The 72,089-nt window shown below is 45.3% G+C and overlaps 1 long non-coding RNA gene across 3 annotated transcripts; it reads right to left on the bottom strand.

Annotated features, from left to right (window-relative positions):
* Positions 1-17,263: 17,263 nt before the first annotated feature.
* On the bottom strand, positions 17,264-49,156 carry LOC122434557. 3 transcript variants are annotated; one of them, XR_006267411.1, is made up of 5 exons: positions 49,028-49,156; positions 46,627-46,727; positions 36,321-36,510; positions 33,322-33,415; positions 17,264-17,544 (listed from the first exon to the last, which is right to left on the bottom strand). It is a non-coding gene; the product is annotated as an uncharacterized LOC122434557 (long non-coding RNA). The 3 variants fall into 3 exon arrangements; XR_006267410.1 differs by having other exon boundaries at positions 46,627-46,730; positions 49,028-49,146; XR_006267409.1 differs by lacking the exon at positions 46,627-46,727 and having other exon boundaries at positions 49,028-49,149.
* Between the last annotated feature and the right edge of the window lie 22,933 nt (positions 49,157-72,089).

The raw sequence follows: 72,089 nt of genomic DNA, 5'->3' as shown, positions 1-72,089 counted from the left end.
AGTCTATAAATAGTTAGATAGATAGTTGATAGATAGATGTATGTATGTATATGTATGGCTAAGAAAAAAGCTAAGCGTTAGAAAAAGAAATATGATTTTGAGTTCTCTGGATGTTCCCTCTGAAGGCTGGTGATTTGGGACCTCCCTTCAGGACTTTTATTATCTGTTTGTAAATCTGCGTTAATGCAAAATGATCGGAGAAGGGATTCCTGTGTCATCTGGCAGACGACCAGTCATGCCTCTCTGCTCTGGGAAGACTTATGAATCTGCCAGGCACTGATTCATCAGTCTGTGAAATTCTGCTGCATCTCTGGAAATTAACTCCGCAGAGAATCAAAAGAGAAATGTGTGGCTCTGGCTCACGCATCCAAAGGTCCTCTTCAGTTGTCTCACTGCCTCTGCAGGACGCAGGGGTGGGGAAGACGAACAGGCATCCCTTGGCTTACATGCCTTTGCTCTTCAGTGAGTGAAGGGGTTCACTAGCGATTTTCCTGTACGCACTGGCCCTCAGCGTGCCGGGCGGTGCATTCAGGAAGCACATGTGCATGCGCAGAGTGGGCTAGTTGACAGCCTGGGTGCTTAGCCATCCCTGGAGACCTAGGCCTGTGTGGTGGAACTCAAGTCACATCGCTCAGGGCAAGACGCTGCCTTTGATAGGTCTTTGCAATTCAGCACATCTGCTTCCATCAAGATCCACCGAGTTGGTGGGTGGAGGGGAGCTTCCCTCGTGGTCCAGTGGCTGGGAGTCTGGCAACGTGGGGGACACTGGATCCATTCGTGGTCCGGGAAGATCTCACAGGCCGTGGGGTGGCTGAGAGCATGCTTGACAACTACTGTGTTTTGCCCTGCAGCAAGAGAAGGCACCACAGTGAGAAGGCCACACACCAAAACTAGATAAACCCTGGGTGCAGCAGTGAAGAGCCAGCACACTCAAAAATATCTTTAAATTAAAAAAAAAAAATCTACTGAGTTGGTGGTCCAGGGGTTAAGGCTCCAAGCTCCCGATGCAGGGTCCTGGGATTTGACCCATGGTCAGGGAACTATATCCCACTTGCCACCACTAAGAGCTAATGATGCCAACTAAAGCAAGCACCTTGAAGTGTCGTGTTGGAAAAGACTCCTGAGAGTCCCTTGGACTGCAAGGAGATCCAACCAGTCCATCCTAAAGGAAATCAGTCCTGAATATTCATTGGAAGGACTGATGCTGAAGCTGAAACTCCAATACTCTGGCCACCTCATGCAAAGAACGGACTCATTGGAAAAGACCCTGATGCTGGGAAAGGTTGAAGGCGGGATGAGAAGGGGCCGACAGAGGATGAGGTGGTTGGATGGCATCACCGACTCGACGGACATGAGTTTGAGCAAGCTCCAGGAGACAGTGAAGGACAGGGAAGCCTGGCAAGCTGTACTCCATGGGGTTGCAGAGTTGGACACGACTGAGCGACTGAACAACTATAAGCTATGAACTCACTTGCAAATGCAAACCTCTTAAACATCGCTTTCATAGTTCATCCTGACATTACGCTGCAATTTGAAATGGGGCCACTTTCTTCAAAACCAGGCCTCTAGATTTGAAGTGATTCCACACTTTTGAAAGTTAATGGAGAGTAGGCTGGCTCCCTGGAGAAATCATCGCCTCCGAGCTCTGTAGCTGGATAAATAAGTGTACCCCAAGGAATGTAGAACTCAATGAACAGGAACTCAGGCAAATGCTGGGAGACAGTGGAGGACAGGGAAGCCTGGCGTGCTGCAGTCCGAGGGGTGGTAAAGAGTCGGACATGACTTGGCGACTGAACAGCAACAAGTATCAAAAAACAAACAAAAAAAATCCATGGAGTCAGTCTTAAAGCGTAAAGGTCAACTGACCCATTATGTTTCCCAACAGCTTTCTTAGTGAGGGTAGGTCTGTTCAGTTCAGTCGCTCAGTCGTGTCCGACTCCCTGCAACCCCATGAACTGCAGCATGCCAGGCCTCCCTGTCCATCACCAACTCCTGGAGTTTACTCAGACTCGGGTCCATCAAGTGGGTGATGCCATCCAACCATCTCATCCTCTCTCATCCCATTCTCCTCCTGCCCTCAATCTTTCCCAGCATCAGGGTCTTTTCCAATGAGTCAACTCTTCGCATGAGGTGCCCAAAGTATTGGAGTTTCAGCTTCAGCATCAGTCCTTCCAATGAACAGTCACAACTGATTTCCTTTAGGATGGACTGGTTGGATCTCCTTGCAGTCCAAGGGACTCTCAAGAGTCTTCTCCAACACCACGGTTCAAAAGCATCAATTCTTTGGTGCTCAGCTTTCTTTACAGTCCAACTCTCACATCCATACATGACCACTGGAAAAGCCATAGCCTTGACTATCCGGACCTTAGTTGGCAAAGTAATGTCTCTGCTTTTTAATATGCTGTCTAGGTTGGTCATAACCTTCCTTCCAAGGGGTAAACGCCTTTTAATTTCATGGCTGCAGTCACCATCTGCAGAGGTCTGTTCTCTATCCCACTTCCTTTTGGACACATAACCCGTGAGGACCCTGGACAGAACTGCGAGGCACCCAGCCGATGGCTCCCATGCCTAATTAGGATGGCTCCTGGGGAACTGATAGATTTCTACCACTATGACCCACGGGTTATACACAAAGGAAGCATTCTAGAGTCATTTTCAAACACCCTAAGGAAGAAAAAAAGAGATGAGCCAGACTGCCCAGAAACTCAAAACCAAAGCTCATTTCAGACTCCTGCTCCGCTTCTAAAAGAAAGAACAAAGCAAGTGCTTTTCTTTTTTTGCTCAAAATATCGTGTTGCTTCTATTTCATCAGCATTTTTCCAACCCACTAATGCAGGGCCGTTTCATACCATCCTGCTTATGTCAGACACCCGCACACATCCTCCTCTCGCCTTTTAGCAGAACAAAGATTCAGAAACGCTGAGGTCTACTAGAGCAATGTGAAGGGTGCGGATGCTAACCCTGATACTTGGCTGAAATGTTTTCTTCAGAATCTGAGATCCATTGTTCAGCATTCTCTGTCAGAGACAATGAAACAACACCTTTGTTTGCAAAAGAAAAAAAAAAGTGTTGCTTTTCCCTGAAATAATTTCTAATTATCAATGGTTCTCCTTTAAATGTCAAGGAGAAGAAAGACTGGGAGACTATACACTACAACATGTAAGCTATGAAAAAAAAAAACAACCAAAACAGATTTCTGGTTTTTTAAAGAATTTTTTCTTCTTTTCACTTGTCTATATTTTCTGCATTTCCCCTGATGGATAGATTACTTTTCATCATTGTGATTATTTACCATGTATCTAAGGTGGTCATTCCATAGTTCCTACAGTTTTTAAAAGTGAAAGTGTCAGTTGCTCAAAAAGTGAAAGTGTTAGTAGCTCAGTCGTGTCTGACTCTTTGCAACCCCACAGACTGTAGCCCACCAGGCTCCTCTGTCCATGGGATTTCTCCAGGCAAGAATACTGGAGTGGGTTGCCATGCCCTCCTCCAGGGGATCTTCCCCACCCTGGGATCGAACCCGAACCTCCCACACTGCGGGCAGATTCTTTGCCATCTGAGCCGCCAGGGAAACCCTTGTGTGACTCCAAAACTCAATTTTTTCTTTTCTTAAAAATAGGTCCCATTTTCAAAGAGAGGCACCCTCTACATCACAGACACTTGTGATTCAGTGCTTTTCTGCAGAGCTCATCAGGATGCTACACTAATTTTGTTCCCAATAAACTGCTGCTCCCGAATTTTCAGGCTCATATGAGCAGCAAGCCGTCTTAATAATAATAACTATAATTTATTGGGCAGTTAAATATATGCCAGGTGCTCTGCAAAGCATCCTGAATATACCACTGGATTTAAATCTCGAAGCAACCTTCTTATGGAAGTAATATTAATAGCCTCGGTTTTTTTTTTTGTTTTTTTGTTTTTTTTTTTTTATGAGAAAGCTGATGCTTAGAGAATTTGAGAATCGAATCCACCTTCCCCAAACCAATAAGCGGTCGTGCCCAGATTTAAACACAGGCTTCCTTTGCTGCAGAACGAGGCAAGCCACACTGCCATGTGATTCAACAGCCAATGTCCATTTTATTGCTTTATCTTTCAGGCTAGAATGTAAACCCAAGTTCCCTGCAGTTTTGATTAGGCAGGCAATTTTCTTGGTGTTCTTAAGGACATTTGATGATATCTGGAAGACTTTCCCTTTGTTTTTTTTTTAAGAAATTTATTTTTTTCTGATGTGGAACATTGTTTTAAAAGTCTTTATTGCATTTGTTATATTGCTTCTGTTTTCTGTTTTCAATTTTTGACCGTGAGGCATGTGAGATCTTAATTCCCCAACTAGGGAATAAACCTGAATGCCCTATAGTGGAACCAGTGAACCAGTGAAGTTGCTCAGTCGTGTCTGACTCTTTGCGATCCCATGGACTGTAGCCCACCAGGCTCCTCTGTCAATGGGATTCTCCAGGTAAGGGTACTGGAGTGGGTTGCCATTTCCTTCTCCAGGGGATCTTCCCGACCCAGGGATAGAACCCAGGTCTCCCGCAATGCAGGTGGATTCTTTACCAGCTGAGCCACCTGTAGTGAAAAGTGGAGTCTTAAACACCGAAACACCCAGGGAAGTCCTCCTCCTTTATGAGCTGATTCCATCCACAAGGCACCAGGATGAAGTAGTAACAACACGCCTCAGAAGTGATAACCTTTCAACCCACTTTTCATCTCAGTAACATAGCAGTTAACCTCATAATGGTATGACCGAGTGACGAAAGTCGGCCCTTCTGGTATTAACATAATTGCTATAATTATTAACATGTTATGTTAATGAATGAGGGACCGAGGATGTTATACTAACTTATAATTACTTTAATTTATGAATTTCACCTAAAGATGGACTGACCACATGCCCACACGCACGGCAAAAAGTAACACTGATATACTGTATTCTAAGTGGGCTGACTTTAGTCTTGCCAATCAAACAAGGGCATGCTGGAAAAAAGATCAGTTATCTACTACTGCCATAAAGTCACATAACAAATATCCCTAAGCTCAATGGCTTCAAACAAAGTACGCTGGGAACGTCCCTGGCTGTCCAGAGGCTAAGATGTTCCCTTCCAATGGAGGGGATGTAGGTTTGATCCCTGGTCAGGGAGATAAGATCCTACATGCCTTGTGGCCCCAAAAACCAAATCACAAAACAGAAGCAACGTTGTAGCGAATTCAATACAGACTTTGAAACTGGTCCACATCAAATGAATAAACGGATACATAAATGAACTGCGGTGATTTAGCTCAGAGGCAGAGAGGTGGACATTTAAACTGTGTTCAGCTGGGCGGCTCTTTGCTGTCCGTGGACTTCATTTATAGGGTCTTCATTGGTGTGGTGTGAACCAGCGTACATCACCATAGATGTCTTATTTCCAACAAGCTGGCTCAGGCACGCGCTTACTGGCAGCTGGGGGAACAAACACTTCAAGTTCTTTCAAAACCTCGACATGCATGCTAAGCTACTTCAGTCGTATCTGGCTCTTTGTGACCCCATGGACTGTAGCCCGCCAGGCTCCTCTGTCCATGGGATTTCTCCAGACAAGAGTACTGGAGAGGGTCGCCATGCCCTTCTCCAGGGGATCTTCCCGACCCAGGGATCGAACATGCATCTCCTGTGTCTTCTGCATTGGCAGGTGGGTTCTTTACCACTAATGCCACCTGGGAAGCCCCTTCAAAAGGTCCACTTGTGTTACAAATGTTTACACAGCCACTGGCTCAAGCAAGGGAACAGGGGGGAGCTCAGTACCGAGGGGGTACAGAACTCTGCCCGATACAGCGCTCAGAGGAGACATGGTGAAGACTGTGGTTGCCACAAGGATTGAGGGCTCAGGGCACTCATGCAATCTCTACTCTTCAAGGAATAGCTGGATACGGTGCAAAATAATTGTCAGAAAAAAGAGCTCAGTGACAGCTACGGACACCCTACAAAAGGCTGTTGGCAGCAAAAGCTCCTCACGGTTTAATTGCACAAAGGTGCATGCTACGTGAGGCGGAGCTCATGTCTACTTCATCCCAGCCGTCACCAGGGGATATGGTGAAGCTCAAAACTGGAAGCAGTGAAGAACAACACACTTAGGCTTTTTCATCTGTAACAATGCATGCTAACCCAGGCACAGTGCCTTCTAAGCCAAAACAAATCTCCTGGCTCTAAGCCACAGGACTGAGACGTCTCAAGTGAATAACTGCACACCCCTGTTGAATGGCTCCCACTTCCTGAGGTCAAGACTCATGATCAAAATTGGGTGTGTGAACAAAACGGGGATGGACTCTCCTTTTTGAGAATCATGTCACAGAAGATCTTTCTTTCAATAAACAGCAGAACATCAACTCTGTGGCTCTCAGATTAATTCTATTAAAGGAATGAATTCTAGAACAAACTGGGCAATACTGAATGTAGTATGCAACTTCCTACGAAAACACAACTGGAATTAAGCGTCTTTAAGTGGCATGGTAAAATAAAGATTATTAATCATAATCTTTATTATACCATGCCACTTAGACACTTAATAGATATATAATCTTTATATTTTCCAAGTTATTCCTTACCAAATATGTCCCCAGAAAATTACTCCATTCACGTTATTTCTTTTTTTTTTTTAAATTTTTTTATTAGTTGGAGGCTAATTACTTCACAACATTTCAGTGGGTTTTGTCATACATTGATATAACTCCCTTTGATTATTCATTAAGTATCTGCTTTTAGAATCAGACATATAAACATTTTTCTTATTTTCTTTCACATAGCTACTATATAAACTGCTCATAAGACAAATCCCTCTTAAAATCTGACATCAGGAGAAAACTTACCTGATTAACTTGTTTGCTTCCTTTATCCGATTTAAAAAAAAAAAAAAAAGGAGAGAGAGATAATTTTGAGCCTTATCTGACTGCAAAAAGCACAGAGCAAATATAAGCACATAATTGCAGTTTCTACATTAACTGAGGTTTGAATTAGTGTTGTTATCTTCAATCAGACTTTGCCTACATTAATTTTGTAATGAACTCTTTGGGCGTGTGGGGGGGGGGGTATAGTCTCACTTACCTAGAGCTACAGAGGCATGCATTCACAGTGGAATGGCTAACTCTGGAGGACAGAATGGAGATTCCTTTAAAAACAGTGGAGAACCAGCAAGGACCTGCTGGACAGCACAGGGAACTCTGCTCAATGTCACAAGGCAGCCTGGATTGGAGGGGAGTTTGGTGGAGAAAGGATGCGTGTAGACGTATGGCTGAGTCCCTTCCCTGTCCATCTGAAACTATCATAACACCGTTAACTGGCTGTATCCCAATAAAGCCTTAAAAACAAATAACTTTTAGAAAATGTAATGGTTCAAGATAGCAATTGATTTCTCACGATGCTGCAGTGTTGATCATCCAGACAGGGCTCGGAGGAGACGGGTCACCTCTGTGGTGTGTGGTATCTCTGGACTCCCAGCTGAGCCCGGTAAGATAGTCGTACCCTTCCGGCTGTGCTTACGGTCTCACTTCATCAGGGAGGCTAACCTCGCACTGTACACATCACAGCAGGGTCAAAGACAGCAGAAGCAGAAGTCACACAGCTCCAAGAAGTCCAGCCTTAGAATTTTAACACCCTTAAAAGTGAAAGTGAAGTCGCTCAGTCGTGTCCGACTCTTTGCGACCCCATGGACTGCAGTCCATCAGGCTCTCTGTCCACAGGATTTTCCAGGCAAGAGTACTGGAGTGGGTTGCCATTTCAGCAAACCAGGAGGCCAGTCCCTGCACAAGAGAGAGAGGGAAAGAGCCTCCACCTCTTGGGAACTTCCAAAAATGTGTGACCATCTTCAATCTTAAAAAGCAGGTGATTCACCCCTACAGGCAGCGACTGGTACAAACCCACAGACTTCTGTTGCGATAAAAGGCTCGGTATCCACTTAAGGCAAATGAAAACCCAAATCCCGTCTTTGGCAGATCAAATAGAAGTAAAAGTAACTCATGTATATTTCAAGTGAATACAAGATTCATCAATTAAGGCAACATCGGAGATTTCACAGTATAAATGAATTACAGAGTCGATGAAACAGAATTTAATTGCAATGTATTGACGCAACGTGTGACATTCCCCTCAAAATACTTAAAAAGACTGAACTGAGTTATAGCTTTCCTAGGATTTTAAAACAAGGTTTTGATCTTGTTTCCCCCAATACTTTATCTTTCCATTAATATGACACAAATGTTAAAATAAATATGAGGTACATATGTGTCTAGTTCCAAGTTGTCTACAAAATTCAGGATGGGATCGTCTTAGAAAACATTAAAAACAAAAAAATATTGAATAACTGGCTCCAAGTCACTGACCCCCAGGAGCTCCGACCTAGGGAAACACAGTCAGGTCTCAAAATAAAGAGTCGAAAAATTAAAAGGAACAAATTCAGCCACTGGAACTTGGAGAAAAGAACAGTATCATTCTAGGGGCTTATTTCTTATAAAGTGTGCATTTCCAGCATCTCTTAAATCTTTCACCAAAGGATTAAAAACTAACATCTCCTTTCCCTATATCTTAGTTCTTCACAGTCATCTCAAACACTAGTAAGAGGGGTCACAAAGGCAACTTTGAAAGCAGAAATTTCTGTCTGAGCCTCTCACCCCTCTTCTACCCCAGGAAGGATAAAATTGGTATCTTTTCATCTGAAGCGATGCCCTTCTTAGCTGGAGGAGCACAAAGACCTGAGAGCCGTCTTGATAGCAAGGAATTTTTTTTTTTTTTTTTGCAAAAAGGGAGTAAAACCCTCTCTGATGGCTTTGATGGGAGATGGAGTTCAGCCATGAGTGTTCCGCTCAGCCAGCTGGATGTTTTGCTCAGACTCAAGAGGCAGAAGGGATTGTTCTGTGAGGCTAATGATCGGGGCACGGCCAGAGAGCCATCTCTGAGATCTCTGTATGATTTCCTGCGTCCGTGCATGGGCCGGCCACCCCGAAGAAGAGCTATGATGGAGTTCACCTCCTCTGTCTGCCATCAGCTGGGGCGTTATTTCCCCATGAACTCAGGGCTGTCATTACTGTCAGAAAACCAACTCATCTCCATGACAGCTGAGAATTAGATTTTGATTCCTGTAGAAGTTTCATGATGAAATGGAGGGCTCTCCTGAGGACTGACGCACGGCACGCGTTTCCTTCCTTGGGACTGAGATACAGAGGTATTCAATGTGCCAGAGACCATTCTAAGCATCCCGTCTATCAACAAAGTTCCAGGTCAGTCTACAGAATGTCCTACCGCTGATCCTGAAACCAAGCAGGACCCCGTGAGGAGCATTCATTTCCTCCCCCTGCCATTTGTCTGTAGAAGGACTTTAGTCAAAGGATCCTTTTAATCAGACAGTGAGAAAATGCAGAAAGACAGGAAAACAGTCAAGTGAGGCAAAATAATAATACTTTAGCCTTTAAACAAAGTCAAAGACCTTTAGATCCTCCTCAAGGAGTATAGTCAAAGCTCTGGTTTTTCTGGTCGTCGTGTACGGATGGGACAGTGGCATCATAAAGAACACTCAGTAACAAAGAATTGATCCTTTTGAACCATGGTGTTGGAGAAGACTCTTAAGAGTCCCTTGGACAGCAGGAAGATCAAACCAGTCAATTCTAAAGGACATCAACCCTGAATATTCATTGGAAGGACTAATGCTGATGCTGAAACTCCAATGGTTAGGCCACCTGATATAAACAGCCAACTCACTGGAAAAGACCTTGATGCTGGGACAGGTTGAAGGTGGGAGGAGAAGGGGACGACAGAGGATGAGATGGTTGGATGGCATCACCCACTCAACGGACGTGAGTTTGAGTAAACTCTGGGAGTTGGTGATGGACAGAGAGGCCTGGTGTGCTGCAGTCCACGGGGTCGCAAAGAGTCGGACACGACTTAGTGACGGAACAGCGACAAAGAGGACTATACCTTATATTCTGAGCCATGTCCTTTGAGCTTTTTGCAGATACTGGAACCCCCACCAGGTGGGAGACGTTACCTGAATGCTGTTCACAAGCATGGAGACCGCAGACCAGTAGGAAGCTGAAGGTTGATGATGCTGACTCCTGATTCCTTCATCACCAACCAATCAGATGTACGTCCACAAGCTGAGCACACCCTGTTCCTTGAACACTCTAAGACTCCTGAGTATCCCCTCCAGGGGAGACACACAGTCTTGATCTTGAGGGCATTAGCTCTGCTGTGGACCCCTTCTGTCTGGAAAAGCAACAATGCTGTTTCTTTCTACTTCACCCAAAACTGTCTCCAAGATTTAACCTGGCGCAGGTCAACCAGGGCCAAATTTTGGCAGCAATAATCATATTGCATTTTCGTTTCTGTTGCTCAGTCGTGTCTGACTCTGTGACCCCAGTGACTGCAGCACGCCAGGCCTCCCTGTCCATCACCAACTCCCGGAGCTTGCTCAAACTCATGTCCATCGAGTCAGTGATGCCATCCAACCATCTCATCCTCTGTCGTCCCCTTCTCCTCCCGCCCTCAATCTTTCCTAGCATCAGGGTCTTTTCCAGCGAGTCAGTTCTTCGCATCAGGTGGCCAAAACACTGAAGCTTCAGCTTCAGCATCAGTCCTTCCACGGGGGTGATTTCCTTTAGGATGGACTGGTTCGATCTCCTTGCTCCATGATCATTCTCAACACTAGAGGAGATGCTCCGGGCTCCAAAGAGGTGATCCCCAGGGTGTGCAACGGGATTTGCCAGCAGGAAGAAAGCTCCCACTTCCTGAATGGGAGGCCGCACGTGGCGGGACCCTCAGAACCTCGGATCTATCCTGACCCCTGTTGACACGGTGGGTCACCCATTGCAGAGTGCCCACCCTGGGGCAATGCTGGTTGGTCGAAAGGCACAACACCGTCTGCCACTGATAGTGACGGGGAATTTCTCAGTCATGCACCTGGGCTGTGCACGCTTCTCTTCCCACACTAATTTAGAGAAGTGCTTTTCCTCTGGGCATCGCCAACCTCAGCGGATCCTGAAATCGAAGTGGATTCCCCGAAGCAGACCGCAGCCAGCCTTCTTATCATAAAGACGAGGGGCCAGATTAAGCCTGTAGACTGGACTTTGTGGCAACCTGCTCCAGGGAAGGCCACGTGTGTGCGGAAAGGGGGCAGGGGAGATGGGAAGGGCAGTCTCCACTTTCTCTAAAATGCCTTCACTTCACAGTGAGTCTATCTAGCCCACCCTTGTGGACATCAGGTTAACCATTACAAGGTTTCAACATGTTATCATTTCAAGTTTACAGAACAGGGAGGGTGTATCAGTCAACAGGGACTGCTGTAGCAAAACACCACAGACTAGGGGGCCTGACGCGGAAGACATCTATCATGTTACACTTTGGGAGGCCAGAGTTCCAAGATCAAGGTTGTTCTGAGACCTCTTTCGCGGGCTTGCAGATGACTGTCTCCTCCCTGTCTTCAGTCTTTGCCTTCTGTCAGAGGCCCCCCGGGGCCCCCCTTTGGGTGTCTAAACCCTCCCCCCATCTTCTAATAAGGACATCAGTCAGATTGGATTAGGGTCCAGCCCACAACCTCGTCCCACCTGAATCACCTCTCTGAAGGCCTCTGGGGTTTTTCATTGCGGTGACTTCTCTTGTCATGGAGCATGGACTTCAGCAGCTGAGGTCCCCAGACTCTAGACTGCAGGCTCAGTAGTTGTGGGCAAAGGACTTAGGTGGTCCACAGCACGTTGGATCCTCCCGGATCAGGGATCAAACCCACGTCCCTTGCATTGGTGGGTGGATTTTTTTTTTTTTTTTTATCCACTGAGCCACCAAGGAAAGTGCTAATCACTCAGTCATGTCCGACTCTTTGAGAGCCTATGAACTATATAGTCTAACAGACTGCTTTGCCCATGGGATGTCCCAGGCAAGAACCTTGGAGTGGATTGCCATTTCCTTCAAAAGAAAGAAAGAAAGAAAAGAAAAGAAAGAAAGAAAGAAAAGAAAGAAAGGAAAGAAAGAAAGAAAAGAAGAAAGGAAGAAAGAAAGAAAGAAAGGCAAGTCACTCAGTCATATCTGATTCTTTGCAACACCATGGACCGTGGCCTGCCAGGCTCCTCCGTCCATGGGATTTTCCAGGCAAGGATACTGGAGTGGGTTGCCATTTCCTTCTCCAAGGATCCTCCCCATCCGGGGATCAAACCCGGGTCTCCTGCATTGCAGGTGGATTCTTTCCCATCTGCGCCACCAGGGAAGCCCCCTACTGTACATAGGAACTCAACCATCCAAGCATTCTGGAATCTGAGGCTATCCTGGAGCCAATCACAACGTGGATATTCAGAGATGGCTGTAGCGGGGATCAGGGCTGTAACAGGTGGATTTGGGAGGAAACCGTTCAGCCTATCACAGAATTTTCTCCTGTAACAACATCTTGGTATAGTTCTGTATTTTTCACGACATCCACTGTTGGAATAATCACATCTCCCCACCCACAGCACCCCCATGACAACGAAGGTGGCCTTTCAGCTCCAATACTAGTTCTTCTGATGGTCCACTCAGAAAGGCAGGGGAGAAGTAGTCTGATGGACCTTCAATCAATGGCCGTGGTGGACTTGCAGACCCTTTGTCCTCTCCGGACTGGCTGTATATTGCATTCTACTTTACCAGAAAGGACTTGGTACCAAGACATCCTCAAATAAGGGGCTGTCCGCAAACTGGACCATATTTTCTGGTTGATCACCGGCTGGTGGCATCACAGCACGCATTTTGAGGTTGCACTTTGTATTTTTTTTCTCATTGTAATACGATGAGCATAAAAATGGAGGGCCCCAGTTTCACCCACTCTTGTTAAATCCTTGAACTTGGGACTTGAGCGCACGCAGAATCCGTAATCTCAAAGAAGGGCAGACAGGGGCTCAGATGGGTGAACAAAAATCCCCTACTACTTTTCACAGCAAGTTCAAAATCTAAAAATAACTTACTTGATATTTGTCAAGTGTTTCTCTCTGGAGAACGAGTCGGAAGTGTGTATGTTTTCTTAATTAAATCTCAAAATTCAAGTGTAGGTTTTTAGTGTCTAGGTGATTTTTTAAATCCTAATTCATTCACGGCATTATTTGGAATAGTTTCTTTTCATCTGCCATTGCTAAAAACGATCTTCCAGGAAGCCACATTTTCAGAGGGGTAAATGGTGGTAAAGATCCAGTAGCAAAAATACAGACATCACACTCTTTTAGGCACTGATTCATTTTTTAGAATGGCTGGGCGTTATACAAGTTGAAAAAAAAAATCTGTATTGTTCTCTTCTGGCTTGTCTGCAAGAAAGCAGGAGAAGTATTACAGGAATGACTTCGGTGCTAGAGCTCCAGAATATGAAAACATTTTGATGCCAAGTTTAAAATAGGTGGGAAAAGTTTTTGCTGTTGTTGTTTTTCAAAACCATTTTAAAATAGCGGGCGCTAGAGGAAAAGTTTTAAAGAGGCGTTTTTGGTTCACCATTCACGTTTAACACGTGAGCCTTTATGGGGCTCTACCTACTGACTGGAGATAGCGTAGAAAGAGACGGCCGTGGATGTTTGAGGAGCACAAATTGGAATAAAATTAGAGGCAATTGAGAGCAAATTGTGGGAAGCAATCCAGGAAGAGTAACAGCTTACTACCCTGTACGTAATGAGACCTATTTTTATCATCATTTCAAAGAGGTAGTAAGGGAAAGAAATAGAATCTCTATTCCAAAACTTGGAATATTTCCAAGGAAAGAAAGAGTTGGAGCAGAGGAAAGCCTGCTCTATCTTCTATAGAGACATGCCTTGGATTTTGACATCCAGATTTTCAAGGCTCCACACATTCTTGTGTGTGTGTGTACGCATTTTGAAGTATGTACTTTTTTAAAAAAAATTAATTGATTTATTTTAATTGGAGGCTAATCACTTTACAATATACATTTCTCCCCCCAAAGTGCGGGGGTATAGCTTCATATGGAACACTGCGAACTGAAAGCTGGTCTCTGGAGACAAGACTGAAGAGGAGGAAGCCTTCATCAGGGTGGGAAAGAGGGCCGTGGAAGAATGTGCTCGGTGGATGAATGAATCACATCAGACCAGGGTGTCGGATGTGTTGGGATGATGGGAGAAAGGGATGTGGAGCGGGGAGTGATCTGGTGAGTCAGAGCATCCTTTAGCTGTAAGAACAAAACATGAAACAGGGAAGGAAAAAGCGTGGTCAAGCGTGGGAGTGAGACGTGCGTGAGCCTAAATTACCGGGGACTTGATGGCCACGTCCACAAGAGAGGACGAAAGAAGTCAGAGCAGAGAATGGGGTACTGTGAGGGGAAAAAGAAAATGCAGTGTCGGCCCAAGGGAAAGAGAAGGGCAGGCCCGCTACGTTGTAAATCAGTGTGGTCAGCGCTATAAGAGAGGGGCTGGGAGAGTAAAGTGTGAACTTGGGAGACAATGATCAAGGAAGCGCAGGCTGAAAAGGAATGTGTGGAAGGAGACTGGAAGCTTCAACAGGAAGAATGGGACTCAAAGCATAAGAGGTCAGGGGGAGATGGCGTGTCTCTCGGAGGGTGGCGAATATATAAAAGACAGGGGAGATAGTTCGGGGACATGAATAGGCAAGCCTTCATACACTCTGTCTCATATAAATCCCAGACACAGTCACCAAGGATTGCAGAAATGAATATAGACCACCACCTCGGAAACCGGAATGAATGAAACAGCAGTATGACCATGTCCCTCCTATGTACAAACATGGATGAGGGAGAATACATTCCGTGAGTTTATCCACATACATTTAATTGGTCATTGCGTGTGTGTGTGTGTGTGTACAATGTTTAGTTGCATCTTATCCCTTTGCGACCCCATGGACTGTAGCCCGCCAGTCTCCTCTGTCCATGGGATTTCCTAGGGAAGAATATGGGAATTGGTTGCCATTCCCTTCTCCAGGGGATCTTTCTCACCCAAGGGATCGAACCCAGGTCTCCCATATTGCGGGCAGATTCTTTACCATCCGAGTCATAAGGGAATCCCAACTGTTCATTGTCAGACTGCAAAAATAATAATAATAATAACAGAGACAGAGAGGAAGACAGAGAATGTCTCTCAATGTACTTTCTCTTTCGAGAATAAAAGATATGCAACATATTTGATAATCTCCTGATAATTTAAATATACATCATCCAGTTTCATAAATGTTACTCAAACCGAGCTACAAAGTTCAGGTGTTCTTTAATTTCAAGATCAAAAGAAATATTTTTTTTTGAGATCACCATCCTCAGCAGAGATGAACTAAGCTTCCTATATGGTTCTTCCTTTTAGTGACGCTGTTCTGTCAACAGAATAAAGCTTAGGATGTGACAAATGACAAAGACATTCACTTGGCGCAGAGGTGTAGTTGTGAATGCAAGGGGATAATGATTTTCTATATAAGTAAAATCGTTTCCTCTCGAATAAACAATCATGGAGATAATTCCATTTTAAGTGCCTCGTGGGAGGTTACATGGGTAGTGGGAACAAGGATTGACATTTTTTGACAGATCAAATGTATGTTTCAGTATTATACATTTTCTAGCTGATACTTTTATTATGAAGATGTTTTTGACTTTTTAGGCTGCAAAAAAGGCTGGAGAAGACCCTTGGGTGTCCCTTCGACAGCAAGGAGATGAAACTTACAGGAAATCAACACTGAACAATCATTGGAAGGACTGATGCTGAAGCTCCAACATTTTGGCCACCTGATGCAAACAAAAGACTCATTGGAAAAGACTCTGATGCTGGCAAAGATTGAGGGCAGGAGGAGAAGGGGACGACAGAGGATGAGATGGTTGGATGGCACCACCGACTCGATGGATGTGAGTTTGAGCAAGCTCCGGGAGCTGGTGAACGACAGGGAGGCCTGGCGTGCTGCAGTCCATGGGGTCACAGAGAGTTGGACATAACTTAGTGACTGAACAACATAATTATTTCAGTACTGTTGAGTGAAACAAAACTGATCATGATGGTAACAGCTTTAAACTCAGCTTTCTCTCTTGTCTATATTTATGTATCACATAGATCAAAAGAAAACTTCCAGACAGAAGCAGAGGAACAAAATAATTGAGAGATCCATCAAGAGAAATTAACCCACCACTAAACTAACGCGCAACTAAACGAACCCACAACTAACAAGACGGTAAGACATTAAAGCCGTTATGGTAACTGTCTTCTGTTTGTTTGACAAGTGAAGCACTCACACTGAAGATACACTAATAACCCCAATCATCTTTGTGGGCATGAAAGCTATAAGATTCAAGATGAGAATACAGGAGCTTAGGCAAACAGGAGATTGGACAATGCAGAAGAAAAGCTCAAAGACCGTGATGGTGTACCAGTGAAAACTGCACAGAATGAAACACAAATAGAAGAAAATAAATCGTAAAAGGAAAAAAAGAACTTCCCTGAGCAGTCTAATATGTATAGCACTGGACTCACCATTTTTTATATGGACTTCCAATTAACTCTCATTATATTAATCTGAAGGGGCTTCCCTGGTGGCTCAGTGGTTAAAAAAAAAAAAAAAAACAACTGCCTGCCAAGCAGGAGATGCAAGTTTTGATTCCTGGGGTCGGGAAGATCCCCTGGAGGAGGGTATGGCCACCCCCTCCAGTCCTCTTGCCTGGAGAATCCCATGGACAGAGGAGCCTGGCTGACTATATAGCCCAACAGGGTCCTCAGTAAATGGGGTCGCAAAGAGACATGACCACGCAACTTGAGCACACACATAGCATTACTGTCTAAAATCCCGAATCGCTCTAGCTCAGAGCCTCTAGAGAGAACTAGATTTACACCGGAATCACAGAGGTGAGTCGTGGGAACTGGGTGCTGCTAAAATCTACCTACTTTGTGTATACACTTTCCACCAATCTTAGTACTAACACAACTCTATCCTTGCCTTGGGAGGTGGTGTTGTGTCTAAATTTTGGACCTCTGGGGAGGCTGTCTTTTGCAAGATCAGTTTGACTTTAGGATAAGAGTTTCAACCTCTGGTCTGCTTCGAGAGTTATGACTTATCCACAAGCTTTAAACTCCACAACGATTTACCCCTTCATTAACTAGGCATTCTTTATCTATCTTGATCCCTTTGGATCTATGTTTTCCTTATCTCCACAATCTTATTACTGGACTCAAGAAAGTCTGTTGATAAATAAGCAGTTTCATCTATGATGAATATCCAGACGTTGCAGAGTTTCCTGAAGTAGCTTTCTAGACAAAAATATACAGCTGCGACACTTTATGAGTAACATCTGTTTTAAAGAACAGGCTTTTATTAGCATTATAAATGAGCACCTTAAATAAATATAGAAATCTCAGGTCCTAATCAGTGATTTTCCTGTCCAGCCTGGGTGCATAGTCGCTCGGTCGTGTCCGACTCTCTGCGGCCCCATGGACTGAAGCCCGCCAGGCTCCTCTGTCCATGGGATTCTCTAGGTAAGAATACTGGAGTGGGTTGCCATGCTCTCCTCCAGGGGATCTTCCTGCCCCAGGGATCAAATCAGAGTCTCTTACATCTCCTGCAAAGTCACGCTGGTTCTTTACCGCAAGCGCCACCTGGGAAAGGGAAATGAAATAACTCAGTCGTGTCTGACTCTTTGCGACCCCATAGACTGTAGCCTACCAGGCTCCTCCGTCCATGGGACTTTCCAGGCAAGAATACTGGTGTGGGTTGCCATTTCCTTCTCCAGGAGATCTTCCTGACCCAGGGATTGAACCCTGGTCTCCCGAATTGTAGGCAGACGCTTTACCGTCTGAGCCAGCAGGGAATTCTAAATAGCGCCACCTGGGAAGCTGCTCCTAATTCTATCTATTGCTATATTGTGTTCTGGAATTGATACTCAAAGGGAGAAGTTCTTTGATGATTTTCCCATCTTTGGACCATTCTTCCTTGAGATACTTTTACCCTGTCAGAAAGCTTACAGCATCTTTTCCTTGCATCTTTTCCTTTAAAGTTGTTATTAAGAAGGAGAATAACTGGGATAGATAGATGCCTTTCATTTTCTCAGGCTCACTATAAAATCTAAAAGCCCCTTTCTCTAGGGTGGTTGGCTCTATTATTCCTAAAGGTCACGGTCCTTCTTCCTGTTATTGTCACGTTGAGTCTCCAGATCCCCTCTAGAACAGGGGTCCCCATCCTCTGGGATCTAAGGTCTGATAACCTGAAGTGACGCTGAAGTAACAATAGAAATGAAGTGAACAATACATGTAATGCGATCAAATCATCCCCAAGCTACCCCTCCCACCCCGGTCCATGGAAAAATTGTCTTCCATGAAACCGGTCCCTGGTGGCATAAAAGTTGGGGACCGCTGCTGTCTAACACCTCTCCAATTTCATCTTGTTCATCAATTTCACCTCTTCACTTTTCAAAAACCTGAATGATAGGATCATTTCCATATTTCACCTTCCAATTCACCTTTTTAAGTACCCAGCATCCACTTCCCTCCTCTAATTGCAATTTTAAATATTCAGACACCATCTCCATTTAATCTTTTTTTGGTGTGTGTGTGTGCGTGCTAAGTCACTTCTATTGTGTCCGACTCTTTGCGACCCTATGGACTGTAGCTCACCAGAGTCCATAATCTCCATTTAATCTTGATGTATGGCCTCTCTCTTCCCTGACTGCTCTTGATCCCTAATCCTTCAAATCCTAATGACGACACTCTTGAGTAGATTTCTCATGGATGTTTAAATGTCAGCGCAGTCCCTGTTTCGTGTGCTTATCACGATGGATGGTGGTTTATGTTCCGTCTCGTCTTTCCTCTGTTTGCGGAGTTGGGTGTTGACACACCTCAGCTGAGAGTCCCTTGGACTGCAAGGAGATCCAAAGAGTCCATCCTAAGGGAAATCAATGCTGAATATTCATTGGAAGGACTGATGCTGAAGCTGAAGCTCCAACACTTTGACCATCTGATATGAAGAGGCGACTCGTTGGAAAAGACCATGATGCTGAGAAAGACTGAGGGCATGAGAGAACAAGGCAACATCATTTTGGTGAAAATAAGTCACTCACTGGAAAAGACCCTGATGCTGGGAAAGATTGAAAGCAGGAGAAGGGGACGACAGAGGATGAGATGGCTGGATGGCATCACCGACTCGATGGACATGAGTTTGAGTAAGCTCCGGGAGTTGGTGATGGACAGGGAGGCCTGGCGTGCTGCAGTCCATGGGGTCGCATGCTCGTTTGGTGTGGCTGTTGGCATCAGGATGAATCTGAGACCAGCATCTGTAAGTGACATGTTTCCGAGGACCCCTTCCACGTGGCCCGAGTGGTATAAAGAGCTCACTTGCCAATAGAGGAGACATAAGAGACACGGGTTTGATTCCTGGGTCGGGAAGATCCCGTGGAGGATGGACACAGCAACCCACTCCAGTATTCTTGCCCAGAGAATCCCATGGACGGAGGAGCCTGGTGGGCTACAGTCCATGGGCTTGCAGAGTTGGACACAACTTAGCTACTGCAAGGATTTTGCCAGCCTCCTAACAGATACAGACTCGAGACACACTTCAAGACAGGGACCACGTTCTCCAGTCTGTTCCTTTCCTCTCCTCTCAAAGCGCCCCCAGATGGGCAATTATTTTCTCCTGTGTTGTTCCCCTCACCCTCATCTGGATTCTAGCTGTCTACTCTTGAATTACAAAGGATGTGTCCAGTGTGAAGCATTCCTTTACCTCTGAACTGCCCTTGGATGGAACCGCCCTTCCTTATCTGTATTTCAAAGGACGGGGAAATCTGGTTTGGTGCAGTCCATGGTATCACAAAGACGTGGACACGACTGAGCGACTGAACAGCAAAAATCTATATTTTGTATCTGGGAAGCGCCAACTACAACCATTCTTTCATGACATACGCTTTGTTCATTTTCATTGGATTTGGAAAAGAGGAAGTTAAATTGAAGTGCTCAAGTTATCTTGAGCTGAAAATCTCTCCTGTCCAGTCCTTGTTTAATCTGGGCTAATCAACTCTGATTCCTTTAATCTACCTGCACGTCATTTATCCCTTTCATCTCCTTTAAGAGTCTTCACTAAGCCACGTCTAATGTCATTAATGCCCTTTTAAGTAAGGTCATACACACTGGATGGAGGTTGGTAAATATGAAAGAATATCATCCAGAATGCAACTGCACGTCCATCCAACAATCACAAAGTCTTTATTTCACAACCTATCTTATGTACAGAAGGCTTCCTTTGTGGTTCACTGGTAAAGAATCTGCCTGCAATGCAGGAGACCCTGGTTCGACTCCTGGGTCAGGAAGAACCCCTGGAGAGGGGATAGGCTACCCACTCCAGTATTGTTGGGCTTCCTGGGTGGCTCAGCTGGTAAAGAATCTGGTTGCAGTGCGGGAGACCTGGGTTTGACCCCTGGGTTGGGCAGATCCCCTGGAGGAGGGCCTGGCAACCCACTCCAGTATTCTTGCCTGGAGAATCCGCATGGACAGAGAAGCCTGGTGGGACTGCAGAGAGTCGGAAAAGACCCCGCATCGCAGCCAGATTCTTTACCAGCTCAGCCACCAGGGAAGCCCACTGTATATAATAATGAAGTGAAGTCGCTCAGTCGTCTCTGACGCTTTGCGAGCCTACCAGGCTCCTCCGTCCATGGGATTTTCCAGGTAAGAATACTGGAGTGGGTTGCCATTTCCTTTTCCAGGGGATCTTCCCGATCCAGGAATTGAACCTAGGTCTCCCGCACTGCAGGAAGACTTCACCGGCTGAGCCACGAGGGATACAGGTTTTGAAATAAAGACCTGTGACTATTGGATGGACAGGCAGTTGCACTCGGGGTAACACTCTTTCATATCTACAGAAACCCATTCAGTGTGTGTGATGAGGGGAGCCCAGTGAAGATCCAGAGGGAAAAAAAAAAAAAACCCACACACACACAACTGGATATAGTCCACGCAACTCAAGGAGTCTCCAAAAACTCAGAGCAGAAACGAAAAGGCATAGGGCAGCTCCTGGGACTGGATGGAGCTGGAGATGAAAAGGTAATTCACACGTCCGTACTGCAGCTGGGACAAACGAGAATCAACGCCTGTTCCTTTGTCTGGACGGTATTTGGAGTCCCAGGGGAGAATTCACCGGGTCTAGTCCTGGTCACTGCTGAGTCCTTAACAAGGGGCAGAAAGGCCATTTGGTACCCACAGTCCAGGCTTCCCTAGGGGCTCAGTGGTTAAGAATCCGCCTGCTAAGCTGGAGACTCAGGTTTGACCCCTGGGATGGGAAGATCCCCTGGAGGAGGGCATGGCAACCCCACTCCACTATTCTTGCCTTGAGAATCCCATGGACAGAGGAGCCTGGCGGGCTACAGTCCACGGGGTCGCAAAGAGTCGGACACACTTGAGTAACCAAACAACAACAGGAAGGGACAGTCCCACCAACACTACACAGTCTAGCAGATGGGGATTCTCCCACAGAAAGTTACAATGACACTTCGCCCAGAAAGACAGATAGATAGTTGGTGGCAGAAAAGGAAAGAAAAGAGCATCTCCTGTCTCTAAGTCAGCTCGTCTTTGGCTATCCACTGGCTCATCGCCAGGATTCCTACAGCGGACACAGATTCCGTCTCCGGAGCTGGGAGAGTTTTACCCCTGCCCCGTTCTCTGCTCCTGCCTCTGTATTTTATCCTCCATTAGCTTGGGCATCACATATTATTACTTCTTTGGCCACAGGCTCCGAGAGCAGCGAGGACCCAGCTGAGTCAGCAGGCCGCCCAGGCGGGAGAGCGGCTCTGAAGCAAATCCCCGGCCATTAATTTTCTGGTTTTCGATGACTGCTCTTTGCTTCCACAACGCGGAAATGGTGCTGTATTTTAGTTACAGCTCTTTCAAGAAATCTTTCCTGTTCTTTTGGCTGTTGCAGCCCGCCACTGGCTCTTTTCAAGAGCCCGTGTCTTATAGAGAACAAAAATAAGACAATACCAGATTTTAAAATAACTGTTAAGAAGAAATCTGCCATCTGGAGGAACACGGTTGTCATTTACTGGTTTCTGCTTCTACAGGTAGGGCAATCTAGCTAAAGAGGGATGTTTGCCCTCCTGTAATAAATCCGTATATGTTACCTAAGATATATGAAGAACTGTATATAGATCCCGCAAGCTGACCCAACATGTGACATGGGGGTTATGAAATGCTGGTATCTTGGACTCTCAATGTTGCATCTGATTATCCTTTTGGTAAATGTCATATGATCCAATTCCTTACAACCATCAGTCAGTTCAGTTCAGTTCAGTGGCTCAGTCATGTCCAACTCTTTGCGACCCCATGGACTGCAGCATGCCAGGCCTCCCTGTTCATCACCAACTCCCAGAGCTTGCTCAAACTCATGTACATCTCGTCGATGATGCCATCCAACCATCTCATCCTCTGTTGTCCCCTTCTCTTCAAGCCTTCAATCTTTCCCAGCACCAAGCTCTTTTCCAATGAGTCAGCTCTTACGAATCAGGTGGCCAAAGTATTGGAGTTTCAACTTCAGCGTCAGTCCTTCCAGTGAATTTCCAGGACTGATTTCTTTTAAGATGGACTGGTTGGATCTCCTTGCAATCCAAGGGACCATAAAGGAGTCCAAATGTCCAAGTGGCAAGTAATTCATAGACATCCCCTTTTCCACTCATATTAGACTAGCAAACAAAATAGGAATCACCCGAGATTCTCTGGAAAAGGGTAGAAAGTAGGTATTTGGGGCTTAGTGGGGTCATAGAAACTCTATGAAATCAGCCATAAAGTTGGATGAAGGAATGAGTGAGACTGCATTTCATTATAACGTTATTTACGAATAACATCCACAAAGAGTCAGAAATGACTGAGCAACTGAAAAAAACAATTACTTACATAAACAGGCAACAGACCAGAGTTGGCCCAGGGGTTGTCATTTACACACCTGCGGCCTCAAATTCTGCCTTCTGCACCAATACATTGAGTTCTGATCAATTCAACAACAATGACAGCAAAAATACTTGCTACTTTTTTAATCATTTATTTAATTGTAATATTATTTATCTATTTACTACATATTTATACATATATAGAGGAGGTTTCCCTGGTGGTTCAGCTGGTAAAGAATCCACCTGCAAAAAAAAAAAAAAAAAAAAGAATCCGCCTGCAATGCAGGAGACCTGAGTTTAATCCCTGGGTTGGGAAGATCCCCTAAAGGAGGGCATGGCAACCCACTCTAGTATTCTGGGGTGTGTGTGTGTGTTTGTGTGTGTGTGTGTGTGTGTGTGTGTATACATATATATATGTGTGTGTGTGTGTACATATATAGGTATATGTATATGTATATATGTATGTATATATTCTACAGAGGTAGTAATATCCATCACAACACAATAAGATAGTTATCTCTATTTTACAAACCAAGAACTGAGCTTAGGGACCGAATCTGGTCAATATCTCCAAAACATCCAATCAGACATTTGGATTTGGTAGTTTTAGCAGTTTTAGTCAGGATAGGTTGAGTTATGCTGCAACGATAAGCAACCCTCAAACCTCCAAAGTGCAAACCAACAGGAACCTGTTTCTTCCTTAAGGAGAGTCCCGTCACTTCTCCAGGTCAATTTCCCTCAGTGCAGCTGTCCACTCCGGTCTGCTCACAACTTATATCAGCTCTGAACTTACCCATTCTCCCGTGTTGCCGACAATAAGAGAAGTCTAGACAAGTACTTTCTAACTCCAGCACACGTACAGATCACCTAGGATCTTATTCAAGTGAAGCTCCAGATACAAGAGTTTTGGGGGTAGGGTCTCAGCTCTGAATTTCCATCACTCCCCGGCGATGCTGGTGTCTGGTGACCACATTCCAAGTGGTATGTGGTACCCTGGCAAGACAATGATGCTATATGGAGAGAGAGACATCTGGTCAACGTCATGTTGACCCAAACAAGGCAGAGTGCTCTGCATAACTTGGGAAAAATAAGGAAGTGGCCTTTATTGCTTTTGTACGGTATACAGGAAGCACATCTCTTGGGATATAGTTGGAATTCCTAGTCAGTCCATGCCTGGTTGCCTTCCAAGTCTTTGCCCAGGCCACTGTGTTTCTCTACTCATCCTGCTGACAGTCAATCAGTTCTGACTCCCATCCTGTCAGCCTGGAATCCACCTTGCCCTTCAACCCTGAGCCTACATCTTTAACTCCCATCCCCGTGCTCTGCAGAACGTGGTACCCGAACTGGGAGCATAAGCATCATGGGGAGTTTGCTAGAAATACAGAATATCAGACGCACTCCAGACCAACCGAGTCAGAATCTGCATTTTAACAAGACCCTTAGGCAACATGCATGCACAGTCAAGGACACAGATCACGCTCCAGAGATATCACCTTGCCGACAAAGGTCCATCTAGTCAAGGCTGTGGTTTTTCCAGTAGTCATGTATGGATGTGACAGTTGGACTATAAAGAAAGCTGAGCGCTGAAGAATTGATGCTTGACTCTTGAGAACCTCTTGGACAGCAAGGAGATCCAACCAGTCCATCCTAAAGGAAATCACTCCTGAATAGTCATTGGAAGGACTGCGGTTGAAGCTGAAGCTCCAATGCTTTGGCCTCCTGATGCAAACAGATGACTCAGTGGAAAAGATGTTGCTGCTGGGAAAGACTGAGGGCAGGAGGAGAAGGGGAGGACAGAGGATGAGATGGTTGGATGGCCTCGCCGACTCGATGGGCATGAGTTTGAGTAAACTCCGGGAGTTGGTGATGGACAGGGGGGCCTGGCATGCTGCAGTCCATTGGGAATCACAAATAGCCGGACATGAATTGGCTACTGGACAAGAATAAGCAGTGTCAGATGATTTTAAATTCTTCCTAATTTTGGATATCTTCTCATCTAGGAAAAGAGGGAGGGGGTGGGTATATTCTGATAGACTTGAATTAAACTAAAAAAACTGTTTTCATCAGCACAAAAGCTTTGATTGGAACATTCAAACCCTTACCATTGCCTTGAGGAAGAGGAATATCCAAGCGAGTCGAGAGTGCTTTATAGAACATTCCAAAAGAAAAATTCTAAAACCTCAGAAGGCACGTAAATGTCAATTTTTTTACTACAGTCCCTGAATGAGCAAAAACTTCCTTTTCAGGGTGTTCAGTGTTAATGTGTAGGAAATATCTGGTCTTTCCATGTTGAATTTGTATCCTGCAACTGCGCTGAGGTCATGGATTGCTGTCTCCGTTTCTGTGTGGAACCTGGAAGTTTTCGACATGTCAGAGCAACGTTTGCCCTTGTAAATCCCGCATCTTTGTATTACCGCACTTTTCCCTACAAAGACGTCTGCCTGACTGATTCATTACTTAAAATAAAGAGATCACCGCAAGGGGCTGAACGAGATGAGCACAACCCTGAAGGGTTGGATGGCTGAGACCTCCAAGCCCTTGGCTGCGATACTCGAACAGTGATTCAGAGCTGGGAGAAGCGCTCCTGCCTGGCAGGCTGGCTGATTCCCCAGCAGCTGGCAGTGATGGGCTCTTTTATTCACGTCCCACGATCAGAAACAGAGAACGTACTCAGAGAGAGCCACGGGGCAAGGAGAAGGCAAAACCACTCCAGCATCCTTGGCAGGCTCATCTGTTTCGCCAAGTCGCTTGGTAAAATGAGCCAATTTTCTTCCAGCGCTGGCTACTCACAGCCTGGCTTTTTCCTCTCCGGCAGTCATGGGTTTTTAACCTGAAGCACGGATGGGATGGAATGCCTAAACAGGCCTGCAGAGCTTCCAAAAGCAGGCTCCGCCTCCCTCATGAATATTTAAACGGGCGCATTGGTACCTTGACCCTCAAATTCCGAGGGGCTAAGATATTACACGTCCCATTGCCTGATACAAGAGGCCAGGAGATGAAAACAAAGGCAATATTACCAGCGTGGGAAGAAATATTATCCTGAATAATTTATAGAGCACTACGACTCATTGGAAAAGACCCTGATGCTGGGAGGGATTGGGGGCAGGAGGAGAAGGGGACGACAGAGGATGAGATGGCTGAATGGCATCGCCGACTCGATGGACGTGAGTTTGAGTGAACTCCAGGAGTTGGTGATGGACAGGGAGGCCTGGCATGCTGCGATTCATGGGGTTGCAAAGAGTCGGACACGACTGAGCGACTGAACTGAACTGAACTGACCGATCCTATCAACTCGAAGGAAATGAAGTTCCGGATAGCCCATCTCCTGGCACTGAAATTAAAAGAAGCTGCGGAAGGATTCAAGAGGGTTGAGAGGCAGGAAAAAAAAATTATGATCAGGTAAATTCTTGACTGTGGTCATCTTTTCCTTTGGGGTAGAACTTGGTGAGTGTAGATGTTAAAAAGATCAGAGTCGGTCTGGCGCTAGGGCTAAAGAATCCGTCTGCCAATGCACGTAGATGTTAAGAGATGCGGGTTCGATCCCTGGGTGGTCGGGAAGATCCCCTGGAGGAGGGCACGGCAACCCACTGCCGTATTCTTGCCTAGAGAACCCCCATGGACAGAGGAGTCTGGTGGGCTGTGGTCCAGGGGGGTCGCACAGAGTCAGATACAACTCAAGCAACTTAACAAACACACAGTAAGGAAGAGAGAAAGGACATCTGAAGGATGCTAGCTTGAGTCGTAAGCCACCTTTGTCCTGCTGGTAACACCAGGACCCACTTGCTGACTCTTCCTCCGGGTGGGGGTCCTGCCGCTGAGTTCCAGCTGAGTGGAAGCACACCCCGCTGGGAGACGAATTCCCACCCCCATACCCTTTCCACTTGACCCACTTAAAGCCACAGCACTGAGAACCTGGAAACTACAGAGTATCGTGGTTGCCTGAGATGCAAGGACATCTGAAATCTGAAAGTGAAAGTCGCTCAGTCGTGTCCGACTCTTGGCGACCCCATAAACTATACAGTCCATGGAATTCTCCAGGCCAGAACACTGGAGTGAGTAGCCTTTCCCTTCCCCAGGGGATCTTCCCGATCCAGGGAGTGATCCTAGGTCTCCCGCATCACAGGTGGATTCTTTACCAGCTGAGCCACAAGGGAAGCCCCAGAATACTGGAGTGGGTAGCCTATCCCTTCTCCAGGGGATCTTCCCGACCCAGGGATCAAACCCAGGTCTCCCACATTGCAGGTGGATTCCGTACCAGCCGAGCCACCAGGGAAGTCAGAAATGCAAGGACGGTGTGGGTCCCAAATGTCTGACAGGGTAACAGCTGCAAGCCTGTTAGGCACACCCATTGCACCCTTTACTGGAAGGAGAATCGAGCCTCTATCACGTGCTGGAATTATTACACGTGTCTGTGTTGTGCTTCAGCATCTAGAATTTCCTAACTACTAACACGGTATCTGAGTGACCTCACACAGGACAGTCCACGTGTCTGACATTCTGTGTACTCATCAGAAAAGAATCTTATAAGAAGGAAAGAGAGCCAGCAAAATAAAAATGCTTCATACGCCACAGCTATCATAACCATCATCTGACGTGAATGTAAACATTAGCTAATTCTCGGGATTTCCCTGGTTGTGCAGTGGGTGAGATTCCCACCGGAAGATCCCCTTCCAGTCTTCTTGCTTGAAGACTTCCATGGACAGAGCAGCCTGGCGGGCCACAGTCCATAGGATCGCAGAGAGTTGGACATGACTGAAGCAATTTAGCATCAGTGGATAAGACTCCACAGTCCCAAGGCAGATGGCCTGGGGATTGATCCCTGCTCGGGGAACTAGATCCCACATGCCACAGCTAAGAGTTTGCATGCTGCAACTAAGACCCAGCATAGCCAAATAAATAATACTCTTTAAATTCAATAATTCTGACCTAAATACACACCTAAAATTTAAATGTACCATCTTACTGAGTCTAAGCACCATATATGAAATTATCCTATGCCTTGCAATAGATGTGCATACTCAGAGTGACGTTTCAATTTTTTTCGTCACAGTATTTTAAATAAAGGTCCAACTTTCTGCCTAGGGTGTTAGAATTGGTAAAGGGGCATGCTGTCTGCTGGATTCTAAGACAGTAACTGACAGAGCTGGTGTTCCTACAGGGTGAAGCCACATTTCTCTGCAACCTCCCAGCCACATCAGCCCTGAAAGCTAGAAGGCTACACAGTCAAGGTCAAAGGAATGAAATCCAGCCTGGTCTGCAGCCACCGCTAACATCCTCAGGGTGGCAGACTACAACGACATCACAGGAAAATAGGACTTTCTCATTTCCCGACAGTAAATGTACTCCCTGAGACTCAAAGGTTTAATACAATGATCCACAGAAAGGTACAATCTTGTCCTAGCAGTAACAGCACGGACACACGGAAATACTGACTAAGAAAAATCACAGTCATCTCCTAAATCTCCAATGTGAAAGTGAAAAGTAAAAGTGTTGGTCACTCAGTCATATCTGACTCTTTCGTGACCCCATGAACTGTGGCCCGCCAGGCTCCTCTGTCCATGGGTTTCTCCAGGCAAGAGTACTGGAGTGGGTTGCCCTTTCCTTCTCCAGGGGATCTTCCCAACTCAGGGATCGAACCCAGGTCTCCTGCATTGTAGACAGATTCTTTACCATCTGAGCCACAAGGGAGGCCCAAAGTTCCAATCACACACCATAACTAGACAATGACTCATTGATGCTTTCAAACTGTGGTTCTGGACAACACTCCTGAGAGCCCGTTGGACTGCAAGAAGATCAAACCAGTCCATCCTAAAGGAAGTCAGTCCTGAATATTCATTGGAAGGACTGATGCTGAAGCACCAATACTTTGGCCTCCTGATGTAAACAACCAGCTCATTGGAAAAGACCCTGATGCTGGGAAAGATGAAAGGCAGGATGAGAAGGGGATGAAAGAGGATGAGATGCTTGGACATCATCATGGATCCAGTGGACAATGAGGTTGAGAAAACTCTGGGAGTTACTGAAGGACAGGGAAGCCTGAGTGCTATAGTCCATGGGGTTGCAAAGAGTCGGACACGACTGAGCGACTCAACAACAACAAAAATTTCTATACATCTTCCTGGGTGTACAGTATATGTCCCATTGATTGCAGCATCATATTAAATACACAACATTCTAACTGATGGTTGATATCTCCTCTAAACACTATTTCTAGGAGTTAAGATAAACATGGAAATACCAACGTGGCTTGATCATCTACTCTCCCAGGAGAAATAATGAGTATTACTATTTTTTTTTTAAGGGCACAGGAAATCTATTGCTCCTCCAGAGAGCCCCTCTAAGCTGATCCCATCTGCAGATGGCAGAGAAAGCAGTGCTCCCTCCCCAGGCCCGCTGCATGTCTCGTTGACAACTCAATCTAACCTGCAATGCTGAGCTAAAACAGATATCACACGACTATGACCTCGGGCCAAATCTTGCCTGCTGCTTACTTATATACAGTGCAAGAGTTATGCATGTTGGTTTTTTTTCGTTTTGTTGTTGTTTTGCTGTCTTTGCATTTCCAAGTGTTTGGGAACAATCAAAAAGAATAATATTTTGTAACACATGAAGATTCTGTGAAATTCCAACTTCAGTGTCCATAAATACAACCAGACTGAAATACAGCCGTTGGTGTTTCTGCACTGTCTCTGGCTCCTTTTGGACAAGAAAGCCAAAGATGTTTACCATCTGATGCTTGGCAGAAGAAAAGATCTAAGGCTCGCTCACCTCCAGAAACAGAAGCAACACCCTGTGGGAGATGTGTGAAATATTGAATCCCAGGCCAGATGAGGGGAATTATTTAGAATCTCTGATTTAAGTAGACCCTCAGGTGACTCATGCAGACATGAAAATTTGACAAGTCCACCCTAAATAGAATGGATATCGTATACATTTATCAAGAGTTCAGTCGCTCAGTTGTGTCCGACTCCATGCGACCCCATGGACTGCAGCACGCCAGGCCTCCCTGTCCATCACCAACTCCCGGAGTTTGCTCAAACTCATATCCATTGAGTCTGTGATGCCATCCAACCATCTCATCCTCTGTATTCCCCCTCTCCTCCTGCCTTCAATCTTTTCCAGCATCAGGGTCTTTTCCAACGACTCAGTTCTTTGCATCAGGTGGCCAAAGGATTGGAGTTTCAGCTTCAGCATCAGTCCTTCCCATGAATATTCAGGGCTGCTTTCCTTTAGGATGGACTGGTTGGATCTCCTTGCAGTCAAGCAAGGGACATCAATTTGAGGCAATGCAAACAAATTGATTCATAACTCACAAGAATCAGGGGTATTTTAGTTGAAAATAAATACTAAATGATGAGACGTTAACTTTCATGGGGGGAAAAAATCCGAGGAAATTTTAGATTTAACACTGAACAACTCTAAAATAGAGAGATTAAATATAAGCCTAGTCTTCTGAAAAGGGACACTTGCTTATCTGTAGGTTTTTTTTTTTTCTTTTTTAATTGATCTAAACTGTTCCTTGTGGTAAAGATGTGACTAATTAACCAACAGAGCCATATAAACAATTTTACCTGTACAACAGGAGTGATTTATGGGTAAATATATGTTCTAAGGTTGTGAGCCAGCAAAAAGGACTTTCACAGCTCACAGAGCATTATAACCCATGAGATCATTCTAACTCACCAGTCAATATCCATTTATCCAAATAAACTGTCTATCGAGCCTTTCCCCTTGACACTTCAGCTTGGTTATCTCACGACCACGGGACAAGGACCTCTTACAGATGACCCGGGACGCTACCCTCAGGAGGAGAGTAGTATAGATGCTTAGCATTCTGCTCTTCTTAGATTTAAACCCGTGTTTCTTTTGACCGGGACCCAGGTTATTCTTAGGATTTTCTCCTCTGGTCATTAATCACAGAGGAAGAACTGACAAGAACAGGACTGTAACTTCTCCTGTGATAACTGTTAACGCAGTCCCTAAACAAGGCTGGTATTCAGCCCAGGTTGTCAAGAGTGACTGCCAAAAATGATCCATTGCCAGGCTTACACCCATTGTACGTTTTCAGTTTCTGCTTTAGGTGAGCAACTCTAAGAGGCCTAACTTTCAAAATGCTGGAGAGGAAAAATGTTTGGAAAAAATACTGAGAATCTAAAAAACGACAGATGTACACACATGTATAACTGATTTGCTTGGCTATACAGCAGAAAGTAACACAACACTGTAAATCAACTATACTCCAATACAGTGTTCTTAAAAAGGTCGACATTTGGTGAAATCTCCCGAGATAAAGCAAGCATATTCACCCATCAAGGCCATTCACTCAGCAGTCATGAAATTGATTTGCATAGAAATCGGTTGTCACAGGCTATTGACAAACTTAATCAGTCATCCACACCTTTTCTTAACTTCCGACAGTGTGGTGATACACGCCCACATGAGGATTTCAGATTCCCTTAATCAACGGTGATGGCCCATCAGCTTGGGTCTAGATCAAATGGACTCATTCCCAACATGTCACAGTGAGTTTCCCCGTTAATCATTCCAACCCTCTTGTTAGGAGCATGTCCGTCATTCCACTTCTGACTTAATGCCGAGCCCTACCTCATTTCACTGGGGGTGACTTGGAGACAATAACACTGCCCATCACCCCAGCCTCTTCCCCACATGAAATGCAATCTACAGTGTGACCGAAGTCATCAAGGCTGCTACCAAGTCCTTGGTTGGAAGAACCTGTATGACTATGTATACTGAACTCCACTTTCACCCTTCACAGTTATGAATGAAACTCCTACAATAAATACAAGTTATATAATAGTGTAACAATACTCTACATGGGAACTCCCTCAATGATAAAAAAAAAAAAAAATACAAAGAGGAAAGGGACATGCCACTATTTTCAACCAGACTGAAACTCAATGTGAACTGATTCATATTCGCCCAACTAAATGTGATTATGTTGAAATCAGTGATGAGGACTATCAATTTGGATTTATGGAATAGTCCCAACGATGGAAAGCAAGGTAAGCTAACTGAAGAGGATTAAAAAGGAAAAATAACATCTCTTAAAAAAAAAAAAATGAGTAAAGTAAAATCAGGTCGGAGATGATTAGAGCCAATGCCCAAAAAGGAATGAAGACATCTGAAAGATGCCAGCACCAGTGATTGGCTGACTAGTTACTTCATTTGGGAACTCCTGGGATGAATTCACTCCAGCCCTTTTTATGCTTTGTTTAATATCCATACTCGCTCAAGAGAGACTCCAACCAATCTAACTTCAGTTACCTATTTACTCCCTCATGATGCCATGACGGTTAAGGGGGCTTGTCTTAGCCCACCCTCCCAAAAAATGAAAGAGGCCAGGATGCTACTTTTAAGAGAGCAACACATGAATGGAAGACAGGTGATCAGAGCAGAAACAGGCCATGAAACTTCTTGCTTCTCTGGTATCCAGAAAACCCAGGTCTTCGCAGACACGTTTACAAAACTGTCCACCACCTAACATGTCGTAGTCATTCCAGGTAGAATAAGACTTACTCCCTAAAAGGAGACCCCACAGCCTCATCACCTGGCCAACTGTCCCGGGACGTCCCTGTGGTCTCTGGCTTTATCTAGACTTCACCCTGATGTTTGAAAACATAGACATTAACCTCCAGAGCCAACGCACCCAACCACTTGAGGACAAGGAAATGAGGTACTTAATTAAAACATGCACAGCAAGTCATGTACGAGACATGAAAGCTAGAGGTGCCATATGGTATTTTTCACCTTCATCTTTTCCTACCTGTTCAAGTCCTCACGATGGCTGGCAGCACTTGGATTCACGAGGGCTTGTGGCTTGGTGGAATGACGCTACTGAAAGCCTCTTGAACCCTGCAGGGCTACCCAGGCAGGGGGATATTGTACTCATTCATCCTGACCAGCCTGCATGATGTCAAAGGGAGCAGTCGCAGAGATCCCACTGGGCTCTTCCCATCGGCCTTATATGAGAATCACACGTCCCCAGAAGCATCCAAGTCAGTGATCCCATCCAGCGTTCTAAACACCCAAAACAGACACACGGCGGGCCCCCTATAGGTAAGCACAGAAGCTTAATCTTCGCAATATTGCTGTTAAAAGTGTGTTTAGCCTGGCGAGGCATTTCATCCCTGGATAGTTCAATGTGCCCGTCAGACAAGCTCAGAGTCAACTGCGGGAGAAACAGACATTTTCTGAGTGGGTCTTTAGAGATACTCAAGAGTAAAGAGAAAAAGAGGGAGCGAGAAACACTGATAAATAAAAGCATACACTAGTCCGATGTTGATCAAGGTGAGGAAAATCCTTGGTTACAAATATTTGAAGCATATGCAGACTGTTATGTGTTCTCATCTAAAACTTGGCAATTCCTTCTTATCTTAATTTCAGTGTATATGTCATTTCATTTTACTTTTCATCTAACTTTGTGTACACTATATGGTAGAAACTACTTTGTACAAAAATTTCTGTGACTTCTTTGTCTAAGACGCTGTCTCACCTTGTTGAAGGCAGATTCTCCTGTGATGTAGCTTTGCACGGGACACTTTGAAGCAGAGTTGTTCCTTTGTATTGGGAGTTTCCTAGAGAGTCTTCTATGGAAGGGAAAAAAAAAACATTGTTTATTTTTTATCTTATTAATCAGTTAAATTTAAGTATAGTTAAATTGAAATGTTGCACTAGTTTCCAGGGTATAGCAAAGTGATTCGGTTATATGTCTGTGTATATGCTTGTTCATATTCTTTTCCACTATAGGCTATTCTAAGATACTGAATACATTTCCCTGAGCTATAGAGTAGTTCCTTGCTGCTTACGGACTTTATACATTAATGTGTATATGTTAAACCCAAATCCTAAATTTAATACCCCCTACCTTGCCTTTTGGTAACCATAAGCTTGTTTTCTATGTCTGTGAGTCTATTCTGGTTTGTAAATAAGTTCATTTGCATCATTCTTTTTAGATTCTACATGTAAGTGGTATATGATATTTGTGTTTCTCAGTCTGACATAGTTCACTCAGTATGACAATGTCTAGGTCCACCTACATTGCTGCAAATGGCATTATTTCATGCTTTTTCATAGCTAAGTAATATTCCATTGTGTTTATGGGAAACATCTTTTTTTTGGGGGGGGGGGGCGGCGCCATGCCACGAATCATGGAAGATGTTCACTGACCCAACAATTGAACCTGTGCCCCCTGCAGTGGAAGCTCAGAGTCTTAATCACTGGACCACCAGGGAAGCCCCTTACTACATCTTGTTTATCAACTCATCTATCAATGGACATTTAGCTTGCTTCCATGTCCTGGCTATTGTAAACAGTGTTGCAGTGAACACTAGGCTACACGCATCTTTTTTGAGGTAAAGTATTTTCCTGATACATGTCCAGAAGTGGGATTGGATGACCATGTGCTAACTCTGCTTCTAGCTTTTTTGAGAAACCTGTGTACTTTTCTCTTTAGTAGCAGCACTAATTCACATGCCTACCAATAGTAGTGGAGCATTCCTTTTTCTCCACAGTCTACAGTGTTTATAAAATAATGCATCTTTATGGGAGGGGGGATCGGGATGGGGAACACATGTGGATCCATGGCTGATTCATGTCAATGTATGGCAAAAATCACTACAATATTGTAAAGTAATCAGCCTCCAACTAATAAAACTAAATGAAAAAAATAGAAATAAAATAAAATAATGCATCCTTAGGTGATAAGTATACTTGTAGGATAAAAGAAATAATTAACAGTAATAAATATAACAAAGCAGTTATACCACCAAAGCAAAAATATCTGTGCTGAGTTCATTATGATTGTTTTGGCAATGCTCTATGACTAAGAAAGAAAAGATGAGGAATTAAACTAATGAAAAATTTATAATAAAAGAAATGATAAACCCTATGGATTTATATGTGATTATTGCAGTGAGTGATATAAAAAGTATAATAAGGCAAAACCAATTACCTATTTATTACAGGAGAGATGTGCTGAGGAGGAAAAATAATATTTGTGATTTGCAAGGTTCATAAACCAGCAGTCATTACTGATTCACGGGTACGGGCTTTGAGTTAGTTGATGTAACCTACCAAAAATGCTCCCCGGGGAAACCTAGAATTCTTCATGTCTGATTTATCGCCAAAACACTCTATTTTACAGCAGAATTTACAGTTTACTGATCAATGAGTCAACAGGTTCATCCATTTGGGGACAGCATTCTGTTTATGAATAAACCATAAAAAAAACTCATATAATTAATAAAAAGAACAATAGCGAGGAAACCTGGGGCACAAAATTGAGGTAATAAATTAGGCCACATTTCTCTTATGATGTGTGCTTTTATGATCCCGACTGTGTTTTACGATCCAGAACTGTGACTTTCTGCTATAAATGAAATAATTCTCCAGTTGATATTTACCCACTGCACACCAAAAAAAGTTGAGTAATAATGTCGCTAACAGGATTCAGCCCCTAAAGGTGATAAGCCCATCTTTGAAACATTAATTCACTGTTTGCTTTACATCTGTTGCAGGTTGCATTATAACACACAGCATCAGCTTCATCAAATACCTAAATACTCAATCCCCAATTTTTTCCTATAATCCCCTTGCAGACAAGAACTCTACCAACTTATTATAGAGACAAGTAATGCAACATCTACTTAGAGATGGAGACAAAATTACTTGAGGAAGTTTCTGATTCATTCCTCAAGTAATTTTGCCAAATTATTTGAATGATCCTAATTCATCATCTAGGGCTTCCCTTGTAGCTCAGTTGATAAAGAATCTGCCTGCAGATACAGGAGACCCGGGTTTGATTCCTGGGTTGGGAAGATCCCCTGGAGAAGGGAATGGCAACCCGCTCCAGTATTCCTCCCTGGAGAATCCCATGGACAGAGGAGCCTGGTGGGCTACCGTCCATGGGGTTGCAAAAGAGTTGGACATGACTGAAGTAACTTAGCAGGCAGGCAGAGATTAACCTTCCATTGGAAGACCTTCACTTGGAAACCTAAGTGCTTTCTATAAAGAGATGTATCTGGATTACCATACTTCAGGAGTTTTCAGCTTTGGCACTATTAATATTGAGGACTGGATAATGCTTCATTCTGGGACTTTCCAGGTGGCTCAGTGTCAAAGAAACCATCTACCAAGGCAGGAGACGTGGATTTGATCCCCAGATCAGGAAGATCTCCTGGAGAAGGAGATGGCAACCCACTCCAGTATTCTTGCCTCCAGAATCCCATGGACAGAGGAGCCTGGCGGGCTACAGTCCATGCGGTCACAAAGAGTGGACATGACTGAGCAACTGAACTGAACTGAACTTATTGAATTTGTTACAATATTGCTTCTGTTCCATGTTTTGCTTTTTTTTTTTTTTTGACCCCAAAGCATGTGGGATCTTAGCTTCTCCACCAGGGATTGAATCCTTACCCTCTACACTGGAAGGGCAAGTCTTAACCACTGGACCACCAGGGAAGTCTCAAAGAAAGGACACTTTCTGAAACTGACCCCTCCCGCAGCTAGGAGATGGCAGAGTCTGCTCTGGGGGCTGAGTCGGCTTCTCACGCAGGCTTCCTCTCTTGCACGACACTTTTCCACACTCAAGTCTATGCCGGGCACTCAGCTATGCTGTTCTTTAGATGGCCTGGGGCTGTCGTATTTTACCTCCGTCTTCTTGCTCATCCACAGCGTGGCAGGTCTGAGGAAAGACAGAATGAGTGGGGTCAGTCTAAAGGAGTTAACACCCTCTGGCCAGTAATTTCATCGCTCCCTTCTCAGACGGTCATCTCATGAACTTTGATGACATCCCCTTCTAAAGTTGCCACTCGGGGGAACCAGAGCTTGAATTCAGAATCAAGGAAACACGATGTTTTTCTCTTAAAGTTCACATTTAATGGAGGATATCAATGCATAGATGTATCAGAAAAAGATGGAGAGACTAAGTTATACGACAACAGATGGAAACTGACATTGTACCAACCCCTCTGAGATAAGCCCCAAACCCGGTCCCAGCCCCTCTCAGTCTGAGACCACTGCAACACGGAACCACCTTTTCTGTTTGGCTTCGATCACACTGACTGGGATGGCGTAATCTTAGTTCCCTGACCAGGGATCAAACCTGAGCTCCCTACATTGGAAGTGTGGAGTCAACCACTGGACCGCCAGGGGCCACCTTTTTTTTGCGACTGATGTACTGATCTTCCAAGGATGCTACCTCACTCCTTTGTTTGTTTTTTCCAAACTTTAAACTTTCTGTTTTGTATTGGAGTACAGCCAATAGACTGGGTTCGATTCCTGGGTCGGGAAGATCCCATGGAGAAGGGAATGGCAACCCACTCCGGTATTCTTCCCTGAAGAATCCTATGGATGAAGGAATCTGCTGGGGCTATAGTCCACAGGGTCGCAAAGAGTCAGACACGGCTGAGTGACTAACACACCCCCCCACCCCCCCCCACACAGCCAATTAACAATGTTGTGATGGTTTCAGGTGAAAAGTGAAGGGACACAGCCATACAAATACATGCATCCATTCTCCCCTAACCCCCAAACCCCATTCAGGCTGGCCCATTAACACTAAGGATGCTATCTAATTCAGCCTGACCAGCTGGAGAGGATAATTAAGTTTATTCTTGAATAAGAATACATTTATTCTTATTAACACTTATGGATTGAAAATGTAGAAAACTGGTAGATAATGACTTTGACAATTGCAAATGTCACCAATTAACTGTGGGAACTAAAGCTGGCCATGCGCAAGTTATTTAATATGGTCCTTTTGTAAAACTGTGGAGCAGACGTCAATGCCTCTTGATAAGACTTTAGGGGTCAGGAATGAGTCATACGCTCTGGTATAGGCTCTCTCTGATTCTAAATTATTTGTGAGCACATTACATCAAATTTGGGAATTCCTGGGTGGCTCAGTAGTAATGAATCGACTGCCAATGTAGATGTAGGAGATGCGGGTTGGATCCCTGGGTTGAGAAGTTTCCCCTGGAGAAGGAAATGGTAACCCACTCCAGTATTCGTGTTTGGAGAATCCCACTGACAAAGGAGCCTGGCGGGTTACAGTCCATGGGGTCACAAAGAGTAGACCTGGCTTAGTGAGGAAACAATAACAACATCAAACTTTTCTCTCCTCTAACTTTTAGATCATTCTTCCTAAGGACACACACTGACTTATGTATCATGGATTAGCTTCTCTGCCATTGATCACCCGAGGAATGATGTCGGTAGAACACAGAAGGTGCACTGGTTCATATAAATTGTATTCCGGAGATTAATGTTTCATATCAGTGAGTCACAGCCATGGAATACAAAGTATATGAACATAGCTGAAATCATCAACTGCACAGGAGAAAAGAGAAATGTACACAGTTTCTATCACCCCACCTTCTCTTTCTGGCCCATGCAGCCAGTCATTCAATCATCTGGGACATGCTGATGACCTTGTTTCTCCTTGACTTCTGTACCTTTTTCTTTGTCTTCCGAAACCTGGGGTACATCCCCCTGCCAGCAAGCTATCATTCTCGAGTATAACATTCCACACACACGCCAGCCTCTGTTTAAAATTAGCACTGTGACTGCTTTTTCATTTGCTAGTGACTTTGATATGACTGTATTTGTTATTATGCAGGTTGCAAAGTTCAAAAGGTTTTGAGCAACACGCTCTCAACTATTTCCCCCGAGCCCCGTTATTTTTAACTGTTTTGCTGAATGCTAAATTTATTTTTCAGGCATGTCTCTATCACGGAATAGCAAAACAAACAAAGGCAAAACTCAAATATAAAAACCCTGTATTCACCCTTAGAGGATCCATAAGCTCAGATATATCTTCCTGTAATAAAAAGAACAAAATCTTCATTTCACCCCATCTCTCCCTGGAACTACAAATCTCTGGCTATCCGTCACTTCACAGGCAAATCTCATGAAATATTCATCTCTAATTGCCATCTCCCCCTCACAACTCCCAAGGCTGGTTTTCATCTCTTCCACTGCCCTAAAACATCTCCCACAATGGTTACCAGAAAGGTCTTTGCAACTAAATATAACAGACAAAAAAAAAAAAACACACACACAGTTCACAGGCCCCTGGACCAGGGGGATGGATGCATACATTGTGGAGCCTCCATAATACGACAGAATTAAATCAGAAGGTGAAAATGATGTCTGCGACAGGGTGGACCAGTCTCAAAGTCACGATGCTCCATGGGAAAAGCCACCTTCAAAGACTAGATATGGGGACTCCCCTGGTGGTCTGGTGGTTCAGAAATCGCCTTGCAATGCAAGGAACATGGGTTCCATCCCTGGTCACGGAACTAACATCCCACAAGCAACTACAGGAGTCCGTGCATCACAGGGAAGGACTCCTGAGTCTTTCCAAGTCCCAAGGTCCAAGGTCCAAGGTCCCAAGGGCCACATCTAAGACCCAGTGTTGTTGCTGCTGTTCCGTCGCCCAGTTGTGGCTGACTCTTTGCGACCCCCATGGACTGCAGCACGCCAGGCTTCCCTGTCCATCACCATTTCCTGGAGCTTGCTCAGACTCATGCCCATTGAGTCAGGGATGCCATCCAACCATCTGATGCTCTGCATGAGCCAAACAAAAAGAACTTAGTTTTACAAATAAAACAATTAGCTTTACAAATAAAACTATTTAAAGAAAAGGCGCAATCCTGTGCAATTGCATTTTCCAGGACATTCCAGCCAAGACAAAACTACACAAGCGGCCCTGGGATAGTTGAGGGGCTGCTTAAAGGGGCATTTTGAGGGGGCAAAGCAGGAGAGGTAAAGGTCCCATCTCATGCCAGTCAGAGTGGCTGCTATCCAAAAGTCTACAAACAATAAATGCTGGAGAGGGTGTGGAGAAAAGGGAACCCTCTTACACTGTTGGTGGGAATGAAAACTAGTACAGCCGCTATGGAAAACAGTGTGGAGATTCCTTAAAAAACTGGAAATAGACCTGCCATATGACCCAGCAATCCCACTGCTGGGCATACACCCCGAGGAAACCAGATCTGAAAGAGACACGTGCACCCCAATGTTCATTGCAGCACTGTTTATAACAGCCAGGACATGGAAGCAACCTAGATGTCCATCGGCAGACAAACGGATAAGAAAGCTGTGGTACATGCGCATGATGGAGTATTACTCAGCTCTTAAAAAGAATGCATTTGAGTCAGTTCTAATGAGGTGGATGAAACTGGAGCCTATTATACAGAGTGAAGTAAGTCAGAAAGAAAAACACCAATACAGTATATTAACACACATATATGGAATTTAGAAAGATGGTAACGATGACCCTATATGGGAGACAGGAAAAGAGACACAGATGTAGAGAACAGTCTTTTGGATTCTGTGGGAGAAGGTGAGGGTGAGATGATTTGAGAGGGTAGCGTTGAAACATGTATATTATCACCTGTGAAGCGGATCGCCGGTCCAGGTTGGATGCATGAAGCAGGGTGCTCAGGGCTGGTGTACTGGGATGACCCAGAGGGATGGGATGGGAGGGAGGTGGGAGTGGGGTTCAGGATGGGGAACACATACACACCCATGGCGGATTCATGTCCATGTATGGCAAAAACCACTACAATATTGTAAAGTCATTAGCCTCCAATTAAAATAAATAAATTAATTTTTTAAAATATCTTGAGTTTTAAAAAAAAAGGAATCATTTACTGTCTATTAAGCGCTGGAGACAGAAACTACAAAGATGAATCATTTACTGGGCTGTCCTCAAGGAAACAGGGACATGAATCCACTCAATAAAAGGGCTCTTCACCCCCCACCCCCCAGCCCTCAAAGGCATCCCTTCCTACACTGGCATGTTGGAAATAAATGAGTTGGTAAAGAGACTGTGTCTCATCAGGAAGTGGTTTGCTTATCTCTATTGTTGATTTTTCCCCAAAGGAAGGTTGTAATTTTTCTCTTTTCCAGGTTGAAAAATCGATGCTGAATTTAAGTCTCTCCTCTGTGCTAACTCAGGAAAAAAAAAAAAAATAAGGAAAAAGTCACTGTGTATAGTAAGAAATCGACACAAATCAGATTTCCAAAAAGTGTTGATACATCAGGTCAACACTAACCCAGATGGACACATGCATTCCATTTCTCTCAGCACTATCAATTGACAAATAAAACTGGAAGATACTTCTTAAAGAGCACAATGTAATGATATGACACATGCATATCTCAAGGTAGGATGCTCCCACACCCATCACAAAAAATGCTAACCCTTTTAATTCTTTTGTGAACAACATTCAAGTTCTACTCATCTGTCAAATTTCATTTTCACAGTACAGTGGTGTCAATTACAGTTACCATGTTGTATATTGAATGCTGCTGTTGTAATAATCCATGTCTGACTATTTGCGACGCCCTGGGCAGTAGCCCACCAGGCTCTTCTGTCCGTGGGGATTCTCCGGGCAAGAATACTAGAGAGGGTTGCCATGCCCTCCTCCAGGGATCCTCCCGACCCAGGGATGGAACCCGCCTCTCATTATGTTTCATGCATTGGCAGGCAGGTTCTTCACCACAAGTGCCACCTGGGAAGCTCTACCATTATCTTCAAACTTTATAGCAAAAGAAACTGAATAATCAAAATATTTAAGTCACTTGCCTCAGATCATACATGTAGTACAGGGCAGAACTAACATTAGTCAACAGGCAGTGTGATTCTCCACAGTTTATTGGTAGTCATGGGTAATCCCTTAAGAAGCTGGTCAAAATGAAGAAAGAAAATGTAACTTTGACATTCAATGCCAAGAATCTTCTAATTGTGAAAAAAGACAGAGAGTAAAAGCTTCCTAAAATCACAGAGCAAAGGGGCGTGAAGGAAACAGTTCTGTAAAGAGCAATCTTTAAAAAGGACGTTAATATTGATTTTCAAAAAAACACATCTCTGTGGTGTTTACTGAATATAGTGGGAACAGGATGGACAGGTGAGGGTCCCAAATCTTTGGCACATCCATCTGTCCCCTGGATGCAGACCTCCTGACTTAGAATGGAAAGAACTCACGCATAATGACTCCAAAGCTTGGAAATCATATTTCAAGGACACACTCCATTTTTAAACTAAGCACACATAAAATATTGCCACTTCTATTCCAAAAGTATTTCACCTTGACAGACCTGGCAAAGTATGCGCTATCCCAGGTTGTTTGTCAAAAACTCACAAACTGTATCCTAATAATCTTTTTTTTTTTTAAATTCCCTTTAACCAGAGAAAATATGCAGGGCCATATATCTGAGAAAGTTAAATAAGTACTGTCTGTTGTTGTTGCTTTTTTTCCCCATGAGAGAGAGAGCAAAAAAGAGTAGGAATGCTGTATCTTACACGAAGTACTTTTTTTTTTTTCTTATCTTTTGACACTTAACAAACACACAACCGATCAGAGGCCACAAGATAATTCTGTGTCTTCAGCTTGCAGGGAATCTCATACCAAGCATGGAATGACCTTGGGCAACTGAATCCAGTCCCCCACCCACCCAAGATATGCAGAAGACACTTGAGAGTCCCTTGGACAGCAAGGAGATCAAAACAGTCCATCCCAAAGGAAATCAACCCTGAATATTCATTGGAAGGACTAATGCTGAAGCTGAAGCCCCAGTACTTCGGCCCCCTGATGTGAAGAGCTGACTCAATGGAAAAGATCCTGATGCTGGGAAAGACTGAAGGCAGGAGGAGAAGGGGACGACAGAGGTTGGATGGCATCACCGGCTCAACGGACATGAGTTTTAACAAACTCCAGGAGATGGTGAAGGACAGGGAAACCTGGTGTGTGCAGTCCATGGAGTCACAAAGATTTGGACATGACGGAGTGACTGAACGACAACAAAGATTTTTTTCATGAGGGCCACCTTTAAAGTCTTTATTGAATCTGTTACAATATTGCTTCTGTCCTACATTTTGTTTTCTGTGGTCACGAGGCAGGTGGAATCTTAGCTCCCCAACCAGGACCCCCTGGATTGGAAGATGGAGTCCCAACCCCTGGACCACCAGCGAAGTCCTTTCATCCAGTTTCTTGAGTTGAGAACAGGTGGAAGAAGATCACTGCAGACCCTTCAGGATGAGCCTTCTCTAACTGAGCAGGACCTCATAGAGCCTTCCCAGGACAGACTGTCCCCCCATTGCAGAAAAACTTTCTGCTTCTAGATTGTAGAAAAACTTTCACCTCCCAGGCCTTCCCTGAGTTCTAAAGAATAAATTTAACCAGAGAAGTGAGAAAATGCAAAAAAAAGCACAGGAAAAGTCGAGCAAGATAAAATGATAATACTTTGCCATTAGACCAAGTCAGGTGACGTGAAAGTGGGTGAAAGGGTTAGTTGTTAAGTCGTGTCCGACTCTTTTGACCCCATGGACTATATAGCCTGCCAGGCTCCTCTGTCCTTGGGATTCTCTAGGCAATACTGGAGCAGGTTGCCATTTCCTTCTCCAGGGGATCTTCCTGACTCAGGGATGGAACCTGCCTCTCCTGTATTGCAGGCGGGTTCTTTATCATTTGAGTCACCCAGGAAGTCCTGAAACAAAGTCAAGGACCTTTAGTTCCCCCTTAAGGGCTATGGATAGTATTCTGAGCCATGCCTCTTGAGCTATTTTATAGATACTGAAACCCTCACCAGGTGGGAGAAGCTAACCATATGCTGCCCACCAGGGCAGAGACCCCACAGCACTGGGAACCAGAAGGCTGATGATGTTGACTCCTTTTAAACTGCCTATTTTGTAAAATTTATCATATTGAAGAGGAAAAGTTAAACATTTACATAACCTCCTGCTCTTCCTGCCTCTGTAACTCAGCTTGCTCCTTGCAAAGTCTGGATCACATAGGTCTCATAGTCTCAGAAAGCAGGGACTTACAATTTGAGGAACTGGAGCTGATCTCACTCACCCTTGTCCTGCTCTTTGCAATTGCCAGGCCCCTGCAAACCTGCTTAATCATGCCTGTCCATGTAAAGGTCAGGCATCCCCCTCCCCATCTTGACCACTGTTCCCTCATGTGCTAAACCCCTTAGTTTAAACCAGCCCATTAGCAGCTAGTGTTGCCCACTATAGCCTGTCTATAAAAACTCTGCAACCCCTTTGTTCGGGGCTCAGAGCTTAGAGTGTTAACTCCTCTGGGCCCGCCAGCGTAATAAACCTGAGTTATCCAACTCTCCCAATGTGGGGCTTGGTTTCTCGAGTACTGGTTTCTGCAACAGTATGAGAAATAACATTAAGGTAATAGGAATGTGAACAATATCACGGTAATTAATAGTTCCAAAAGGAGAATAAGCAGAGTGATAAACCTTTTGTCTAGGCTTTAGTTCACCTTCTGCTGCAGTATTTGTATCACTATAGCACCAAAATCTGGAGAGCCACCCCTTGCGAGTAAAAGATTCTTCCCAGGGTGGGGTGGAGAATTTCATGTGTGGGCAAAGATTCTGCGAGGAATGTGCATCAGTGATACTGTACTTGGCCTTTTCCTCTGTACTTTTTCTTTCTTTCTTTTTAATATTATTGCATGAATGTATGTTGCAATGAGTTTTCAGTACAATGCTCAGGCTTTCTCCAGTTGTCGTAATGCTTGTGAGATCTTAGTTTCCCACCCAGGGATGGACTCTGGGTGCCCTGCATTGGGAGGTGGATTTTTTTTTTAATTTATTTCTCTTTAATTGAAGGATAATTGATTTACATTATTGTGTTGGTTTCTGCCAAACACCCACATGAAGCAGTCACAGGGGTACATATGTCCCTTCACTCCTAAGCCTCCCTCCCACCTCCCTTCCCATCCTACCCCTCTAGGTGGTCACAGAGCCCCCGTTTGAGTTTCCTGTGTCATATAGCAAATTCCCTCTGGCTATCTTTTTAACATACAGTAGGTATGTATGTTTCCATGCTACTCTCAATTCTTCCCACCCTCTCCTTCCCCGAAACCCTATAAGGTCCATAAGTCTGTTCCCTATGTCCGAGTCTCCATTGTTGCCTTGCAAATAGGTTCATCAGTGCTATCTTTTTGGATTCCATATATATGCGTTAATATACAATACTTGTTTTTATCTTTCTAACTTACTTCACTCTGTATAATAGGATCTGCTGCTGCTAAGTCGCTTCAGTCGTGTCCAACTCTGTGCGACCCCATAGACGGCAGCCCACCAGGCTCCCCTGTCCCTGGGATTCTCCAGGTAAGAAGAGTGGAGTGGGTTGCCATTTCCTTCTCCAATAATAGGATCTAGCTTCATCCATCTCATTAGCACTGACTCAAATGCTTTCCTTTTTTATGGCTGAGTGATAGTCCGTTGTGTATATGTAGCACATTTTCTTTATCCATTCATCTGTTGATGGATAGACAGGCTGTTCCCATGTCCTAGCTCTTGGAAATAGCGCTTTAACGAGCACTGGGGCACATGTGTCTTTTTCAATTTTGGTTTCAGGAGGCAAATTCTTAAACACTGGACCCCCAGGGAAGTCCTTCCTCTGTCCTTCTGAACATTTGTCTAGAGCTTGAACATCAAGAGAAGCACCGAATAAACAGGGCGGGCAGATGCTCACTAGTCAGAATCAAAAGCAAAATTGCACTTGATCAAGACTCCTCATATTTCATGCGAGAAAAAGAAAACAAAATCTCCATTGAACAGAGAGTGGCTGCCCCCAGGTGTGAGACAGCGAACTGGGACAGGAACCCATGGGGGCCCTGGAAAAGCCAGCACCAGTGACGTCAAGTGATCACTTCGTGGCGAGCCTGTCCATCAACGCCCGACAGTCAGAGGGAACCATGTGTTTGCCTGTGTCTATGTGATTTACCCTCATGCTTCAAGTCTCTGAATCCCCCTGTTTGAGGAAGAACTGCATTGAGATAAGGAGGGCCAGTGAGATGTTTCATGCAGGGGGTTCACTCTTTGCTTGTGTGAAATGTCTTTAGGACTGAAGACAATAGACCCATAAGAGGAAAGAGTCTGAAGCTTTTGCCCTGAGTTTCAAGGATGTGTTATCTTGCTTTTTTCTTATAACTTTTTATTTTTTATAGCCAGTTACCAATGTTGTGATAGTTTCGGGTGGGCAGAAATGGGATTCAGGACACACATACATGTATCCATTTTCCCCCAAACTCCCCTCCCATCCAAGCTGCCACATGACATTGAGCAGAGTTCTCTGTACTGCCTGTTCCTACCAGAATCCCCAAACCCCTTGTCTTTGTTCAGCCTACAACGGTGTATAAGCCTCAATCACTGGGGCCAGTTCCTCACACTGCATTTCTCTTACTGAACATCAGTGCGTTAAAACTGATGATCTTCTCCTCTTGTTAATCTGTCTTTATCAGTTTGAGTCACAACCCTAGCCATGAAAACCAGGAGGATAGGAGGAGAAAGATTTCTCCTCCCCTATGTGTTCAAAAACAGCATCTTTCGAGAAGAGAGAAGAAAAAGGTAATGTGCGTGTATGTGTACATGCCTGTGTGTGCATTGGTATGCTGTGTCTGCATGCATGTATGTGTGTATAGTGTTTGTGTGTCTGCATGGGTGCACGCCTGCATGTGTGTGTTCACGGGCCTCTATACGAATGTGTGAATGACCCCATGGATGGTAGCCCACCAGGCTCCTCTGTCCATGGGATTCTCAAGGCAAGGATCCTGGAGTGGGTTGCCGTGTCCTTCTCCACGCGCATGTATGAGTGCGTGCATATGCATATGTGTTTGTGTGTGTGCACGTGCCTGTGTGTACACATACATGTGTGCGTGTGTGCACACTTCACTGGTGTCCCCAAACTCCTTTCATTACTCAGACGCTCTCCAGGTCTGCGCTCAGACCCTGTCTGCGATGACAAACGTCTTTATCAGGAATCAACTACCTGTTCCAAGGGCCTATTTCGGTCCCTTTGGCTGAGCCAGCGCTTTCTGTATTAACCGTGTAGCTCCCGTCTTTCGTCTCTGCTTCATAGGAAGAGAGACCCTGCTGGAAAAAAGAAAAAAAACTCATCCCAAACACGGCCAAGCACAGCATGCCTCCTCACACAGTGAGAACGGACTTAGGGATGGGTGAGTGACCTGCCGCTACACAGAAGCGCATTACGGCCAAGTGAGCAGGCTTCCTGCCCCTGTCTGCTTGCGTTTATGAAAGCAGCGGGCAGATATGCATTCAATGCACAGCTAGGGAATGCCAGGCGCTTCTCAAGGACAGCTAGCTCCCTTCAACGGGGAAACTAGCAGGCACTGTCACAGAGCAACAGGAGGGGCAGACGATTCATGAGGAATCGGTACTAGATACGCCAGCAACAGTTATTCAGAGAGGAAAGAGAACAGAAACCATCGCAAGATGCCGGCTGCAGCTTAGAGGGCAACAGCAGAGAAGGCGGTTTACCGCTTTAAAACTGGGGCTCTTCACTGAGGTCAAGTAACTGCTCCCGGTCCCCTCCCTGTGCCCCAGCCCCACACTTACCTCTCAGGTCCAACCTGGGGTGCAGGGGGATCTAAGCCCAAAGCCGAGATGCTTCCAGCTCCCAAGCTGCCCACCCCACTCCCACATCATGGAACCCACTGCACCAGTCCTCAGACTGCAGTTATCTTGACTCTTCAGGTCCTTAGAATGAGGCTGTGGGGGTTCAGAATAAAGCCATGCCAAATGTGCCTGTTCCGCGTGGTGAGTGTTCTGGCCCAGATGCTACTGAGGCCCTGCAAGTTCTGATGCTTTTCAACCCATGGACTGTAGCCCCGGCAGGCTCCTCTGTCCATGCGATCCTCCAGGCAAGAATACTGGAGTGGGTTGCCATGCCCTCCTCTAGGGGCAATCTTCCTGATCCAGGGATGGAACCCAGGTCTCAAGCATTGCAGGAGGATTCTTTCTGCCTGAGATACCACGGAAGCCCCACTGATGACTCAGAGTAATTGATATGTGTGGTTCTTTGTAATTAATTAATTTTAATTGGAGGCTAATTACTTTACAATATTGTAGTGGTTTTTGCCATACAATGACATGAATCAGCCATGGGTGCATATGTGTTCCCCATCTTGAACCCCCCTCCCGAAATGTGTGGGTTTTGTGGGGTTTTTTGCCCCCCTCCAAAGAGTTATTCCCAGAGATAAATGTTAGTTAAGCAACCCCAGCTACACGTCAGGGCAAACACAACCACTCAACGTCTGCTCTTCTTCTTAGCATCCTGGGACCCTAACCCCCTAACTGTAACCGTAACCATAACCCTAACTCTAACCCCTAACCCTAACCCTCCTGTCTTTGGAGGTCCAGGCTCCGTTCCATTCCTTCACTCAGGAAGCTGCTCAGACCTGCTTCGACCCTTCTGTCTCCGAGCCTCCCGTGAACGTGAGGTCCCTGACTCTCATGTGAGGTTAGAGTGTGTACACAGGTAAGTGAGATTTTCTCCTGTTCCTCTGTCCCACACCCGTTTAATTCTCAAACCAGCCAGAAGAACCTAGAAAGGGGGAGTTTCCTTTCTCCCCAATTCAACCTATCTGCTTGAATTCATCGCACCTTTACTAAACATCACCTTGAAACCACTGATTTCAAACTCTGTCCTGGAAGAAGTCAGCCTTTATCACAAGAGCTTGCTGCTGATGACATGAGCCAATGATTATTCTTCCCCTGAGAGGAAAAAAAAAACCTGGACATCTGGTGTGTGTGTGTTAGAAGGGAGGAGAAGGGAGAAGCAGAGAAAAGGTGCTAATTTAAAGAAAGCAGAAGGGCTTCCAGTAGTTAAGAGTCCAGCTTAATGCAGGGGACACAGGTTCGATCCCAAGTTTTGGAAGATTCCACATGCCTTAGAGCAATTAAGGCTTCCCTTGTGACTCAGCGGGTCAAGAATCCGCCTGCAATGCGGGAGACCGTGGTTCGATCCCTGGGTGGGGAAGATCCCCTAAAGAAGGGAACGGCTACCCAAGTCCAGTATTCCGGAGAATCCCATGGACTGTATAGTCCATGGGGTCGCAAAGAGTCAGACACGACTGAGCGACATTCACTTTCAGAGCAACTAAGCCCGTGAGCTGCAACTACCAAGCCCAAGTGCCTATAGCTGGTGCCCTGCAACGAGAGAAATCACCGCAATAGAAGTATCCATACCACAACTAGAGAGTAGTCCCCCGCCCCCTCACTGCAACAAGAGAAAGCCCGGGCACAGCAAACGAGACCCAGCACTGCCAAAGAGAAATAAGCAAGTAAATAGTCAAGAAAGTTGAATGCAGAAAACGCATGACTCACAGCAAACCCACAAGCCCTTTCCTAGCAGAAAGACTTTGACTCACAGCCAACACGCAACCCTCCGGCATGACTTTTCCTGATGGCACTGTTGACTGACCCGGCACCTGAGGCTGGCTGTAGGAATACGGCCTTGTGCCTCTCGAGTCAGACCATCTGATGCTGCTGGCCGTGTCTGCCAGAGAAGTGACCGCACCCTCGTGCTGACCTCGCAAGCACTGCCTTGGGATGCCCCGAGTCACGTCTGTCTAGCTTCATCGCACACCTCCTGTCAAGCGCTCCTTTGTTTGGATGTAAATGGCTGGAGGCATTCACACATTATACCCCCTGATCGCTCCACGTGTTATGGGTAAGAAAAGAGACCAGGCAATTCCCCGGCGAGCCGGCGGTTAAGACTCTGCACATTCCACGGCAGGGGCCTTGGGTTTGATCTCTGGTCGGGGATCTAAGATCCTGTATGCCAGGCAGACCGCACCGCTCCCTAAAAAAAGAGAAAAGGCAGTTTCCATGTGCACCCCTAGCACCCACAGAGTATAATATACTCTGCATTCTGCAGAGCAAACACAGTGCACCATGTGGTTAGAAAAACATCTCCAGGGACTTCCCTGGTGGTCCAGCGGCTAAGACTCCGTGCTCTCAAGGCAGACGGCCCTGGGTTCAATCCCTGGTCAGGGAACTAGACCCCTCCCACCCCCACTCCCCACCGCATGGTGCAACTAAGATTCTGCATGTCACAATAAACCTTTGTGCAACCAAAATAAATAATTAAAAGGAAAAAAAAGAATCTCCAAACTTTTACAAGTTTTTGTCGCTGTTTGTTTGCCTTCTTACATCATTTCTCCAGCAAGATAAAGAAGGGCTGGCTGGGAGCAGACTCAGTTGGCAGTGACTCAATTGGGTTGGTCACGTCCCCTTTCCCGGGACATCTGTCAATTTCTGGACATTAAAAAAAAAACCAACTTGTGCATTTTTAACTGGAGAATAATGACACTATTGTATTGGTTTCTGCCATAAAGAGTCGGACACGACTGAGCAATTGAACGGAATGGAGAGGGAACAAAAGATCTTGAAGTGGTGAACATAAACAGTCTTAACCGTCTCCTCTGTACACAAGATGGGAGGATGCCAGTTTGGAGTTTCTATTTTGGTTTGTTTGATTGATGAGCTGGCTACCCTGAGAAGGGTCAAGAGCCTGATTCATTCAGATGTCACACTGATGGAGGTGTTAACCCGCCAATACCTACCACCTCCCTACTTCCCATCCACCGGCCCGTTCTCTTGCAAATCTCCAGCGTCTGTCTCCACTCAACTCGATTTTTTTAAGATCTTGTTGATGCTTTGTTAAGACTTCTTTAAAGTCTTTCTTAAATTTGTCACTATGCTGCTTCTGTTTTATGCGTTGGTGTTTTGGCCATGAGGCACATGGGATCTCACTTCCCCATCCAGGGATCAAACCCGCACGCCCTGCATTGAAGGCAAAATCTTAACCACTGGACCACTACGGAAGTCCTTCCAATCAGCCGTATTTAGCTGAGCCATTTGTCTACACTGTCAGCCACTATCTCAACTCCCAATTTCTTTCTTCAGTGGGGAAAACAAATGATTACAAAGTAGGTGTCCAGCAACAGGAAAGATAAAGGATTTGATATTAAGGCAGTTTCCACATGGGCCACAGACCGCTCAGGACACACTCAGCTGTTTGCCAACCTACAGGCGTTTTTTTTTTTTTTTTTTAATGATGTTTGACAGAAAACAACAAAGTTCTGTAAAGCAATTATCCTTCAATAAAAAAATAAATTAAAAAAGTACATTCTTTACATCAATGTCAAGGTATCTGCATTCACTGCCATACAGCTGAGTGACATTTTTTTTTTTTTTTTGCCATGTCAGGATTTATGGGGACTTCCTTGGTGTTTCAGATGGTAAAGAATTGGCCTGCAATGCAGGAGACTCATGTTCAATCCCTGGGTTGGAAAAAACCCCTGGAGAAGGGAAGGACACCCCACTCTGGTATTCTTGCCTGGAGAATTCCGAGGACAGAGGAGCCTGGTGGGGTACAGTCCATGGGGTCACGAAGAGTCAGACACGACTGAGCCATTAAGCACAGCACATGCTTTCTTGTATTTACAGTTTCATTCCTGCTACCCAAAAACAAAACAAAAAAGGTTTAGCTCCATGGCTTGGTCCTACAGAAAAGGGAACATGGAGGAGCTTCAGAAGAACTGACCAAACAAGGCCTCTTCCTTTGGAAAGTGCAATCTCTCTTGTCTGGGAAGAGCCAAGAATAGAACAGCTCAAGTGATATAGGAAAGGTAAGGATTGCAGGGGACGGAGGCTTCAGGAAAAATTGATAGGCGTATATAGGGTACAGAATGCACGTTTTGCTTTGGAAGACTGTCACTTTAAATATATATATACAGATATATAAATTGCACATACACACTATATATATATATGCATGTATACATAAAACTTTTTAGTAGCGTCTAATTCCTTTGGGCTTCCGTGGTGGATTAGATGGTAAAGAATCTGCCTGAAGTGTAGGAGACCCAGGTTCGATCCCTGGGTCTGTAAGATCCCTTGGAGAAGAAAATGGCAACCCACTCCAGTATTCTTGCCTGGAGTATCTCATAGACAGAGGAGCCTGGTGGGCTACAGTTGGTCCACGGGGTCACAAAGAGTCAGACAGCTGAGCGACTAACAGTTTCACATCACTTTCACAGTGGCTTTGCACTTCTGTACCACTTTCTGCTATACAAGAAAACTGAACGAGCAATATAATATATAAAAATATACACAGAACGCATATCCAGTATTCTTGCCTGTAAAGTCCCATGGACAGAGGAGCCTGGTGGCCTACAGTCCATGGGCTGTACAAACATTCCTGAGCACACACGCGCACTCATACAGAACCCATTTATTGATAAAGGAATTGACAATATAGTGGCGAAGACCCAGGCAGTCTATGTCTTCAAAAAAAAGGCTCTCCTCACTTGAGTTCAAGGACAGTGAAATCAACTAAACCCAAGTCCCACTTCAGATGGCTCCGTGGATGATGAAAGCCACTTGAACTTTTGGACTGACAGAAGTCAGATGGAGCATGCAGGCTGAATCCAGGCAGAAGATGAAGGGGAGTGCACCCTGACTGTTTCAAGTCCATCCTAAATGAGCCCTTCTCTGCAACGACGGTCTCTCCCATGTCTGGGGGGGGAGCGGAGGGGTGGTGGTGTTCGGAGCCCTCTGTCTTACATCCCCAGGGCACGCCATGCCCACTGCCGTCTGCTATGACATTCACAAGAGCATCTTCCCCACCAGCGTGAGACTCACAAGCACAGCGGCTGGACCTCCCTCGGTTCTACATCTTTTACACCCAGCCCGTATTACTTGCTCGACAAACCTCATTCAACCCGAGAATGAACAAAGATGTGAATGAGAACACAGCTCTCACTGACGCTAAGTTACCATATACACTAGTCAGAGTTCTAAGCCCGACAACCAATATGCGGGGTCCACCCAGCTAGGACGCACTGGAGCATAACCTCAGCATGTCTTCGAGGCTATTGCTAAAGGCATCTCCATAACCGTTCAAGCATCATGGCTGTGGAGGGAAGTAATCTAAGTGTCTACTGATGGGTGAATGGATAAAAAAAAAGTCACACACCCATACACACACAGTGGAATATTATTCACCTGTAAAAAAAAAAGGACAAAATGTTGCCATTTGATGCAACATGGGTGGACATGGAGGGCATTACGCTAAGTGGAAGAAGTCAAAGATATTGACTGCAAGACCTCACTTCTACGTGGGACTTAAAAAATTAAACATCAAACTCAAGAAATGCAGAGAACAAACCGGGGGCTGCCAGACGAGGAGGGTGGCAAAAAGTATGAAGCCACTATGTATCAACTGCCAGTTACATTTATAAGTACTTACTTATAAAATAAAACTTATTTATTTATAAAATAAATAAGCCATGGAGATGTAATGTACAAAATAGTGACGACAGTTAATTTGAAAGCTGCCAAACTTCTCATCAGAAAAAATAACTATGCAAGGTGACAGATGTTAGCTACAACTATGGTGGTGACCGTTTCACAAAATATACAAATATGGAATCATTATGTTCTACACCTGAAAATCATATAATATTGAAGGTCAAGTATATATCAATAATAAAGCCGCAGCTTTTTTAAAAAAGTTTGAGACTTTAGTTTTTTCCCATCTGTATGACTAACCAAATATTTCACACGTTCAAGAAGAAAAAAAAAATAGAACAGCAATCATGGGAAGCTTACAAGAATAAAGCAATTAATGCTCAGAAGCTGTAAATCAAAATAATACACAACGTGAAACAAACCCTGCTAGGTCTCAGCCTATAAGGATGTAAGCCATCTCACTATGCAATTATCAAATAAAAAGGAAGACCTATGCTATTAGGTTCTTGCCTGGAAAATCCCATGGAGGAAGAGCCTGGTAGGCTCCAGTCCATGGGGTCGCAAAGAGTCGGACTCGACCGAGCAACTTTTCACCATGATGTCAGCGCAAGGAATCCAAGGCAGGCAATTGCAAGCCTAAACGGCTATGAAAAGGAAAACTAAAGCAGGTCACATGGGCATCCATTCGCAAATTCTAAGGACTATCTTCTGCAAGAACCAGCAGGTTGAAACTCATAGGGTGAGCTGAGTGAGCCTTCGTCTACATATAGGACGACAAGACTGAGAGAAGGAACCCAGGTGCATCATCACCACCCGAGTTAGTGGTCCGGTCTGGAAAGAAATCTGGTTGGTGAATAAAGAAGCCCTTTCTTTCAGAGGTGCCTGGACTGCCCTGATGGTACAGTGGATAAGAGTCTGCCTGCCGATGCAGGAGACACGGGTTCGGGTTCACTCTCCAGACTGGGAAAAATCCCACATGTCTAGGAAGAGCTAAGACTCTGAGCTCCAACTGGATAGTTGTGCAACTAGAGAACGCCTGCTTGCAGCAACAAAGACCCAGTGCGGCCCAAAACAAATTAATAAATAGATAAATAAAAAGAGAGGCTGGATGCAAAATTGAGCAACACAGCCAATACCTTTCAGCATTCTAGGCAAGCGTAAAGAAAGACATACCATTTGTTACTTCTTAATTGCTCCATTTATTCAATTATCTATTCATGTATACACTCATTTATTCACTTTTGGTACAGACGATTACTGATCACCAGTCAGAGCAGCACTTCTTCCACTTTGACGGGCAGACGAATCACCCAAGGATCTCATCAGAATGCAAGTCTGACTCAGGAGGTCTGGGCCAGGGCAAGACGTTCTGTACTTCCGACAGCCTCGTGGATGACGTGGATGCTGCTAGCCTGCAAAAAACCACCCCCCACCCCTGCTGATCCAGGCACCTGATATACTAAGCAGAAGAGGTCATAGTCCTTCTGGTTCAAGGACGGCCTCTACTAGACTAAGGTGAAAAAAATATTAATGTGGTTTTGCTCAAAATGTCTTTCACTCTCCAAGAGACTAAGATGCTCAGCAAAAAAGCATATCTTTTTTATTCTCTCATAGTACATAATATATAATTATGCTATACTATAACAAATGCTATTATGCTACACTATATATTATGCTATACTATAACAAATGCAAGCACACAAACCCATACATTTGTAGTGGAAAATTATTCCATAATTCAATCTAGTTTGGAATGTGTTATGGCAGTTTCCTGACTCTTAGGTTCAGGATCTGACAGAGGCAAATGAAATGAACAAAATCCAGGTTAATAGGATAAATATGTTGAGAATACCAGACCAGCCTACCAGCCTCCTGAGCCGGTCAAGAAGCTACAGTTAGAAACAGACATGGAATAACAGACTGGTTCAAAATTGGGAAAAGGAGTATGTCAAGGCTGTATATTTTCACCCTGCTTATTTAACTAATGTGCAGAGTACATCATGCGAAATGCCGGGCTGGATGAAACACAAGCTGGAATCAAGATTGCCGGGAGAAATATCAGTAACCTCAGATATAAAGATGACACCACCCTTTTGGCAGAAAGTGAAGAAGAGCTAAAGAGGCTCTTGAGGAAGGTGAAAGAGGAGAGTGAAAAAGCTGGCTTAAAACTCAACATTCAAAAGAGGAAGATCATGGCGTCTGCTCCCATCGGGTTCAGGGCAAACAGATGGGGAAACAGTGACAGACTTTATTTTCTTGGGCTCCAAAATTATGAACAATGACTGCAGCCATGAAAATGAAAGACAATTGCTCCTTGGAAGAAAAGCTACGGCAAACCTAGATAGCATATTAGAAACCAGAGACATCACTTTGCTGACAAAGGTCTGTATAGTCAAAGGTATGGTTTTTCATGTATGGATGTGAGAGTTGGACCATAAAGAAGGCTGAGCAATGAAGAATTGATGCTTTTGAACTATTGTGTTGGAGAAGACTCTTGAGAGTCCCTTGGCCTGCAAGGAGAGTCCATTCTAAAGGAGATCAGTCCTGAATATTCATAGGAAGGACTGATGCTGAAGCTAAAACTCCAATACTTTCCCACCTGATGTGAAGAGCTGACTCATTAGAAAAGACTCTGATGCTGGGAAAGATTGAGGAGAAAGGGACGACAGAGGATGAGATGGTTGGATTGCATCATTGACTCAATGGACATGAAAACGCTGGGAGACAGTGAAGGACACGGAAGCCTAGGGTGCTACAGTTCATGCGGTCACAAAGAGTTGGTCACGACTGACTACTGACAACAAATGCACAGATTTTATTGTTTTAATAATTTTATATGCATTCGGGGTTTCACAGAAGATAAATGAGCACTCTAAAGAGGAAGTTAGATCCAGGTCATGTTAACCAAGGGCGATAAACTGTGCTGAAGTGACTAGATAGTAAAAGAAGGAAGAGTTTTAGCTTCTAGGAGAGGAAGGAAAATATCTGAGGGAAGCTTAAGGGTTGTTTAGCAAGTTTTGTTACAAGAAGCAAGCTGATACCCTCTGCAGAAAGGAGTCATGGCTCAGTTTTAAGAGTTGTTCTCTACTTGATAAGACAGAAGACAACTTTACAACAGAAAATGCGTTCCTTTTATAAAAAGATAACACATGGCGTGCTTTTAGGCAGAGAGGGGGAGGGCAGAGTTCCCCCTGTGTCAACCCTTGAAAACTGCTTTTAGCTCCAAATCATGTCACATGCTTTTGACAAAGACAGAGTAAAGGGACAAAGTAGATAATTGAGTAGCTAATTCCACTAAGGGATTGTAAGTAGGAGAAAGAAATGTGGGAGATCCCTTTAAGTTGGGCTTCCCTGGTGGCTCAGTGGTTAAAAAAAAAAAAACAAAAACAAAACAAATCCTGCCTGCCAATGTAGGAGACACAGGTTCGATCCCTGGGTCAGGAAGATCCCCTGGAGAAGGAAATGGCAACGCACACCAGTACTCTTGCCTGGAGAATCCCATGGACAGAGGGAGCCTGGTGGGCTACAGATGGGGTCGCAAAGAGTCAGACAGGACTGAGTGACTGAACACAATCACGGACATGAATGAGCACAAGAAAAACAGGTTTGCTTAGCCACAAAACCAAGCAGGCTTCCTTAGCAACAAAAGTATGCAACAGATGCAGGAGACACGTCCCAAGACAATAAAATAATGGTGGCATGAGACCCACATCCTGCCCAGTGAGCTCGGCAAATTAGGAGAAGCTCTCTACACACATAAAGAAGGAATAATCTGTGGTCCTAACTTGACCATGGAGGGAATAAGAAACCTCCCCTGCTCCGCATGGAGAAGGAGCCGATGATGGAAGTGTTGACACCTACTCGAGAAAGTCAAAGAAGGGTTTCTCCTCCTCCCGTCTCTACATTTGATTATAAAAATGTTACCTACTGTCTACTCCAGGCAGGGAACCCCCTGACTTGTAAGCCTCACAAGAGGTCTATTCTAATGAATCACTTCTTACCACTTTGCCTCTCGCTAAATTCTTTTCCGTGCTGAGACCTAAAAGACAAGAGTTTTTTTCACAGCCCCCAGAGCCCCGGAAACACCACTCATCTATTTCACTTTGTGGTTGGCCGCTCAGTCGTGTCTGACTCTTTGCGACCCCATGGACTGTAGCCCACCAGGCTCCTCTGTCCATGGGGATTCTCCAGGCCAGAATCCTGGAGTGGGTTGCCATTTCCTTCTCCACTGTTTCCATTTGGAGTGGCATATTATCATCCTCTTCATTTGCAAAGTCAGAAACTGAGTCTTATTAACCGTTTCTTTCATAGCATCCTCTGCCAAGAAACAAACTCTTCCGTCAACCCAAAATATCTTCCTGGGGGCATTTTGTGGATGTAAGTGAGGACCTCCTTCATCTTTTGAAAGTTTCAAGCACCCCAGGTCAGCTTGAAAGTTTCCCCGACTACACACATGGCCATCACCCAGAAACAGTTTCAATTTCAAAGTGGCTCATTTAACATGCACTCATTTAACCAGAGGCTGTCTTTTCCTCCAGATTGCAGAATCCCAGGGGCTCAAGCTGCTTGCCACTACAGGAAACATAAGAGACATGGGTGGGGAAGATCCCCTGGAGAAGAGCAGGCAATCCACTCCAGTACTCTCCTGGGAGATCCTATGAATAGAGGAGCCTGGTGGGCTATGGTCCATGGGTTAGCAAAGAGTTGGACATAACAGAAGTGACTTTGCGTGCATGCACGCACACAGACCCCGGAAACCTGAAGATGTACGTCCTCCACCAGCAGGCTCCACAACACGGGTTATGTAATACAGTGACGGATGACATCTGTCCAATGCTCACCGCGCTCATGTAGCCTTCTGGGAGCTTGATCTGTGTTAATTTCTTTAATCCTCCCAACCACTGACAAAATGCAGAGGGGTCTGTCACCACCTGCCTTTTAGAGTGCGGGAAGTCGTACTACCCAAGCAGGAAAGAGTCAGGCCCAGGCAATCAGCTATCATCTCAGGGCACCTAAATTGAAGGGTGGAGCTAAGGAGAAAATCAAGCTGAAACAATGAACTATCCGGAATTCTCTCACGTCTTCCGTTTCACATGGCAATGAGTCTTAGTTGCTTAGTCCTGTGGACTCTTGGAGACTCCATGGACTGCAGCCTGCCAGGCTCCTCTGTCCAAGCAACTTCCCAGGCAAGAATACAGGGGTGGCTTGCCAGTTTCCCAAACAGGGCGTCCCAAATACTCACATGCCAGATGCTGGCAAAGAACACGGACCAGGTGTGCAGCCGGCGGGTTCTGGAGATCGGATTCCGCTCTGGATCCCACTGTCTCTGCTGGGCCAGCAGAAACTTGTTTACAAATGTCTGCTTTTCCATCTCCATGTCTATTACCCTCCTCCCCGTTGAAGTCACAAATCACCGCCCCCAACATCCTCTGTCATCTGGAGCTGAAGACAGTATTCAAGAAGAGGGTCAGGGGCACTTTGGTTTCCCAGGGTCTCTCCAGGTATATGTGTTATTCAACTTTTGTTTCATATCCTTTCCGGCCAATCTGTCTCATAGCCATCTAATTCTTAGACCAGCCAGAAGGGTAGAGGAAGACTTTTTCCATCCTGACAACCGCAAGGCCAAGCTTCAACACTGCAATCTCATTATGATCATTGTAAATAGCTGAGCTTGGGTATAAGAACCTCTTTTCACACACTATCAAATGGTGCTTCTCATGCATTTTGCATGCAGAAATGCATGAGTCGGCCAGAAGGTTCATTCGGGCTTTTCCACAAGACATTACAGAAAAACCTGAAAGATTTTTTTTTTTTTGCAAATTCTATCTATTTATCTGTAGGTGCTTCATAGATGGCTCAGAATCTGCCTGCCAATACAAGAGATGCAAGTTTGATCCCTGCGGTCAGGAAGATCCCCTGGAGGGGGAAACGGCAACCCACTCCAGGATTCTTGGAAGAATGTCATGAACAGAGGAGCTTAGGGGCTACAGTCCATGGGGTCGCAAAGAGTCAGACGTGACTGAGCACACACGCATGTATATAAAGATGACACGCTGCCAGGCCTACATGGATACACATATGTAGTGGGTGGGTAACAGAAATAAGTATACAACGTCCAAGTGTCCTTTCTCTGGACTTAAACTCTCAGGGAATCTCCTGACCTTGTGCGTCTTGTAATTTGGTTTTATTTTCACACGCAAATTAGCATTTGGGTCAGGGCAGACTGAACGATGAGGCTAAGCCACTGACAACCGAAAAAAAACAAAAAAAATCTTTGTCTTCATTGATCGGGGGTCTTTTCAATCTTTTGAATACACACTGCTCTCTAATGCCATCGTGTGCTAATCCACTCCCGGAACACACAACTCTTCTCCCCTGTTCTATTTACTCTGCTCCCTTTTCAAGCCACACTGTACTCGGCAGTTGACAAACAAATGCCATTCTGTTCTGAACAAATACACTTCAGTTTCAATCGCAATGCACAAACAAAGGATGATCCCCAAGACGGCAAAACACAGCTGAAGAGTTAAAGCAAATAAACACTTGTATAACCTTTTAAAACACGGCACAGAAGCAAAACACTCTTACTTAGAAATGTGGACACATCTCTTCAACCAACTGCATCACGTCCAAATTATACCAGCCGCTTTTTTCCCCCTTCAACATAATCCAAACAGTATGATAACTGATGCTTTTTGAGCCTATTATTAAATAAACCATTGTGGCTTTGATGATGAGAGCAAAAATAAGTTATGCTTGATACCACATAATTTTTCTGAATGACCAAATCATGCATGGCCAACAAGTTATGGACAAAACTGTGCAAACTGAAAATCATGATTTACGAGGACTTCTCCCTGGTGGCTCAGAGGATAAAGCATCCGCCTGCAATGCGGGAGACCTGGGTTTGATCCCTGGGTCGGGGAAGATCCCCTGGAGAAGGAAAAGGCAACCCACTCCAGTATTCTTGCGTGGAGAATCCCATGGACAGAGGAGCCTGGTGGGCTACAGTCCACGGGGTCGCAAAGAGTTGGACACGACTGAGCGACTTCATTTTCTTTCTTTCTTTCTCTGCCTGTTCAGTGGTCAAGAGTCTGACCTTCCACTGCAGGGGGCAGGGGTTTGATCTCTGGTCAGGAAACTGAGATCTTACATTCTGTTCAGCAAGATTAAAAAAAAAATTATGATTTATAAGGCATTTTCAGTCACATGGGACAATGTTTGTGTTGAAATATTCATAGGGAAAACATACTATCAATGTACACACTGTGTTTATATCATTGTGTTATAAACAGACAGTGGGCAGACATGAAATCTAAAGATGTGGATAAATATCAACCCACACTCAAGATAAACAAGCTTCCCAGGTGGCTCAGTGGTAAAGAATCTGCCTGCCAACACAGGAGACGCAGGTTTGATCCCTGGGTTGGGAAGATCTCCTGGGGAAGGAAATGGCAACTTGCTCCAATATTCTTGCCTGGAGAATCCCATGGACAGAGCGGCTTGGTGGACTACAGTCTATGTAGTCACAAAAGAGACGGATACAACTGAGTCACTAATCAACAGGTACAAAAATATATAATTTCTTAAAACAAAAAGCTGTAGGAGAGATACCCAAATCATACCTAGTTACGTATGGAGGAATCTTCCTAAAGAATCACTTTAGTGAACAGCTTGCGGGGGACTTCCCTTGTGGTCCAGTAGCTAAAACTCCGAGCTCCCAATGCAGGGGGCCTGGGTTTGAACCCTGGTCAGCGACCGAGATTCCACGTGCGTGCTAAGTCGCTTCTGTTGTGTCCAACTCTTTGCGACCCCACAGACTGTAGCCCACCAGGCTCCTCTGTCCATGCGATTTGCCAGGCAAGAATCCTGGAGTGGGTTGCCATGCCTACCTCCTACATCCCTTGTGCCTCATCTAAAGATCCCATATGCCACAATGAAGACTGAAGATCCCACGTGCTAGAACTAAGGCCCAGTACAGCCAGATAAATAAAAAGATACATATTTAAACAAAAGACAGAAACCAGAATATGAAAAGAGTGAAAGAGACAGAACACTGGACCTAGCAGCATCAATACATCTTTATCACATGAGTTGTAATTCATGACTTTCCATCAACAGGGAACGTGGGTGACCGGACGTGCCCAGCTCTGAATCTGGAGGGCCTGCCTGCCAGGATTCTCTCCTCACACTGCTTCAGACCAACAATACGAAGGAAACTATAGAACAAACATTTGGTACTTTGCTTCCCACTTCCAGAGTCACACACTGTGTAAATATGCAAGGCCCTGAGTCACAATGATGAGTCAATAAAATTGAGGTGGACAACTCCTGCCTCGGGCATGTTCGGTTCAGTTGCTAAGTCATGTCTGACTCTTTGGAACCCCGTGGACTGCAGCACGCCAGGCCTCCCTGTCCTTCACCATCGCCCGGAATTTGCTCAAACTCATGTCCATTGAGTCAGTGATGCCATCCCATCATCTCATCCTCTGTCGTCCTCTTCGCCTCCAGTCTCCAATTGTTCCCAGCATCAGGGTCTTTTCCAATGAAAATATATGAATATATACATGCTGATAGAGGACAGTGGCTTATGTGTGATGATAAACACAACGTCTGTAGCTAATGGAAGTGTTCCGAGATGAAGAACTGCTTAAACGTAAATAATGATTTATGAATCACGGGCTGAAATAACCACAAAGACACATGATTCCGAAAGATATAAGTGAGAACAGTACTCCTGGAATCCTGCATTCATAACATGTTCCCCAGCTCAGTCAATAATGTCATGTTTAAAGGAGGGGCGGGGGAAAGACCAAAACGGGAATATGTTCATTTCCCCTAGAATCATCTCCTGTTTCATCGGCTACGTGATGATAAGTCCTCATGATATCATTTTATTTTCACCAAGGAATTTTCATTTTATGACTGCTCTGGTAGAATTCCTGGTTGCTTTCCTGCTGGCTCAGACAGTAAAGCGTCTGCCTGCAATGTAGGAGACCCAGGTTCGATCCCTGGGTCGAGAAGATCCCCTGGAGGAGGGAATGGCAGCCCACTCCAGTATTCTTGCCTGGAGAATCCCATGGACAGAGGAGCCCGACAGGCTACAGTCCAGGGGGTCGCAATGCGTCAGACACAAGTGTGTGACCAACACTACCACTGGTAGAATTCCCCAGGATCGGGATTTCTCCCAGGACAATGTCTCTCTTTGATTCCTTCTTCCAGCGAGGCTCAGCCTTGGCTTCAGGAAAGAAAAAAAAAAACCTCTAATGCATCATGCAACATGTACACACTGGAATGACAGGGCGGTTTAGGGTGCCAATCAGAAAGAAAAGCATCCTTAATTCGCCTGACCCTGGATGATGGTGATGAGCACAGTAAACTAATTCTGCAGGGGCTGTAATTCCCTCCGGCCCCCACTCCAGGTGAAGACCAGCATGGGTACTTTTCTAACTGTGTGGTTGATAACCCTCAGCGCACAGGACTGGCCTTATGGAGGGAAGGTTCCCCCAGGGCTGCCTTAAGTTGCAAATCTGCACCATTGTCATCCTGGTCTGAAGCTTCCTTCATAAGGAGATCTTCATGTCCTGCTAGGGCTTTCTTGGTGCCTCAGACTGTGAAGAATCCGCCTGGAATTCTGAAGATCCAGGTTCGATCCCTGGGCCAGGGAAGATTCCCTGGAGGAGGAAATAGCAACCCACTCCAGTATCCTTGCCTGGAGAATCCCATGGACGCGGGAGCCTGGAGGGCTACAGTCCATGGGGTTGCAAAGAGTCGGACATGACTGCAGTGACTTAGCACATATGTGTGTGGATAACTCATTCACTTCACTGTACATCTGAAACTAACACACCACTGTAAATTAACTATGCTCCAATAACATTTTTTTTAAAAATTAAAAAAAAAAAAGGGAAACAGTCAAGGTAGAGAAGAACTCATTTAAAAGCCAGAGCCTCAGTCAGATGCCCGTTCTTTGTTTTGAAACTACAGTGGTTTCAGCATGGGGATTACCTGCAGCTAAAGGATTACCTTGACCTACCTATCTCAAAAAGAGGCAGGCAGCCCTCAGAGGAGGTGGTCTCCAGACGCCCGATGACCGAGGATGCAAATGGTAGTCTGCAGCTGAACAAACAGATGTAGAGTGTGAGCTACGGACGTGGGCACGAAATGTGAAATTTAACCCCCGGAGGTAACTCGGAGGGGTTCATGGCGGTAAAGAATCCACCTGCCAATGCAGGAGACCCAGGCTCATTCCCTGGGTCGGGAAGATTCCCTGGAGAAGGCAATGGCAACCCACTCCAGTGTTCCTGCCTGGAGAATCCCATGGACAGAGGAGCCTGGTGGGCTGCAGGCCATGTGGGTACAGTCCATGGACTGGCAAAGAGTTAGGCATGACTGAGTGACTAACACTTTAGGTCCTGCTAATCATCCCATGCTTGCCAAGGCTTCGAGACTGATACGGCCACTCCAAAGGAGAGAGGGCTTAAAGATGAGGTGCAGTGGATGGATTCCTCCTTGAAATGGACTTGCAGGCTCTGAACGGTGGGACATAGAAGTGAATTCTAAAAGCCAGCAGCAGGGGTTCCCTGGTGTCTCCATGGTCAAGAATCCCCCTGCCAATGCAGGGGACCACGGGTTTGATCGCTGATCCCAGAAGATCCCACATACTGTGGAGGACAAAGCCCATGTGCCATAACTACTGAGTCTGTGCTCCAGAGACTGGGAGACCCAACTCCTGAAGCCCATGCGCTCTGCAAGGAAAAGTACCCCCCCCTCGCCACAACTGGAGAAAAGTCTGCACAGCAAGAAAGACCCAGCCCAGCCAAAAATAAATAACAAAAAATAATTTAGTTAAAAAAATAAAAATAAACACAAGCAGGCTGGGACCAGTCGGGCCATAAGGATGCCCCCAGTCTTGGAAGCGCGTGGTTTCAGCGTCAAAGAGTCCCCGTGTATTTCAATGTGGCTCCTGCGTCTTTTCATCACCTCTCACCCTCTGCGTCGAGAGGTCCATTTGCTCTTTTCTTGGGCCTTCACTGACTTCTGTGTCTGGGAAACTCCGCTGTGCAAACCGTAATCACTCCTGCCACGGAAACGGACTGGTGTTTAATGACAGGAACTTGATTTTACAGGTGGTTCCATCAATTACGAAGAAGCTGCCGTCGGGTGATAAAAGGTCGGAAAACCTAAAACCTAATAGAATGGCGGCTAAGAGGGAGGAAAAGATGCCTTTGGGAAACCATAATAATAAAAACGTCCAACCTGGTGTTAAATTGGGACAAAAAAAGACCCCCCTGGGGAGGGACAAAATTCCTGCCTGAGGGACATAAAACCCCTCCAAGCTGCCAAGGATCAACAATCATCTGCTAACAATGCCAACTGCCTCCTCTATCCTGGTGGAAAACAGGATTAGTCTTTCTTGCCTATTTTTTTCCTACAGGACAATGAAAGATTCTTCCATCATTAAAATCAAACCTAGGGGGCTCCGTGGGAGCTCTCTGTACTCTCTGCTCAATGTTTCTTAAAGAATAGAGTCTGCCTAAAAACAAAATCAAACCTCAGATATCAAAAGCAGTCACAAAGCCATGGAAACCAGGAAGGAAGCAGCACGGTTGTCTTGTGGCTGACGTTTGCCGGTTCTGGTCCCTCCTAAAGGACATCAGTCCTGAGTGTTCATTGGAAGAACTGATGGTGAAGCAGAAACTCCAATACTTTGGCCACGTGATGCAAAGAACTGACTCATCTGAAAAGACCCTGATGCTGGGAAAGATTGAAGGTGGGAGGAGAAGGGGATGACAGACGTTGAGATGATTGGATGGCATCTCTGACTCAATGGACATGAGTTTGAGTAAGCTCCGGGAGTTGGTGATGGACAGGGAAGCCTTGAGTGCTGCAGTCCATGGGGTTGTAAAGAGTCAGACATGACTGAGCGACTGAACTGAACTGAACTGAAGCCTTCGTGCAAGGATCCTTTCCCACAGTGTTTGCTGAAAATGTGGACACATTCCAGGGAAAAAAAAAAAAGGAAATCCACACCGTGTGCTTTTGTCTCTCTTCCATGTATTTTCATGACGAGCTCCCCAGGTGGCCTGGTGGTAAAGAATCTCCCTGCCAATGCAGGGGACCCAGGTTCTATCTTTGGGTTGGGAAGATCCCCTGGAGAAGGAAATGGCAACCCACTCCAGTGTTCTTGCCTGGAGAATCCCATGGACAGAGGAGCCTGGTGGGCTACAGTCCATGGGATTGCAGAGAGTCAGACACGAGTGAGTGACTAACATAGACACACACACACACACAGGCTGACTTACATTGTCACGTGCATGCAGTTCAGCCGTGTCTGACTCTTTGCAACCCCATGGACTGTAGCCCCGCCAGGCTCCTCTGTCCATGGGATGCTCCAGGCAAGAATACAGGAGTGGGTAGCCATTTCCTCCTCCAGGGGAATCTTCCAGACCCAGGGATCGAACCCACACCTCCTGCATTGGCAGGTGGATTCTTTACCGCGGAACCACCTGGGAAGCCCGTATTATTAAGTTTTCTAAACCTAGGACAGTACATTACCATATACCTGACTGTCTTAGTTTGGTACCTGGGCTAACTCTGTTGGACTTACAGACAAACTGTAGTTACGAATGTGCTGTCAGAACACAACTTCTTCGTATGTAGGGGACTCAAATTTTTTGTTTTGTTTTGTTTCCCAGCAACAGTTCTTGGCTCCTCCCTCACCTCCCTGGAACAGCCGCTCAGAGCTACGTGAGAGAATAAGCCTTTGGGTATCATTCTAAGTAAATGGAGGGAAAGTGAAGTCGTTCAGTCGTGTCTGACTCTTATCTACCCCATGCCATGGACTGTAGCCCACCAGGCTCCTCTGCCCATGGGTTTTTCCAGGCATGAATACTGGAGTGGGTTGCCATTGCCTCCTCCAGGCACCCAAAGAAAACGTTAACTCTAAAGGTCTAGGTGTTGCACTCATCTTTGTGAGTTCACACAAATCATGAACCTCTCCTTTCAGATGTTCAGTTTGTTCCCTAAAAATAAATGGCAGTGACAGAGTAGATATTCCTTTAGATCCTGCAAGTGTTCAGTCAGTTCAGTTCAGTTCAGATGCTCAGTCGTGTCCGATTCTTCGTGACCCCAGGGACTGTAATACACCAGGCCTCCCTGTGCATCACCAACTCCCAGAGTTTACTCAAACTCACGTCCATCGAGTCAGTGATGCCATCCAACCATCTCATCCTCTGTCGTCCCCTTCTCCTCCTGCCCTCAATCCCTCCCAGCATCAGGGTCTTTTCAAATGAGTCAGCTCTTCGCATCAGGGGGCCAAAGGATTGGAGTTTCAGCTTCAGCATCAATCCTTCACCCAGTGGGTACAAACTAGCGGGCAGGGACGTCTCCAACTCCCTGCACATGCGCCCTTGATGCATAGCTGTGTCCTCAAGTGACCTTAGGCAGCCGGAAGCTCATTAAGGGTTCATAAATATTCTATACAAACATACATCTCCCTGGAGAAGGAAAAGGCAACCCACTCCAGTATTCTTGCCTGGAGAATCCCATAGATATGGCTGCCTGGCAGGCTACAGTCCACAGGGGTCTCAGAGAGAGTCAGACATGACGGAGTGACTGACCACCCACATAACATCGGATTATAACAGAATGAATTATGGGAGAGGCATGCGCAATAGAGCCTGTTGCTATGCAACCTGCAACTGCCAATCAAAACTGTTAGTCCCCTCCCACCTAGTGAAAGTCGCTCAGTCGTGTCCAACTCCTTGCGACCCAAGGGACGATATAGTGCATGGAATTCTCCAGGCCAGAATACTGGAGTGGGTAGCTGTTTCTTTCTCCAAAGGATCTTCCCGACGCAGGGATCAAACCCAGGTCTCCCACATTGCAGGTGGATTCTTTACCCACTGAGCCACAAGGGAAGCCCGCCCAGATGATCACGTAAAATCTCTGTTTTGAAAACGCCCCCTAACATGAATATTCCTACACCAGTGCCTCTCTTGGCTTGGCCCACCTCTCCCTTAAGGTCGTCTTTCTCTTCTCTGTTTAATAAACTTGGCTTTGGCCATGGGTAAGACCTCAAGAGACTTCTCTGTGTCCTTACCAAGAACCAAGTCCAAGGACAAAGGGTCCTCCTCACCACTCCCTATCTCCTAACACTGCTTTCAAACAAAGCTTGGACTGTCAAAGCTTTGCCCCGATTCTACGTTAAGTTCGCCTCTGCTCAAGCCTCTTTGTGACAATCCGTTTATCACCTAAACCTCCTCCTGAATATACATGTATCCATAGCTTCAAACTTAACCCATTTTGCCGTTCGAGGAGACACCACTTTGGGAAATATACCCAGCATTCTCTTTCCTTGCTACAAGTAATATTCCATCCTTCCTTCTCTTGACATTTGGTTTGGTTGTCTCTGGCTCCACACCCAGCAAGAGATGAGCCCAGCTTTCACGTAACAGTAAAGAGAAAGCTTGTTCTTTGTGTTGTTTCAATTCCAGCAGTCTTGGGTTTCATACTGGGGTTTAGTCCCTTGAGTTAAGAGTTAGGGTCCGTTCTTGATAGACCAAGATAGCTTCTCATAGTTTTATGTTTTTGATCAACTCTGGAAATGTAACCAAGTGCAAAATAACTCTACAAGCCTTTGCATGCATTACCCCAACCACACACATACCCGCTGTCCTGGAACACACATGGCAGGGTGTCTGGCTGGAAGCAGGGCTCTTCTTTCCATATTCAAGGTGGCTGGTGAATGTGGGGTCTGTTCTCCACACCCCTTAGTTCTTTGCCAAAGGGCACTCCTCATCCAATCACTGAAGGATGATTGAATGATTGCGGCAATCATAACTTCGGCTTCCCAGGTAGCTCAGCGGTAAAGAATCTGCCCGCCATGCGGAAGCCGCAGGAGACACGGGTTTGATCCCTAGGTCAGGAAGATCCCCTAGAGATGGGAATAGCAACCCACTCTAGTATTCTTGCCTGGAAAATCCCACGGACCGAGGAGCTTGGCGGGCTAGAGTCCAAGGGTCGCAAAGAATCGGACACGACTGAAGCGACGCAGCACCCACGCATGATGTAAGATCTACTTGTTCTAATATTCTAAGATAAAAGAATATCAACTTCCCTTCATATCTATTCGAGCTGCACCTTTTTGTTTGAAATGCATCAGACAGAAGGATGACTGCTTCAAGCAACGTATGACTCATGCGCTGCTGAGCAGTTTAAACCAATTTAAATCTCGGCTTCCTTACTGCGATTAGGAGCTGAAGGCTTTTGTTTCCCCTTTAGTGAGACATTTTTTCTCTGCATTTCTGCTTATTATCTCCCTAATGAGTGATCATGTTGGGTCTCAATTCAATGCAGCGATTCCTCTCCTACAAGGCTCTGGTGGTTAGAGCGTTGCTATTTGCAATCTCACTGATGCCCTGTTCTCAACATTCATTTATTTAATGACAAGGGCATTACTACTGCCAAGTGAGGGATGATGAAAATAAAATTAGCCTAGCAGTTAGGACCAAAGAGAGTGGAATCATGGGATCTTAGGTTTGAACATGGATTTGCCACGCGATAACTCTGGAAGCCTGAGAAATGTCGACCTCTGTCATGAGTTTTCTGCACATTATGGGGTCACAGTGAGGGTCGGACTACAACAGCGCCAGACATACTGTAAGTGCTAGGAGGGTGTGAAGACGGTGATGTCATCTATTCTACTTGAAAATCCAGCGAGAAGCAGGAACAAGGCTGGAGTTCGCTCTCCCTGGTCCTGCCCACAAAGGCGTTCTACTTGCCAGAACTCTGTGTTGCCAGGAGCCACCTGACAAAAATTGTTTTGAAATACAGCAGAACTCTATAGTCCTTGCGCCCCATGTCCTCTGCCTGTCTTTTGCTTGCAGAAAAATTTTCGCCAGGAATGAGTTTAATCAGAAGGGAAAAAAGGCAGAAAAAAAGGAAAACAGTCCAAGAAGACTAAATAATAGCTTCATCATTAACGATGGTTTTTTTTTTGTGTGTGTGTGTGTATGTGTGTGTATGCTCAGTTGCTAAGTGATGCCAACAGTTTGCAATCCCATGGACTGCAGCCTGCCAGACTTCTCTGTCCTTGGGATTTCCCAGGTAAGAATACTGGAGTGTGTTGCCATTTCCTCTTTGAGGGGATCTTCCTGACCCAGGGATGGAACCCTCATCTCCTGCATTGGCAGGTGTACTCTTTACCACTGAACCAATGAAGAAATCTTTAGTTCTTCCTCAGCAGTCACGTATGGAAGTGAGAGTTGGATCAGAAAGAAGGCTATAGGACAGAAGCATTGATGCTTTTGAACCGTGGTGTTGGAGAAGACTCTTGAGAGTCCCTTGGACTGCAAGGAGATCCAACCAGTCCATGCTAAAGGAAATCAGTCCTGAATATTCATTGGAAGGACTGATGCTGAGGCTGACACTCCAATACTTTGACCATCTGATGCGAAGAACTGACTCAGTGGAAAAGACCCTGATGATGGGCAAGATTGAAGGCGGGAGGAGAAGGAGGTGAATGAGGATGAGATGGTTGGATGGCATCACCAATTCAATGGACACGAGTTTCAACAAACTGCAGGAGATGGTGAAGGACAGGGAAGCCTGGCGTGATGCAGTCCATGGGATCGCAAAGAGTTGGACATGAATGAGTGACTGAACAACAATCATAAGGGCTACAGGTAATAATATTCACAGGCATACCCTGTGAGCCGTCTTTTAGACACTGAAACACCCACCGTGAGGGAGAAGTCAGCTACATAATGACCAGACTAGCCATGACATGAGCTGCCACAATTTCAAAACCTGACCTCAAGGAAAGCGAAAGTGAAAGTCGCTCAATCGTGTCCAACTCTTTGCGACCCCATAGACTATACAGTCCATGGAATTCTCCAGGCCAGAATACTGGAGTGGGCAGCCTTTCCCTTCTCCAGGGCATCTTCCCAACCCAGGGATGGAACCCAGGTCTCCTGCCTTGCAGGCGGATTCTTTACCAGCTGAGCCACCAGGGAAGCCCAAAAATACTGGAGTGGGTAGCCTATCCCTCCTCCAGGGGATCTTCCCGACCCAGGAATCGAACCAGGGTCTCCTGCATTGCAGGAGGATTCTTAACCAGCTGAGCTCTCAGAGAAGCGACCTTAAGGAAATGGGTACAAAACGGAACTGAAGATTAATTGTACTTAAAACAACCAAGATGATGCTGGTCAGACCACCAACAACCAATTTCAAGATGACCGTCAAAGCTGACTGTGCTGTTTCTGCGTGGAGTCCTCTCACTCAGCCTATAAAAGATAAAAATTCTTCCCCTTGACTGTTAGTAGAGCGGGGGAGTTGGCCTTTGGACAGAAGTCCACCCTCCCCACTGGTTGCCACCATGCAAAATAAAGCAAATCTTCCATTCCGCCAACCTGGCCTCTTTATTGGCTTTTGAGCTGTGATCAACTGGACCTCAACTTTGGTTACAGTTTCAACAGAGCTGGCTGGTGTCTTTGGAACAAACAGAAGCACATCCGTGATGGGTTTTAACAGAGCTGGCTGGTGTCTTTTGAACAAATGGAAGCACATCCGTGATGGGTTTGGTGCAGAGACTGGGTCAAATCTCCACTTGGAGAGGACAGCAAAGTGGAATCTGCAAACAGTGAAGATGTTTTGTGTTCACTTAAGTAAAACCGAACGTAATTAAAAACAACACTGTCCATCAAACTACCATATGATCTAGCAACTCCACTCCCAGGTACATATCCAGGAAAAAATGAAAACATTAATTCACAAAGACACATGCAACCCAGTGTTCACATCAGCTTGAGTCACAGTGGCCGAGACATGGAAGCGACGGAAGTGCCAATCAAGAGTTGGACGGATAAAGAATATGATATCATGGTTAGTGAAATAAGTCAGAAAAAGACTACACAGTATCAGTTACATATGGAATCCAAAAAATAAAACAATTGTCTGTAAGAAAAGAGAAACAGACTCACAGACATAGAAAACAAGCTAGTATTGACCAGTGGGAAGAGGGGAAAGGCAAGATAGGGTAGGGGGGTAGTAAGAGATATAAACTACCATGTGTCAAATATGTAAGCATCCAACCATCTCATCCTCTGTCATCCCCTTCTCCTCCCACCTTCAATCTTTCCCAGCATCAGGGTCTTTTCAAATGAGTCAGCTGTTTGCCTCAGGTGGCCAAAGAATTGGAGTTTCAGCTTCAGCATCAGTCCTTCCAATGAATATTCAGGACTGACTTCCTTTAGGATGGACTGGTTGGATCTCCTTGCAGTCCAAGGAACTTTCTCTCCAACACCACAGTTGAAAAGCATCAATTCTTCAGCACTCAGCTTTGTTTATAGTCCAACTCTCACATCCATACATGACCACTGGAAAAACAAGAGCTTTGACTATGATCATCACAGCAAAGTAAAGGTCATATGTCTGTAAGAATATTTTACTAAACAATATTGTAAGTGTCACTGTATTTCATTAAGGATCCTGAAATGCATGTGGAGAGTGGATTCTTTGGTCAACATTTTTTATCAATGACTTTCAAAATGAATTCCACTTGATTTTTTTTTTAAAGCTGAAATTCAATGGATGAACCTAGAGCCTATTATACAGAGTGAAATAAATCATGAGCAGACAAATATCGTATAACAACGCCTATACATGGAATCTAGAAAGATGGGGCCGATGAACCTATTTGCAAGACAGCAACGGAGATGTGGATGTAGAGAGCAGACTTGTGGTCACAGTAGGGGAAGGAGAGAGTGGGATGAGTGGAGAGAACAGAATGAAAACTGTGAAGTGAAAGTGAAAGTCGCTCAGTCCTGTCCGACTCTTTGCGACCCCGTGGACTATACAGTCCATGGAATTCTCCAGGCCAGAATACTGGACTGGATAGACTTTCCCTTCTCCAGGGGATCTTCCCAACCCAGGGATCGAACCCAGGTCTCCCTCATTGCAGGCAGATTCTTTACCAGCTGGGCCACCAAGGACGTCCAACATGTACACGACCATATATAAAACAGATAGCCAGTGGGAGTTGGTCGTATGATGCAGGGAGCTCTGTGGTAACCTAGAGCAGGTGAGATGGGGTGGGGAGGTTCTAAAGGGATGGGACATATGTATACCTAAGGCTGATTCACGTTGAAGTATCGCAGAAACCAGCACAAC

Source organism: Cervus canadensis, chromosome X (assembly GCF_019320065.1).
Source record: "Cervus canadensis isolate Bull #8, Minnesota chromosome X, ASM1932006v1, whole genome shotgun sequence".
Lineage (NCBI taxonomy): Eukaryota > Metazoa > Chordata > Mammalia > Artiodactyla > Cervidae > Cervus > Cervus canadensis.
The sequence above is the reverse complement of the archived record's forward strand: the minus strand, read 5'-3'. Positions and strand labels throughout refer to the sequence as shown.